We start from the raw sequence: 59277 nt of genomic DNA, 5'->3' as shown, positions 1-59277 counted from the left end.
ATGACCATGCCCAGATCTCTTGTTGTGATACTCCTGTCTCCACCCAGATGAAAATGCCTCCAAATTCAGCAAACTGTTATGATGTCAGTTAATCAGTTATTCGGATAGTGTAATTAGTACTATTTTAGCTGCACTCCCAAGCTTGCACTCCAGTCAATGAAAAGAGACTTGACTTTCTCACTTGTGACATCTAAAGCTGAAAGGTTAGTTAACAGACATGTACTTGTCTAGTCTCTATGAAAGGAATGCTACAGAATCCAACAAGAATATGTGTAGATGTACAGCTTGTATTACTTACGATGGAGGCTACACACTTTACTAGCCTAGATCCCCTGTTCATCAGCCCTGTTGATGACAAATGTTAATCAGCTCAGTGAATTTGCCTTTGTCTTATCTGTTCAATAAAATATCAGTTCACTCCAAAACTATTATATCATTTTCCTGATAATAAAATTATGAACTTGTTGCAGTTATAAGAGCTTTGTTTACGTTCATGCTCAATATATATAAACCGTTGAGTAAGTACAGTGTACAGTGAGTGTAAAGCACTTTTGGATACTTGGTTATGAAAGCTATAAATATTCAAGAAATTCTTCACTAATTCTATCTCCCTAATCATACATTGATTTCTCTTACAAATGTGTTTTGTAGACAGAGCATCTTTTTCACTGTTCCTTTGAACATAAGCTTTTCATGTCCTGTCAGTCTTAATCTGCAACACAATCAGAACTGTTAAAAAAATTCAGAGTTATGTAAGTGTGTGTTTTTTTCTATGTGTAACTGGAAAGTAGGCATGAAAGTTGAACAAACAAAACTACCTTGGCATGCTTAAACTTTAAACAAATTCCTTCACCTTTGCTAGAAGTTTCTATTTCTATTTCTATTCCTAAAAGTCTTACATCATTGATTCTCAATCAGGAGTGAAAATCTCTCACATTCCTTAAAAGAAACAACATTCTACTTTTTTCTCGATTTTCATACTGTGATTTTTTCCTTCGATAAATATTTGAAATACCTACTGTAGTTTCATAACAGTTACCGGGCATGTCAGAAATATAATAGTTACACCCTACAGTTGCTTTTTTGCTTGAACATATCACACATATAACTTAGAGAAGAGAGCTACCTGTAAGTGAACGTGAGAGTAGTAAATAGAGGTTAATTGCTGAAAAGTAAAAAGAAAGTGTAAATGCAGATTTTTCGGTTGTGCAGCCTAGTCAAATGTGAGGTGATGATAATGAAAGAAAATTTGAGCAGTGAAATTGGGTAGATAAAAAAATGAGATAGAAATCTGAGAGACAAATTACATCTGTAAATGAACAGAGAATTGGAGATGTGTCTCACAGAACAGTTTTTGATCCCTGTGAAAAGACGAGTCTACAGTATGTCCTTAATTTAAATATTTTACCATAAAAATCTGCTAGTACCACAGCATCAGTACTGGATGGTACTGAGCCACTACTGGCACAGCATGTCGGTCAAAGATAAGAATTTTTCACAGACCAAAATACAAAAAAAGACTTTTGAACAAAAATTTGAACAAAGTCATTAGGCTGGAAAGAAAGAAAAAGGTACATAGAAAGTGAGAATCACTTGGGACTCTGGGGGGATCGGTGTATGCAAAATATGAATTCCTAATGCAATAAATTGTATATGGTCAATATAGTGATCATATCTTATCAGCAGATGGTAATCTACAAGGAACAAGTAATAGGTTTATTCCATGCTGAAAAGAGAAGCCCCAAATAATTCTGGTTTTGGTAAGCTAAAGGACAATGAGCTTCACAATACCAGGGGGACAGTGGGTGGTCAAGTCTCCCCTAAACAATGTCTCTTGTCAGATTATGTTGTCAGTGCATTTAATAATGTTGTTGAACTCTCTTCAGCCCAAATACAGAGGAGCCCAGACCCAGAATGTTACACATACTGACAGAGAGTGATCTCGTTACGTGTGTTTGCATTTTAACAACTATTATTATTATTTGCTAGAACCAAAACAAATCTATGTTAGACATTTTCATCTTCAGGCAAAAAATACAAACCTGTGTACGTAGTGTGGTGCAGGTTCTTGTCCCATCCTGCTCTTGGTCCAGGTTGGAGGGTTGCACCGATTCTGAGTCTTCTTAGCTGGTATGGATGGGTTTGGGGGTGTTGATACCAGAGTGGTCCAGGAGGGGGGTGCAGGTGTCTCGGGGGCATTCTTGTTTTTCTATGAGTTCAGGTTGATTCAGTTGGTTCTAAATGTGTCTTGGTTACATCCGTTTGTGTGTATAGATGAAAAAGCTATTGAAGAGCACCCCCCCCACCCCCCACCCATATTGGTGGAAATTGAAATGTTCAAAAAATCCTAAAAAGAGAATTAAAGTTTCACACAACAAAGCATGACTGTGAAAGGTTAGGAGGCCTGCCTAGTGAGCACAACACTTGATTACAGTCAAAAAATCATAAAAAATGTTCCACAACTCAAAGCAAGGTTGTATAAGGTTAGGGGGCCTGTCTAGTGTGTAAAACACTTGGTTTCAGCAGTGTGGCTGTTGTATTTGAATTGCTATTCAGCCACGAAGACGACCCACCTATCCCAGTGTATTATCTGTAGTGTTATCTTCAAAAAATCATAAATAAATAAAGAAAAGGGCCACAGCCACAGCAAGGTTGTCTAAGGTTAGGGGGCCTGTCTGGTGTGTAAAACACTTGGTTTCAGCAGTGTGGCTGCTGTATTTGAATTGCTATTGAGTCATGAAGAAGACCCACCTATCCCAGTGTATTACCTGTTGTGTTATCTTCAAAAAATCATTAAAAAATAAAGAAAGGCTCCACAACCCAAAACAAAGCGGGAAAAAGAGGACCTGCTTAGTGTGCAAAACACTTACTTGCAGCATTGTGGGTGCTGTGGTTTAAATGTTATTGGTTTGTGAACAGAATACCCCTATCCCAGTGGATTGTGCCACATTAAATAAAAGCACGAGAAAAAGAGATTCAGAACACAAAGCTGTGTCAGTGTTCTGTTTAAAAAGTCGGTTTGAAAATCATGGGAGCTGTTTTTAATAAGCTGCTGAGTAAAGAATATTTTAATCTTCCTGCTGTCAGTAGTATTGTGAATATAGTTGACCCTTACCTGAATGAAAACAGGACGTAAAAGAAGGGTTTCAGAAATCAAACAAAGCTTTATTCCCGTGCTTACAGTCTGAATAATTGGAGACTGCGCTATTCTGCTGCCTATGGTCATATACGGGTTTGTCGCACGAAGCCGTATTGAACAGTATTTCTCGCGTTGTGAACTTGTGTATACAGCGGTCCCCCGGGTTCCAGTTAGTGCGTAATTACGCATCGATGAAAAACCGGTGGTTTAACAAAAGATAATTAGCTCACTGATAGTTTGATGTAGAGGCTTTGGAAATATCCACAAGTCGTGGTCTTTAAAATGCATTTGGTTTGAAGGTGTTCTGTGCTTCCATTGCGAAGATATGGACAAAAGAATATTCGTGCTTGGTCAAAAAAATGTCATAAAAACGAAAAAGTAAAGGCTGAGAAAGCATTCACAATGTATTTTATACACAAAGCAAGTATTCTCGCAACTCTAAGAGGTTTCGTGTAAACGCTACAGGCGTGCCAAAATCGTTTTTGAACTTCAAGCTAACTTTACCCCGGTATATTTGCCTGACATGGAATAACATGACATTATTACAGTACAGGTTGAAAATCCTTTATCCGAAATTCCAAAATCCGAAAACCTCCAAAATCCGAAAGTTTTTTTAATGCTGACATGACACGCAACAAATGGAAAATTCCACAAAGTGCGGGATGGTTCCGCCACGTACTGTACAGCTGTTGTGCGCCGCTTTCACCTCCACGTAAAATGCTATGTACATATAGGAAAGCACAGTATATACAGTGTGTATGTTCTTGTACATGCTTGTTCTTGGCTTGTCTACATGTCATGTCTAGGGTAATGCTAGATTTAACAGACTACTGTGGTAGAGAACCTTCACTAAACCCTTCTATGCTTTATAGGTATCCATACCCTACCGAGTACTCTTTTATTCATTTTGTCTTTGCTTTTTCCTCCAGCCCACTCTTGCTCAATAGGCTTGCTAATCCTCATTCCTCCTCCTGCAAGTAGTTCCTGATGGCTGAAAGCATGAAGACAGAAAGACTCTTCAAAATGCTCTGTTGCCTTACTGTAAAGAATTTCAGAGCAGTGCAAATAGAAAATATAGGTAACCATTTCTTCTTTTATATTGCCCTTCTGAAACTCATTCGACTTTGGTAACTGTTACCCAGAATGCCAATAAAAACAGGTTAATAGGTGACTTAGGGCAGTGATTCCCAACTGGGGGTACTCATACCCCAGGGGGTATGTGAGCAGTTACCAGGGGGTATGTGGGAAGATTGTGAATTAAATTTAATTTACAAAATAGAAATTACTACTTGACATTTTAAAACTGTCAAATACTGTTTCACTTTTGATCAACATTGTGATTGGGAACAACATAAAAGTAGAAATAGATTAAATCTGTGAGTTGTTGTTGTTTAGCATAGCCTATTTATCACAATAATCATCCCTGCGTCATTGCACGTCATGCGCCTTATCTAGTTTCCCACCTGCCTGTGTCAGTTGTAACACCACTTCTTATGATTGAGAGAAGCGCGAAAGCTAGCGAGCAAAAGTTGAGAGCTAATGGATCAGTGGTTGAAAAATCCGGCTGCTGCAACTCCAAGTGGCAATAAAAATATGAATTCAAACTTAAATGAACTTACCGAAAAAAAGAAAAAGGTGACAAAGCCAAAACATCGCCTGTTCCAAGATCAATATGTTTTGTATGGCTTTACATGTATGGTCCTGGACCCACCGCTGCCACTGTGTTTTTTCTGCAGTGAAGTACTAATGAACAGCTCCATGAAGCCAGCCCATCTACAGCGACACCCGGGCACCAAACACCCCTCCTACATTTGTAAGATATGCATTTTTCCAACAAAAATTGTCAAGCAAGTCAAGTCAAAGCAAACTGAAGAAAGCCACAGTCGTGTCAGCCAAAGCACTGGAGGCTTCTTGTCTCTACTTGTGACTACTGTACAGTAAGTAAAAGCCCCCCTAAGCCATAATTTTGGCGGAAACGATGGTTGATAAGAAAGCAGCCGATGCAATCAAAACAGTTCCATTATCAAATAATACAGTTTGATCGATGACATGTCCCTTAATATTGCTGGCCAAGTGGTGGATAAACTGAAACAAGCAGGTCAGTTTGCGTTGCAGTTGGAAGAATCAACAGATATTAGCGGGGAGGCACAGACGATTGCCTTTGTGCGTTACAAAGAAGAGTGTGACATACTGTAAATGAGTATATTTCATTTTGCAAGAAGCTTACAGGGAAGACTACCAGTGAGGATCTGGATTGGAAATCAAATCGTGCAGTCATGTACCTGTATGTACTGACGGGGCAGCAGCGATGACGGGGATAGTGTAAGGGGCAAGAAGACAAACCTAAACACTGAGTGGACACACTGCATTATTTACCGGGAAGCATTGGCCAGTAAGGCAACGAGCCCCGAGTTAAGTGCTGTTTTGAACGATGCAGTTAAATTGATAAACTTCATCCAGTCCAGGCCTGTGAATCACAGATTGTTTCAAAGGCTTTGTCAAGACACTGGATCAGAGCGTGAGCAGCTGCTGCTTCATACTGATGTCCGGTGGTTATCCCGTGGCAAAACCCTAGTGAGACTGTTTGAACTTCGCACGGAGGTATGTGCTTTTCTGAAGGAGCACCTGCACCCCCTTGCTACACTGTTTGAGGGCCCAGAGTGGGTTGTGCATCTGGCATATCTTGCTGATGTGTTCACCAAACTGAAAGAACTCAACTTATCACTACAAGGCAAAGACACACACATCCTGAACAATATGTATGACAAGATGAACGGATTCATAAGGAAGGTCAAACTGTGGGAGAGGAAATGTGAGGATGGATTTGTGAGCTGTTTCCCACTGCTTGATGCCCATCTTACCACCACTGATACAGACAGAGCTTCTGTAGTGAAAATTGTGAAAGCACACGTGTCCAAACTCAATAGTGAGTTGAACTCGTACTTCAGTGACATTGAAACCAGGTCTGCTAAACTGGACTGGGTCAGGAACCCTTTCAGTGTGACTGAAAGCAGCAGTCTTCCTGCCAGACTGCGTGAGTTGGGGAAATATGCACTTAATGAACTCTTACCCTTTAGATCTACCTACTCGTGTGAAGTCGCTTACTCACCTATGTCCCAAATCAAAACCAAGCAGAGGAACAGACTCAATGTGGAGAACAGCCATAGCCACACTGCCCCCAGAAATCTCAAAACTTTTGAAAGACAAACAAGCTCAGGTGTGTCATTAAAGGGAGATGAATCTGCTTGGTGAGTCTGACCCTGTTTCCTAGCCCATAGTATCAATAATTGGTCTTTTCTGTTGAAAGTGAATCATTCTAATAATATCCAGTTTAATAATATTACTAATAATGTTTAATAATATTCAGTTTAAATGAACAAATTTAGGATCATACTGGTTCAGTGTGGATGAGGGGGAATTTGAGCCATATTGAAAGGGCTGTGGGGGAATACTGCTCACAAAATTAGTTTAAATTATTCAATCCTTTCTTTGCATGGATTTTTTTTATTCTCAAATGATAAAATTGCTCATGAAATCAATTAGGCATTATTTTATTTTGTAGGAAAAAAATCTATACATTCTATTAGAGGCCAGAGCCTCAGATTCAGGAGCTCAAGGAAACTTTTTAAAAAGTCCAGAAAGGTCAGAGTTTCAGGCAGTTGTAATCTTTACATCAATGATCGGGGTAGCTGCATTCCTCATACAGTAATTGTTTTAGTGCTTTGGATTCTTTGAAATCTCAGAAGCAAACACAATAGATTAAAGATAGCACGCTACTTTCATACTTTCAAATATGGCCTTTATAGTTGTGCTTAAGATAAACTGTGATTAAAGCAAGTCAAGCAAGCACAAATACATAGGAGGAGGAAAACATTAACAGCAGCATGTTCAATGTGCAAAAGAAAAACAATCCAAGTATAGACAAAGTGTAGTCAGAAACAACATTGTTTAATTTTTTTTTGGCTCTTTGCAAAGTAATCTAGGCTATCCCACAAACCACAGATCTTCATAAAGAAGTATCAGAACCACTTCTCTTACCTGTCACCTTCATACAGTTTTCTTCCAAAACATATTTAAATATTTAATTATCCATATTATGTTTTTTTTATTTGATACAACACAAATTTACTTTCATAATGAAAAAATTGTTACCATTATTAATTTTCCCGCATTCCTTGAATTCCATTAAAAAAAACTTGGGTAGACACATCTAAACACATCATCTGAGATTCAGAAGAGAAAATTCAATGTAAATTCTCACTTTCTGTTATTTGTGTTCACTGTATATGATAGATATTACTATACACAAAAGTTGTGATTATGGAATTTTTGGATATAAGAGATTTTAAACAATATTAAGGTACAGTAGGTAATCATCTTTGTATCTTTATTAATCATTATTTGATCATGTGCCTTTTTGTGATTTAATATTATGTTTAAAAACACTAAGTACGGCACGGTGCATGACAACAGAACAGAAAGGCAATAACAGCAGCTTTTTATGTAGCTTTATCATAAATAAAAACTTTCAGTGCCGTCGTCTCTGTCACGATCGCAAACCCCTCCCCTTCCTTGTTTGTTGTTCATCTCCCGCACCTGCTCCCTGTTCCAGCCCCTTTTCAGTTCCCCCTTAAAAGCCAGACGCTGACGCCAATCCGGGCTCGCATGATGCGGAAACCAATGCAGAGCAGGACCTGGATGCGCCTGGCTCCGTTATGCTTTTAGTTTCTGGTTCTGGTTCTGGTTCTTGTTCCCGTTCCCATGCCCCCTGCTGGTTCCGACCCAGTTCCCATTTTTTAAATCGTCTGTCTCGGATGATTTGGAGTTTTGCGCCGTTTTTGGATTTCCCTGGATTGTTTGCCTCGGCCACACCTCCCCCGACCACCAGCACTCCATGGACACACCCCCTGTCTTCATTCCCGTATCCTTGACTTTTTTCCCCCGTGTTTTCCCCACTTTACCCCGGATCGTGTCGTCTGCATAGGGTCCGGAAAGAACTGTTCGTTACAGTCTCCGCTTTAAAAGTACCCCCATCCAGGAAGAATTTGACCTCTGAACGTTTGCCCAGCGTACTTTATGGTCCAACTTATTGCCTTTTCTTTTTCTGTATGTGGAAGAACGTGTTCTTACCAATCAGAGCTCAAACATTAAACCCCGCTGTCAAAGAATTGACACTATTGGCTATTGCTATGAAGCTGAAAGTCAAGCAGCAATTCAAGATGCAAGAAAATGGTATGATGTGAGATGCAGTAAACTAATCAGGTTGTTAATTTTGGTAAAAAAAAATGAAAGACATTTTATATAGACAGAATTTCTAAGAGGTCCAGGTACTGTAGGTATACAGTATGTGGCTCTCGCTAGCCATCAAAGTCATGGGGAAACTAACATATCTGTGCCTATTTTATAAAATAACTGCAGTATGTTAAAATGGACACTTAACCTGACATGATTGTTCGGTGCAATCTTGGACTAGGGGATGGGCTGAAGCAGTAGGGGATATCTGTAGCTTCTGTTGTTGCCTGGCTGTTCTGTTATACTGTACACCTTGCCATATTCTGTTTCTCAAGAACAGCATTAAGTCACAAAAAAGGCTGCTTGTGAGTCAGGAAGAAGAACCAAAACATGGTAGAATAGTAATAAAAACTCTTTTTACTAGAAAATTGCACGTAGAAGCAAACAGCTTGAGTAGGTGCATGCTGATCAACTGTGAGAGCTGCCCAAATCGGAAACAACTTATTATGCTATATCAAGTTAACAACAACAACAAGTGAATCTTTTCCTACTAAATGTAAAATCATAGGGCGGGTCTCTCAAATTCATTTCTTGGAGAGCCTTTTATCTTCTGTTTTTCTTAGAACCCGAGAGGACAATTAAACAATCAACTTAATTATTTTCTTAGCTCTATACAGTATAGCTGTAAAAGGTTTTTTACTGTTGATAATTAAATTATTTAACTTCAATAAGTGTATAGTTATACATAAAACATCTGGAGTGTGGTTAGAAGTGTTATAAATATGCAGAAAAATTAATAATTAGACCAATTACATAATTGGGTGCTCACAACTAAAGAACTAAACCAGGAACAATAGGCCCAGTCACCCCTGCCAAAGGGGATCCTACAGTACATACTGTAATGTACTTTTGCACAATGTGGTTTTGTAACCTGTATTTCAGTCCTGCAGCCACAATGGGCTGCTATAGCCTTCTCATTAAGACACTAATTGAGCAATCATTAACAATCATCCCATTGCATTTACTTTAATGATCTCAATTATTAATGGTCTTCTTATGAATTACATGCATTATCACACTGATTAATAGAGTGATACAGTACTAACATTTATGTAATCATGCATCCTTAATTGTTTTGATGTGCATGTGTTAGTAATAAATTTGGTAAAATAATGAAATGTGGCAGAACGTTTTTCCAGGAACACATATATAAATTGACAAGAAAAGAGTTTTAAAATGATTTTGTAGAGATTCCTTCTTTCCAGCTAATCTTCTTTCCAGGATATATACATACTGTATAGGATATATGTATATCCTGAACTATATATATTAAGAAGGGAAATAGCTGTTTGTGGCTACTAGCCTTGTCCTTATATGCTGTATGTAAGATATAATTTTCAGCATAAAATAAGGGGCATAATTAATCCATAGCCACTGCTTGCTCTTAAAACACAAGAAACCTGAAAGATATTTTCACTGGTCAAAATAAGTTATGTCATCCACTGAGCCCTAACAAAGGCAAAACAGTTATCTGTGACTGCCATCATGTCATGTACAAACCAGAATCTACGGAAGCCTATCAGTGCCACAACACAATAATTAGTTCATAAACAATATTGCCTCTTTTATTAATATCTTGCAATATACAGTATATGCAATAGTATTGCTCCATGCAAAGTCGCATTGTCATTACCAACAGAAGAATATCATCATACACTTCTTTGTGCATATGAATTAGTCTAAAGGAGCACAAGTAATGTCTGTTGTATACACAAAGTAGAACACCCTGTGATTGAGCATTCCCGGGTTAAACATGTCTTTTTCACCATTGCTGTGAAAAGGAGAAATAACACAACTTTACAGATGTATATTTTTGTGAAACTGCAGAAACGTATCGTAGATAGGTTTTTGCCTAAACATTGAACAGAATACATTTATCATGACTTAATAGTAAGACTTATACTTACTGTTGGTTTACTGTTACTGATGGTCGATCATGGAATATTTAAGCCCACAAAAGCTTTTAGCCTATGCTTATATGAAAATACTTTTGAATTTGGATTTGCACAGCAAAATGCAGGAAATGTGTCATGTGAAGAGACAAGAAACAATTCCAGGACAGCACACAGATAGTAGTCAACGCAGTAATGCATTTGTGAAGACTGTCCTGTTGCTGGTAATGTGTTAGCAGCACTATCTTGCTTAAATGCAATATATTAAATGCAAAAAATCATTTGTTCTCCATGGTGCTAATAGGCTTCTTAGGAATTAGAAGTCAGTTATTTTTTTTATTGGAGACAGATGTAGACAGATAATGAATATTCAGGTTCCTATAAAACAAACTACTGAATTCAGAAAACAGTTATTCACAAAGAGCATCAAGAAAGATGAATTCCAGGGCATTATATTTCACTAATACATTGAAGCAATGCTAGCTGGCCAACTCAGTTTTCTTCAATAGATTAAGATTGTTCTGTGAAAACCTGGTAATGTAAAAAACATTCCTTTAACATCCATGGAATTGGTAATAGATGATAAGTTAAATTGGGGAATAATTCTTCATCTTTAATCCAAAGGTTATGCAGAGACATCACACTGCTATTTTCTTTTACATGTACAGTACAAACCCTGGAATCAAATCTAATGGGAAGACTTCTAGATCCATACTGCTCATTTTATATGGGCCTTCAGAAATTGAATTGGTTGTTAAAATGTGTTTTCTTTTTGCATTGATCCAGATTGTTCTCAGTTTTTCAGAAACTGAACTCATTTTGTTTATTGTGACATCTGTACTGTGCACCTCTTGTGCCAGTGCTCTCTATATATATTTTAAATTTTGCAGCTTTATTATATTTTGTATACTCAAATCTCATGACGTTCAAAGCATATATAAATATCACATTCTTTAGTCCTTTTTTGCAAGTCCTAATTGTAAGGACAATTAAGAGTTGAAATTTTGTAACTTTGCCACCTCCAGAAATGTCCGAAAGATATGCAGTGTTGCAAATACTACAGACAGCTCATGCAACATCCACTAAACTGCAGTGTTAGAACAAGCTCATATTCTTTGACCCCTGGTGTACTGTTCAGTTTATTATCCCCTCTCAGCTGTTTTCTTGTTTCTTCAAGGTTTCCTGGATAAAAAAGAGAGTGGTTAGTAACTCAAGGATTATTGAGCGTTATGCTTTAAGCGTTAAGCATTATGCGAGTGTTTTTATTCCCCGGCACATCTGTGGTGGAGTATAATCAGGCCCAACAACTTACAGTAGTTTAGACCTGGAAAATTCCAGCATTTGGACTCTGCAATCTCACTAGACCACAAACACCTTTAAAGGCAAAGAGACAAACCCTTTATCTCAATAAAAACACATTCTACCTTGGACTAAATCTCCCTCTCTAAAACACAGGGGCCCAGTGTTCATCCATGCAACCATCCATTTTCTAATTCAAATATCTAATACAAGATCATAGGAAAGCCAGGGTCTACCCCAGCAAGCAACAAGCACAAGGATGGACACTCCCTGGACAGGATGTCTGTCTATTACAGGGGACATGCAGACATAGATACGAGCACACTCACACCAGGACCTGAAGCCAATTAACATTCCAACATGTCTTTGGATTGTGGAAGGAAAGTGGAGTACCGGAAGGAAACCCACACAAACAAGGGGAGGACGTACAAATTCCCCACAGATAGCACCACAGGTCTGAGATTGAACCCAGGTCCCCAGAACTGCAAGACAGAAATGCTAATTGCTGTGTCACCATGCTACCCTGAATAGGAACAAAGGAACAACAACTCTTCTGCTTTTGAGCCTTCTTCAGGTGTGAAGGAGAGAGAGGAAAGTAGAAGCCATGTAAAGAAGAACAAAGAAAAGCTTTTCATACTTCTCCCCCAGATCTTTTATTTGGATACTACTTCTCACTCGCACTGTGCCCATTCTCATTTGCTCTATTCTTTGTTCTCCTAAACAAAAGGAATTTTCTGAAAAATGCTTTTGGGAATGGAACTAACCTTTTCTTGTGCCACTGCAGCCAGTGTAGGCTGGCACAGCTCCCTGAATGAACATCAGTTTAAGAAGGGGATTGTTTTAGACCTGTTGAAAGATACCAACAGCTCTAAAACAAACCCATTTGTATGTGGTTGACAGAACTGTTCATTTCATCATACAAGGATTCAGCATGTAAACCATAATGGAACAATGATGCCATGGATATAATGGAACAATGGTGCTACAGTATGGTTACTAGGCCATCGTAATTATAGTTATAATTCAGCCAATTTAAGAGATGCATGAGATGTTCTACTACACATAGTAGTCCAGTTTACTGCAGGCCTATTACTTTAACTAAATCGAGGGCTGGAAAGAAGAAGACAACAGTTTATGTTAAGTCTCCAAGGATGTAACTATATTTCCGGAAATCATTGAGGTAGAAGTATCTGAATGAAAGAGCAACATATTAGGAAGCAATGAAGGAACATAGATAATGTCTCATCTAAGGAATGTGTAGAAAAGTTTGTTTCATCTTCTCCTTTTATAAACCATTGGTTTAATTTTCTAGCCGGAGAGGGTGCCATAAAGTCTGTAACAATACTAAAATGAGATACTGTAAATCTCTCAACTGATGAGAGTTAGATTGCTCAAAATTATGGAATGACACTGGGGAATGGAACTTTTTAGCATTTAACCATATAAATATTTCCAAACAAGCTTTCATGATCTTTTAAGGGCAGGGGATATGCAAGTTGTCAGACTTCTTAACTTAACATGCAGGAACACATTTATCGATCCATCAATTTTTTTACCACTTCATCCAATTCAGGGTCATGTGGCAAAAGACATCTTAGCAAGCAACAGGTACAAGAGGGGATACACCCTAGATTGGATACCCACCCTCACAGGCCACACACAGACATAGACACACTCACACCAGGACCAAGTTTCCCAAAAGCCATGTTAACCTACAGTACTAATATGTTTTTAGACTGTGGAAGAAATAAGGACATACAAACTCCATGCACATAGCACCCCAGGTTCAGAATTTGTCCCAAGGCAGCAATGTTAACCACTGTGCCAACATGTTGCACAAAATGCATTTAAGGTATTTCAAGGTTATAGCTGATCCTCACCACATATTGTGCATCTACATAAATGGTGGAACATTTAATCCACAACAGTGACCTCTGGTCAACACCAGAGTTTCTACTTTGCAGTCTGTTCTTGTCAGATATCAGTAGTTAAGAAAGGCTTGGCCTGGTCAGTACTGGGATGGGAGACCTCAAAGGAAAATTTGGTAAATGTAGTTTAAGAAACTCAAGAAGATAAAGTTTGTTTCCTACACACAAATACATATTTCCTTGCCATTTCCTACACATAAATAGGTCCCCTTCAGATCTTAGTTCTTCTGAAGAGCTTAGTTCTAGTTCTGAAGATCTTCAGGATCTTAATCCTTTTATTTTCATTCCCCATGCTTGTTGTTTGGCCTAACCCATCAAGCTGGACTATGCCATTAGCCTTATGCATCTCTTTATTGTTATTACTCCAGTTGCTTTTCAGAAATTGGTTACTCACTGCTGTTTCCTACACCACCTCTGTGTCAAGCTACCCAAAGCTGATCTCGGTGCAGATAGCTTTTGATATCTTGGAATTACAGTATCTACCAGACCCTAGACTGGCATTCCTCTGAACCCTACCTTGTATGTATCCAAACTGACTTGTCTGACCTAAAGCTTGCACACCATATTCTGTCATTGAAGACCTCTGCATTGGCTCTGTTAAGGGACTCCTTCAATCTCTTTGGGAGTCCTGTCAATACTGACCTTAAAGATAGATTTCCTCAGGCTACTGGCTAGAAACAGAATCAGGAGGGGGTTCAACTTTAATCTTGCAATTTCCACTCTCATAACAGTCAGGCTGCCATTTCCACAGCCAGATGAATACACTATGAACTTTGTCACTTTGTTTGACTGGAGTGCTGAATTCATGATGACGAGTTTCCAAACTAATACCTCATTTTGGTGACAGGGGATACGGTGACAGGACCTGCTATCCTTCAGATAAGATATTCCCTTATGTGGATGACTTCTTGTTTTCTATATACAATAAATGTCCCCAATTCTCTAATCTTTAGGCTTTTTTGTAAGGAGGTTAAACAGGTGCTGATTACCTGTTTTTGAAGATTTAAAGCTGTTGTTTGTAAGACTTGGGATTTTAGCCCCAGGGTCCTGGATAACTTCCAATTAGAGTTTCTTTAATCTGGACTGCTTTAAATTTCCTCTTTAATTCAACTAATGAAGTACTTTCTCCCTCAATAAAACATGTGTCTCATTCATAAATGCTGCAAATTAATGGCTAATAAACCTCTAAAAGCTAAAGTATTCTGGGATCCTTGGGGGTGAAAATCACTATACAAATACATTAAAACCACATGTACAAATACAAGTTAATTAGTATTAACTGTCTTCTGTGTATATTATACATTTCATGCAAGAAGGAAATGAACTAGGTTAAGTTACTTAACAATTTTCCTATCAGCATTAGAAGCTACTGTTCATTCAATTGTGTAGAACTAGAGGAGCCCCTTTTTGTACCATGTTTAGTAAACTAGTCACCCTTTGATTTGTACACAAAGGGAGCAATGTTAAAATCTTACCATCTAGCCTTTTCATGTTTTCTCTTTTGAATTGGTTTGAATTGATATATCCATCCATCCATTTTCTGACAGCTTCTTCCAGTTCAGGGTTGCAGGGGATTCAAGCAATGGGCACAAGGCAGGGTACACCATGGATGGGACAGCAGTCCATCACAGGGAAGACACATAAATGATACATGGCAGAAATACCAAAGTTATGTGCTCCAGATAATACCATTGTGGCTGGAGTACCTTGAAAGAAATTAGGATCCATAACTGTAGTAGTTCTCAAAGATCAGCATACGTCTTCTGCTTATCTCAAAGGAACTATGTTACATAAAGGCTGTGACTTTCCTCTCCCATGACAACAATTTAGTCCCAAAAATAATAATGATATGAACAACTGATATGAAGCAATGCAGTGTCATGTTACACAGATGTCTACTGCTTTCAGAAGCGTTCTCCTGTCTGACTGTCTTTACCAGGAATATTCACATGAAGCCAGATCAAGTGACAAAAATGGACTAAAGGCAAGAAATTTGCATCTACACAGATGTGTTGTTGATGTACTTGTGATAGTCAGTGAAATGATTTCAGAAACAATTACTGACAGCACAGTTTTTAAACAATGCCTCGTTTTAAAAATGTTTTTTTCCCAATGACTACCTTTTCGTTTTCATCACCAATAAACTGCATATTGTTATAAAATTTCACACAATCACACAATTTGTTTAAAATAGTTATTAAAATAATATTAGTATAAGTGTCTGTATGGTGCTAGTCTAATAACTATAGCCCATTTTTTCTTTAACCAATCCTCTAAAGTTTTTGGCAAATCATGTTAGGGCCACAAATGGTGACATTTTATTTTAGTGTCATTTTTTTTTAAATACCAAGAGTTGAAGAAACCTGTCTTGTTCTATTCTCCTTAATTGTGGAATATTTTGCTGACTCTAGGTCTGCTGAGTATCCTGGTTGTGAGAAGAAAGAGGATAAATAGAGGTGTCAAGAGACAGCCAGCCTAAATAGTAAACAAATGGCTGATCCACTCTGTAAACATTTTTTGTTAACAATTGTTAAGAATTTTCTGCAGGGGTCCAATATTCAAGCCATTTAACCAGCCACAGTGGTAGCATCTGAACTATGATATTTGTACAGTATTTCTGCCTTGCATCATGTACAGTAGTTTAAGTCTTTACATAGCTCTAGCCTTTTATTGATGTTTTTTTTCTCAGAATAAACCATCTGTTTAGAATAAACAGTGGAATACAAACTAGAGAGCACATGTGGACGGATTAGTCTGGGAAGTGTTTTAAAATTGAGAACAGGAGGCACTTCTTTATTCAAAACATTGTGGCAGTTTAGAACAAGCTACCCAACCATGTTGTTGAAGCTGAAATCCTGACTTTTTAAAAAACAAAAAGAGATACTTGATCAATTAGCTACTAACTACCAAACAGGCTGGGCTACATTTCATTTGTAACAATACTTACTGTATGTTCTTTTGATGAAGTAAATGTCAGATTTATTACCTTTCAGTGTTTTCAGTACACGTCAACAACATTACTGAGCTTCTCCATGACAAGTGAAAAACCTATATGTACAGTACACAGTATGTACTTGTAAACAACCTGAAAAAGTGTAATCCATTAATTAATGCTGAACATGGGCGTATACGCCACGTTCTAAGAAAAACTTGCTTCAAAAGTTCCATCTCACTTCATTATTTTACATCACCAAAACCACAAAACCTTTACAGAAAACCTTTTATCAATCGAAAAGTGTTCAACTAGGGCTTCACAAAACCGTTTTTAGAAATTATAGAAAAACGTTCATATGGTAACGCATACGGCCACCATTGCAGGTTGTTAGAGCTGGCTTACCAGCACAGTGACGTCACCGCCCTTCCCTGTGAATAGCAGGGACCGCAGCCGTCGGGCTGACTGGAGATTTCCCTTTAGCTCAACTGGCTGGGTCCCTGTTGAGTGATGCCGTAGTCCCGGGTTCGAGTCCCCAGTGGTGTGGGGGCCGACTTGAGGCGGCAGCGGTGAGGGCGCATACCCACGTGAACCTGAGAGCGATACATTGGTGTCAGAAACAGGGTGGGATAGCCCTTCACCGAGGATGGCGAATTAAGTGGGGGAGAGTGTAACGCGAACTGCAGCCATTGCAGGTTGTTCGAGCTGACTTACCAGCGCGGTGATGTCACTGCCCTTCCCTGTGAATAGCAGGGACCGCAGCCGTCGGGCTGATGGGAGATTTCCCTTTAGCTCAATTGGCTGTGTCCCTGTTGAGTGATGTCAGAGGCCCAAGTTCGAGTCCCCAGCATTGGGGGGGCCGACCTGAGGTGGCAGCTGCGAGGGCGCATACCCACGTGAACCCGAGAGTATTACAATATAGTCACACGTGTGCTATCCTTAGAGTGGTCGTAAACGTCCAGGGTGTGAATCAATATCTACCTTTGATTCCTTCATAATTTTAATCGTTTTTTACCAACCAAACCACAAAACCATGGTATCAATCGAAAAAAGACAACCAGAGCTTTAAAAAAACGTGTTTTTTTAAAAAAACAAGACGATTGATCACAAAATCACTTTTTATCTGATGATGCACTTCCAAACTTCCAAAATGCATTGATTAGGTAATCAATAAGCCAGCAAACCAAGACCACAAAAGCAAAAACCAGCAAAAAATATATATATCCCATATAGGGACTTATAAGATAAGATACTAAGATACTAGCTTATCTCCAGACCTAGAGGTTACTGAACTTAAGAAATGTTTGAAGCTGGACCACCAGAAATAACTTATTTCTTATTTAATAAGGCGATCTGATTCGTAAAAAGCGCTGTCATTCATTATATTTTCAGCCATTCAGAGCCCTTAGGGGGTAAGACTTCCTCTAGAAGCCTCAGGCTGCATTCCACCTGCCTTTTAGCATCGAATAATTAACTCAGAAGTTCAAGTTCAAGTTTACTGTCATTATACTCATATACAGGTATATGGTATAACAAAATGCTATTTTCAGTAGCTAGCTCTCAGACGATGAGTAGTACAAAAAAACAACAACAATACAATTGTATAATAAAAGAAAGACAGAGACAACAGGCAGTGTGCAAAACAACAAAAGGTAAAAGGTAATGTGCAAAATAACATAGAAAATAGGACAGAAAATTATGGGGAGTGAGCTTTTTGACATGTAAGGTAGAGGTAGATTTCAATGCGTGTTTGAGTTTTTGGTAAGAAAGAAGGCACTGTGAGGTTCAGATCATAGGTGAGAGAGGTTGGAAGTTTAACGGTTTGATAGTGCGGAGGTAAAAATTGTCTCTGAGTCTGGTAGTCCGGGCCCGAATGTTCCGGTACTGTTTTCCAGATGGTAGAGGGTCATACACTCTGTAGCTGGGGTGTGTGGGGTCTTTGATGATGCTTAGAGCTTTCCTCAAGCACCATCTGTCATAAATGTCCTGTATAAATGGGAGGGCAACCCCAATGATGGACTGGGCAGTTTTTACCACCCGCTGTAGGGCTTTGCGGTCAGCAATACTGCAGTTGCCATTCACACTGTGATGCAACCTGTCAGTGTGCTTTCTGTAGTGCATCTGTAAAAGTTAGTGAGGATCTGGGGACATATCTTAGCCTTCTTCAACTGTCTTAGGAAGTACAGGTGCTGTTGCGCTTTCTTGATTAGACAGGTGGCGTTGAGAGACCATGTGAGGTCCTCGGTCATATGGACTCCAAGGAATTTGAAGTTACTGACCCTTTCCACTTCAGTCCCGTTGATGTGGATGGGGGCATGTCTGTTTTGCAGTTTCCTGAAATCAACGATCAGCTCCTTGGTTTTGCTGACGTTGAGGGTGAGGTTGTTGTCTTCACACCACATTGTAAGGAGATTGACCTCCTCCCTGTAGGCCCTCTCATCATTGTCTGTGATCAGACCTACAACTGTGGTGTCATCGGCAAACTTGATGATGGAGTTGGTGTTCTGTTTGGCCTTACAGTTGTGGGTGTAGAGGGAGTAGAGTAATGGACCAAGCACACACCCCTGGGGGGGCCCAGTGTTCAGAGTTAGTGTGCCGGAGGTGTGGTTTCCAAGCCTGACAGCCTGGGGTCTGTCAGAAAGTCTCAAATCCAGTTGCAGTGGGTGTTGTTGAGACCCAGTGCACTGAGTTTCTTGACTAGTTTCTCTGGAATGATGGTGTTAAAAGCTGAGCTGGAGTCGATGAATAGTAGTCTTGCGTATGTGTTCTTTTTTATCCAGATGGGATAGGGCAATGTGTATGGCAATGGAGATGGTGTCATCTGTGGATCTGTTGGGCCAGTAGGGGTAATCAATCATTTTTTTAATCAGTTTCTTACCAGTGCTCCTTTTTTTCACACCAGAAAGCAACTCTGACGTTTTTTTTTCATTGCATAACAGCAGATAAAGGCTCTCTAGCAGTGTCTAAAGGTTTTTATAGCAATTGCAATGGTTTTTATTGTTATTATTTTCAATATTTTTATGATTTTTTTATTATATGCATGAAATTTAATTCCAGGTCCAGTCTTCACAAAACATTATGTAGAATTGTTTCTAATTGATCAATTTGTCCCAGATTTTTATCCAAGCTAGTAGTCACTTAAAACAAGGTTTTCAAATCATTCCCAGGACATCCACAGGCCTAGAATTGAAAATTCTTACCTCTGAAGACCAAAACAACATTTCTGCCTGCTGTTTGTCTGCTGAGTGGACACATTAAGAAATATAAGAAATTTGATTCAAGGGGGTTAGCTTTAATTTAAGACCTGAACCAGGCTCCTGCTATGTTCTGCTGCAGAGATATAACAAAACGTTTAAGGGGTGGAAATTCCAGGCAGACACTGGCTAAATGGGTCTCTGCCACTTAATGGCGTATTCAATTTTAAATTATTTTAATATTCTCTTAGATTGCTAAATTTTCATGTCCCCTAGCAAGATATACAGTAAGATATACAGTAGTTCCATTGTTCTAGTGAATAATGGTGCTAGTGAATAACTACAGTATGTCTATCACTTTTCAGGAAGTAATATTTTTGTAAATTAGAGGCTAAACAAAATGAAGTGAACATTTTTATATTTATCCACCAGAGGGCAGTACAACTCCATCTTTGGAGAAACTTGTGTGGCGTAAACATGTCCGATTGGATTGATTCTATAATATGTAATCAAGAAAGTAATAATGTGCCACTTTATGAAACATCTTTACACCATTGTAAAAGATGCGTTTATTTCAAATACTCTTTAATAAATTCTGAGAATGGAAAATGCTATCAAAAACACCCGAGAGCACAACACCAGAGCCTCACCAGAGTTGAATGCTGTTTAAAAATGACTACGTTCCTCATGGAAGAAGTGTTTTCGTCATTGAAATAAAAAATGTAATCTATAAAAGACTAAATGGATTTAGAAACAAAGGTTCAACAGACAGCACAACCCCAGGCACAAGCCACGATCACACAATTCTTCCTGGGTATAAATACAAGTAATTCACCCTTCTTTCCAGGTTTCATTGATTATCGTATAGTACCCCAGCTGCTGTACCCTTTTTGAGGCTACCCCTTTATTTGCATTATAGGGGGCATCGAAACTACCTCGCCTTCATGGGCGGTTTGTCATCTCTTAGCCATGCCAGTTGAAATCAGATGATGTACAGTATATAAATCGTTTTCCCATGCTTATACATATGGCATTAAAACAACCATTAAATCGGGGTTTCACTTTTGTATTTCCTGAAATTATCTAGAATAAAGCTCTAAGCGTAGAAGATAAGGGATAGTTCTCATATCTCTGACGTAAATGTGATTTAGAAACAGTACAATTAATGTATTATATAGAGTATACAGTACATTGTCTTCTACAATTTGCATCTAGATAATTGATAAAAAATTAGAACAGCAGTGATACTAATACAGATAATGTTTTACTACAATATGAGCATTCACCCCTTCTCTGTACCCTCAGTTTTCTAGTTACTGTCATAACCAACTCTCAAACAAAACACTCACATTTTCCTAAATGCCTATTGCCAGCAATTTAAGTCAATCGTTTATGAGGAACTTTATCAAAAGCTTTCTAAAAAACTAAATACACCATTTCATGTACAGTATCCTATGTGAATTTATTACTGTTGTTGCTTGTTCAAGGAACTGTAACAAGTTGGTTAGGCATTACCTACCATTTCTTAATTGGCTGTTATTTTTATATAGCTGATACTTGAGTTTTAATAATTGTTTCCATTTTAGCATACATGTAATAAAATCTGACTTATTGGTCTATAATTACCTGGCAGTATTGTCACCCTTTTATGAGTATGACATTTGCAATTCCTCAGTCCATGGGTACTATCCCTGTCTTAGGCTACTGTTGGAAGAGTTGTGTCAATGGCTTCTGAAAATCATCTCTTGTTTCCTTGAGTACATTTGCTAAGATACCATCAAGCCCTGTGGAATTATTGATCTCAAGTACTTTGTAGTACACAAAACCCTTCAGTCTCTTCTGTGCTAATACTATTTAATACAGAACTTTGACCTCCTGCTGCCTGGAGCATGTTGTTGACTTCTTTGTAAGTGAAGACCTGACTGATTTGGTATATCAGTTATTTTCCTTTCATTTGCTGCACTCCTCAATTAAATCTGTTTAGTAGTTTAATGAAAAACAATTGTGGTGTTTAACTTAAACTGAGCTGCAATTCAAATGAAAATCAGTTTTCTATTTCTATCCTGAATTATTTTTTTCTTAAAAGGTTGTGCAGAATGCAAGGCAGAAGAAAAATGGAACTAGCAGATTTTATGCTTTTTGTACTTTTAGCAATAGGTTTTACTCAACCGTCTTAAATATCACACAGGCCTCATTCATAAAGTGAATTGACATCAAGGTGCATTATTCTCTGCATCATTTCTTCATTGACTCCATCAATGAAGCAAAATGATCTACAACCAAGTGCCCCTTAATCTTTGCCTTATTAATCATATAAATCATCACATAGAGATTTCTCCTTTCACCACTAAGAACTGCTGAGCTGTGATATCACCATTATATGTCTGTAACAATGCAAAGAAACAATGTCTTTTAATAAGACTAGTCACAATTTCCCCTATTTTTTAAATTAAAAACACAGGTAATGCTCCTTACTATAGAGAGTAAATATATTTATCTTGTGTTTTATTTATGTTATTTATAAATTTCCCTGTAGGAAAACCGTAGCCAGAAAACATGCGCTGGTTGGATCCTGATTAAGAATGAGTTCAAATTGCTAATATAGAGTATAAAGAGAACCCATCAGAGGCCCCCCTTATAAGAAATTACTTTCCTTATAAAGCGGAAACAACCATTAACGGCTTTTCTTTTCTTGTACCAGCAAGGTTCTTTTCTTTTTTATAATCCTGCATTTTATTCCATTTCCTTTCCCTTCCTCATTTCTAAAAAGCTACTAATGAGGCTTTGGCAAAGGCTGCAATCTTGTGAGGAGCCTAAGAAGAAGACCAATTCAGCTCTCTCATTAGACTGACTATAGGCTTTACATAAAGAGTGCAGATCGATGCAGTTCCAGCATCACACCCCCTTTTTTATGAAAGGATAAAAAAAGCAATGTGACTTCTGAGAATGGGATTTTGTTAGGATTACCAAGGATTTACTCTGGGTTCTGCTGCAGGTCTCGCTATTTGCAATCTTGAGCATTAAGTGATTGCACAGATTTCTGCAAAAAAATATTAACCCACCAGGATATCTCTTCTGCCTTTGATTAACACGTCTGTTTCAAAATGATAATTGATTTGATCTCAAAATATTTTCATTTTTGAGACCTTTCATTTTTCAGACATTTTCAATAGGTCCTCTTATTGCACCTATTGTAATATGTTGTTTTTTCCCCTCTAGGACTCCTACTGTTTCTTAAAATATGGTGTCCTCTGATAATTTGTATTTTTATTTTGAGATTTGAACATCATGTATTTTAAAGTGTGAAATAAACAAATGAACCCAGCTCTTGTATTTTTCAGAGACAGCAGTCCATTTAATGTATTCTGATCATATATCCTATATGATTTATTTAATAATGTCTGAGGTAAGATATGATCTATTTATCTATATGATCTATTTACCTACTGTATATTATCTATTTAATAATGTCTGAGGTAAGATAACACTTATTTTCAAAGTATCAATTAGGCAATTTTTGTCACGATCGCTCCTCTTCCTCTTAAGGGTGCTCCAGCTCTTCCTCGTTTGCCTTATTCCCCACACCTGTCCCTTGGTCTAGCCTCCTTCCTGTCCCCCTTTAAAAGCCAGATGCAGTCGCCAATCGAGGCTCTGCATCTGATTTCCCCATCGTGTGAGCCCGGGACCTGGATTCGTCTGGCTCCATTTTGCTTTTAACTTTCTGCTCCTGTTCCCCCCACCGGTTCCGACCCGGCACCTGTTTTTAATCTCTTGTTTTGGATGGATCACCCGGCCATGGACTTTTGCTTTCGTTTGGATTCTCCTTTGGACTTTTTCTAGGATTGTTTGCCTCGGCCACACCTCCCTGGATCACCAGCACTGCATGGACATGCCCCCCTGTTTTCATCCCTGTATTCCTGCATAACGTTTTCCCCAGTGTTTCCTCACTATTCTGGATTGTGTTGTCCGCATAGGGTTCGTTACAATTTTAACTGATGAATCTGACATTGTCATCATGACAGGTAGCAAGGTACTTACAGAAATGTGATTGTATTGTTATTCATTGATACCAGTGGTTGTCTCCTTACACAACATTATGGTGATGCCATTTTGAGACATGAGTTGCACCCATCATCACCCATCACCCATCAACACCAGCCTCAAAACAATCCCTACTATTTCCCACATGATAACACTTACCCACAAAAGACAAAAATCAAGTCCATTAAGCCTCTCTTATTCAATCTGGGACAAAAAATAACATAATTTAATACAAACAAATTTCAATTCTCAATAATTTTCAATTTATCTGCAGAAAGATGGCCATCTGTAAACAACATACAAAGACAAAGTAATCATTATTTTTATTAAGCATTAGAAGATATTGGAGGTTGCTTGAAGATAATGCTGCTGACTGGTAGATCCACAGAAATGCAAGCTACAGTATAGTTGGCAAGTAAGACATTAGGCTTTTGTTTTTGTCACATTCCATCTCTGTCCTGGCATTTTATTTAGAAAAAATCAGAAAAAACAAAAGAAAGGTAGAAAGGGAAATAATGCATATAGGAATATAGAAGGTATAGTGTTAAAAATATGGTATACGCAGTACTACCATATGCAGATATTAATTAGAATTAAACTAATTAGAATATTATCTAGAATTCAGATATTAATTAGAATTCAAACACAAATTAAGAATTTATGTGCAAAAACTAATATTATTTTTATGGGAGACTTCAACCTTCCCCAAATAAACTGAGGAAAACCTATAAAAATGCCAGTAGCAGAAATCAAAGTGGTAGCCACTGACTGACCACTTTCTTACTCCGTTTATATGCACCTACTGTCGCAATGCCACCCTCTGGTGGCTTAACCCCATTAATACAGCCTTGGTTTAAGAAAAAGAGGACAATTTAATGCAAAGACATGTTAAAAAGACAGAAATGGAAAGGCAAATAATATTGCAATAAAGGTTAAAATAAATGATAAAAAGTACTTTGAGTATTACAACCGAAAATGAACAGTTAAAGATAAAAATATCTTAGAAAACAATGGGACACTTTCAGACAATGAAAGGGAAATGGACAATATACTAAATTATTTCAATCAGGTTTTTTTCCTGAAGGAAACACATCCAAGGGAACAAAAGGACCAAGTTTTTTTATTAATTAGTCTTAGCACACCTCTATAGAAATTATGAGCATAAAAATACAAAATGGGAAACAGAGTATGAAGAAGCTACATATATACTGTACATCTTCACATAAACAACTATGGGGAAGCAATAAAAAGGCCAACAAAATATTAGAATATGTAGTTGATGTGTATTAAGAATGCAGTATAGTGTATTTAGAATAATGTGTACAATTGTGGTCCTTCTGGGGGTTAAATAAAAAAATCTTACACAGACGGTAAAAGAAAATACTTTTTATGTCTTAAATAGGGAAGACTATAAGGGGACCTAATTCAAATATTTGAATCTTAAGAGCCGATAACCTAGTCAGACCATAGAACTTCTTCAGAATTCAAAGTGAAATCCCAAACAAACAGCAGAACTGGAAGGACATTTAAAACCAAAACAATAAGTATTCATTTACACAAAGGGTTGTGGGAGTATAGAGCAAGCTACCCAGCCATGTTGGTGAAATCAACGCCCTTACTTCTTTCAGGAAACAACTGGATGAAGTCCTTGGATCAATTATCTACTAACAAATTATCTAGATGTTAAGTTCTTATGTTCTTAAATCGCTGTTTAAAAATATAATCTATAGGTTTTAAATTAGCACTCAGTGTAGAGTTTCTCAATAGTCATACAGTATATGTTACATATTATCTGTTTTTTGCAGATGGTAGTTCAAATAGAAGCAGAGAATGGCTAATGTGTCACTTGAAGGGAGATGTCATTTTGGTTTTATTGCAGGTGGTTTCATTTGTTTGCAATTTTGTTGCCAGCCGAGCAATCTGTTCTTTGGACCTGTTTTGATATTGAAAAGTACAATTTTTCATATTTGATGTGTTTTCTAAAAGATGTATTCTAAGCTGCAAAAAGTCACCTTTCTATAAAATGAGTTCCACATTTGTGGTTATGTCATCAATGTATGTCCACATGGGTTCAGTCCTGAGCAACAAGACCAGTTGATTAGGCCCAGCTGTTATGCCAATATTACTAGAGGTCCCTCCACTAAGCCTTCTGTAGCCAATTTAAAGACTAAGGTTTGTGTAACACATCTGTTAGGTAACTACAATACACAAGAGAGTATTTTACTTGGTTTGAGGTACTGTACTACAATATCACAGATGATCCTGCAGTAGGTTAATATTAGGAATTATGTCATGACAAACTGAACTCTAATCTCAAATCAGACTGAAGCTCCCATTGGGCTCAGTAGATGTATAGCAGGCCAAAGGCTTTATGAAGCCCTAAATCCCCTGGTCAAGACTTAGAAGTATATATTGATAATTATAAGGCAAATCGTTTTTTTTTCTTATTTCTTACAGATGCAAGTTTGTTGCCTTTACCAACCTGGTCCAAACCCTGTGACCTGGTTATGTTACCATTACAAATGCAACATGATGATCTCACTGTGGAACCACTCCAAAGTCTCGGCTGAGTTGTAAATTTGAAACTAAGACAGTATTATAAGAGCTTACCTCTCCTCACTGTTAATTGCCTACCTCCGCAGCTTATGTCCAAAAATGTTATTTCCACAACAACTTACAACTAATGACAAGGGACTGGGATTCCCATTCACAGATACTCTCTATACCATAGTTCCGTTTGCATCACCTCAAATAACTGTACTTCAGTGTAAAACATGGAAAGACATGTAATTATGACAAATCTGACCTGAGAATAGCTCATTCATGAATGCTATAATGAACACCTTCACCTTCTGCTAATAACAAGATACATACCATGCAATTTGTAAATCTAAAAATGTGTTTAAGGAGTAATAATAATATTATTATTATTATTTATAAAAATAATGGTACAAATGGATTTAAAGATTTAGTTATCAGCAAATTTTGTCACCTGAAATAATTCTAACAATTCAAATAAAACTATTGTAAAACTATACTGTCCAGTTTTAATAATAAAAAAACATATTTTCCAGGAACCTATGGATCATATACAATTGCAATTGCTTATAATTAACAGAACTCCACCTGGAAAATAAATGTTTTGATCAATGGTGGCACATCTTTACTGGACTGTCTCAGAAATATACAGTAGGTGGTCATTGTGATAATGCCTCTTGGCATAACACTGGCCTCACAATATCATTTTACTGATCATTGTTAAAGGTTCTATGGCGGCATGTAAGATAAGATCACTTTAGTAGCCATATACAATTTCTTGCATTAGGAATTTGTCTTTTCGCATACCCCAGCTTTCTCTCCATGAGACACAGATAGGGAGAGAGCTTGGGGTCAGAGCGCAGGGTCAGCCATTTATACGGCGCCCCTGGAGCAGTTGGGATTAAGGGCCTTGCTCAGGGGCCCAACAGAGTAGGATTTCTCTGCTGGCCACAGGATTTGATCCGGCAACCTTCCAACAACAGATCCTTAACCACAGTGCCATGTGACAGTGCAGTCAATATCCAAAAACACCAGGTCAACCAAGAAGGGGTTCAGTGGTTAGCCTTGCTGCCTTACAATCTAGGAGGTATCCTGCCTTGGGCCAGTTGGCTGGGATACGTTCCAGCTCCCCCAGGACAGTGTATTGGATAAAGCCATTAGAAAATGGATTGGTGGATATAGTTCAAGTTGCTCTATACAAAACAGTCTGCACACCAATATTAGCTCATGTATTTTGGCCCCTAGTGACTGAGGGATATCTAGGGATACAAGCCACCACCCAATAACATTATCATTTTACACATACAAGACCTTGCAAAATTCAGACCGTTGTACAATTTTCACATTTTGTTGCTTTAAAACTTTCAGTCATGACATCTTGAAGTAGAAATTGAGATTTTTGGCGCACAGAACCTAATCCATATATTAAAGGCAAAAAGAAAGAAGTAAATTATCAATATGAAAAAATGAAAAAATCATGATTGCGTAAGTATTTAAACTCTTTGCTGTGGTCAATTAATGTAGGTATGCAATATTACCTTATCAAGCCACACAATTAGTTGAGTGGCCTCTGCCTATACACAATAATAGTGATTCTCATGAATTCAGAATAAATTCAACTATGTCTGTAAGGCCCCTTAGTCAGGTAGTGAACTTCAAGCAATAATCCAAATTACAAGGCCAAAATTATAGTATAGTGGCTTAAGAATGAGAATATGAATGTCCTTGAGTGACCCCATCATTCAAATCCTATAAATCCTACTGAGAATTCAATATGTATAAAGCCATGATGTCTGCTCTCCATAAGCAATCCCCAAGCAACCTGAGAGAGCTCAAGCAAATCTGCAAAGAAGAATGGCACAAATTATACCAAGTGAGCAAAGTTGGTAGGTTTGCCCAAAAAGGCTTGTAAATTGTGCCAAAGGTGCTTCCACCAAATATTGAGTTTGTGGTTATGCTTATCCAAATCCAGATATTTCAGTTTTTTTCTCATTAGGTTTTCTGACATTTACTGAAACTTAACTTACTTTTACAGTATACAACTTCAGTTTGAGCATTCAGGTTTTGAAAAACCTATTAATTAATTAAAATGTAAGATGTGTGAATGCATTTGATCAATTTGGGGCACAATGGGAAGGGTCTCAGTACTCAAGGCACTACAGTATGTTTACCGAGCCATGCCCAGACTTCATCAAACTGTTTTTAACATAGATGAGCAGTGTTACTCTACAAGCCATCATAGTGATTATTATTAACTTATTTTCTGATTGCTATTTACTGAGTAACCTGCTCGTTTTGTTTTTCATTTCAGACCATTTTCTCACAATTTTGCACAATATGTTTTTTGAGTGCAGTTTGCTATTTTTACATGCTGTTTTTTGTACTCACTTATTTGCGAATGTGCTCAGTGAAATGCAAAATGTTTTGCTTTTTATAGGTAACATAAGATCATTGAAGAGAACATATGAAATATGAAACTTTTCCATAAGAAGAGAAAAATGTGAAATCCCATTTTTGAAATCCTTTTAAGTGCAGAGGATTTAGCAATTAGATGACTTCAGTTATTGGCATATGAAATGTCCACCTGGACCTGTGGCAATGGAAGATAACAGAATTAGAGATGGTTCCAAGGTTACTAATCTTTAAGAGCCTGCAAGTTGAAAACCAATTTAGGATTTTTTATGTCTTTATTTTTTAATCCATAGGAAGAGCCATCTATGCTATCTGTACTCACAGATTGACTTCTTTGGGTGGTGAGATTACTTGCATTAAGAAGGCTTCTCTGGACGCATCAGGCAAACATCAGGCAAACAGAGAGCACAGCCAAGGTTCAATACCAACCACTAAATTCATAATCCTCAATTTTTAAAAATATATATAAATTGTCCGATTTTTGAGGTGTTCCTCTGCCCACATCTGCATGGGTTTCCTCTGGGTGCTCCAGTTTCCTCCCACAGTCCACAATCATACTGGGAGGTTAACAGACTTCTGAGAAAATTGGTGTGAGTGAGTGTGTGTCTGTGTTTGTATCTGTGTACCTGCCCTGTGATGGACTGTCAAGCTCTACCTTGCTTTGTGCCACTTGTTTGCCACCCACCACCCTGAATTGGGAGAAGAGGTTAGAAAATGGATGATGAATGGATTATGCCTGTGTTATCTCTTGCAATATCAAAATTAGTTCTTCCCAAAACCAATATTTCTCACACTACAGATAGTCTATGTATCTAATTTCCAAATTTGCACAAGTATGCACAACATTCCTGAAGATAACGTACTTAGTTAATACCAAAGTCTCAAGTGTGCAACACATAAGTGGGTTACGATTCTTATGACAAAGACCGTTTGAATGCCCAGACAAGGAGTGAGATACAGTACAAGATTTGGTGGCCAGATAGACGTAGCATATTTCCTAAAACAAGGACTTACACTGTCTGACAGGGATCTTTCTGCTTTCAGATTAGGGATAATAAATTATTTGAAAACTCTGCATATTCCTGCTATGTAAAGTCAGTGCTGGTTTTCTATACCTATTTTATGAATGAATTGTCCATGGTGTTCTGGTCAGTATGGTCAGTAGGCAGAACCAATCTACTACTGACAGCTATTACAGCAAGAATATCATGTTCTACATGATTTTATTTTTTCCTCATTAAACACCATTTAATGCAAAAGACAAATGTTTAGGTACGAATAAGCATCCATGTTAAATTTAGAACTATTTTAGATTAAATATGGTGTAATATAAAGCAAATAACTTCCTAACAGAAGAACACTTCAGAAGAAACTTGGTCTCCAATGGGTCTTTTTGATAAATACCACAATGTTGGCTATCCTTTGAATAGTACATTTATCCAAATAATGGATTTTGGACTTTTATTTGGACTTTTATCCAAATAATGTTTTTTTAAAAAATGTGAAACTATGAATGTCATTGTAGTTACTGTAACTACAAATTAGTAGTTGAAAAAGACTTCTGACCATATAAGTCACATTCAAATCCCTATAGCGCCATTGATATTCTTGAATTTTAAACTATGTAGCATTTAATTTAACTTGTTTTATTCTATGTGTATTTCCCCATTATTGTGGGGGGAATTCCAGTATTTCTGATTTAACAGACATACAGTAATTCCCTTTTTAGCCTATTTTGTGTGTTGAATCCAAAGTCTGTTAAACTGTGTGTTCACTGTCTATATATATATATTGTACATTCTGCAGAGACTTTATAATTTAGAGAATGTGTGAAAAGACTGTTGTTTTTTACCCTGAAAGACCAATAATTGCCATTAAATAAACAACAGGTTTACTATTGTCATTGACAATGATGTGACCAAATTTAAAGGCAATACAACTGTATACACAATAACAGAAATAACCTGGATGAGATGTTTAAAGCTACAGTTGTATATACTATATCCATTTCAGAATTGTCATCAAGACAGCAGAGTATAAATGTAATCATTAAGTTTGTTCATCAACAAAACAACCATTCCACTACATAAACTCCAATGGAAATGTCTGTATCTTTCATTTTTTATGACACTGAAAATAGTCAAAATTGTACTAAGGCAAATGTATTGTTTAGTTCCCGGACAATAAAGGGAAAGATCTGTTTTCAAAAACCTTTGCTAAAGGTGGTGGGGTGAAATTATACCTCTGTGGATGGTTAAGGGGGAAATGAACCCTGGAATACTGTAGATCACATTTCAAGGACTTAATAGGTTATTACAAAGTAGCCTAACCAGACGAGCACAGCTGGAGCTTGAGCAGTGGGGGGGCAGAGAAGCCTACATCTGTATTTTTTAAGGTCGTGCCAAATTCTATTGAATTTGATACTGCATGACTCCAAATCATAGGAATGTGCATTTACTTAAAAAAAAAGTTTGGCTAGAAATTCAATTAGATTTCCATATGGAAGCCCTGGGGGTATTATCCAGGATTTCCTATAATAGCTATTACAGTCATATTCAGTCTTGCATGAAGACCAAAGACTCCCCATGAACAATGAGGCTTTTTGTTTTGTCTCCTAGTTGTTTAAGACATTTTTTTTTCAGTTTAGTTTACTCAATTCTCCCTGCTCACCTCATTTGTACCCCCCTTCTTAAAACTTAGCACTAACAAGAGCAAACTAACACGACTGCGCAGTTGGGCTGTAAGAAACAAATGCAAACGAAGAGACATCAAAGGGAGATGAATTGGAAACATGTGTCAGGCATACAAATTCTTTGCTGAAGCCAGTCTGCATTTTTAACAAATTTCAATGTATTTTAAAAACTAAACAAGGCAAAAGTTCATAATAAATTTTGGGTCTGAATACTGATAGTAAAAAAAATCCTTCATTGAGAGGAGCAGTCAAGGAACTAGTGGCCTAGTCACTCCAGTCACATCTGGAAGATTTAGTCACACACTGCTGAAAGCTCCCTATCACAGGATTCTCATGACAAAATGTGTAGATAGGTACCAGGTACAGTATATTATGAACAGATGTCTGGATCTTCGCTAATACTGACATTTGGAGCTTTGTCCTTTACTGTCATGGTACTGTAAGGATGTCACTTTCCTTGATTTTAACAGTAGAGTCGCAAACCTGAGTATTGTCATCGACGGAGCACCAAAAATATGACAACACCTGCAACAGGGTTCTGAAATCCACACACACTGACAGTCACAACCAGGCAACTCCAGTAGTACTGTGTGGCTTTGATGTACAAACTGGGCATTTCATGCACTTTTTACAAAGTCTACTCAAAGCACACAAAAAAGACGAGACTGGTAATTTTAACAACTGTTCTTAAATATCATTATACAGTACTTGTTACCTGCTTGGAGACATAAAAACATGGTATTTACCAAGATATATACACAATTTCTACAAATGCAGTAGGTCCAATGAAAGATTTGTGTTGTCTTAAGCTATAAAATAGTAAATTAAATGTGTTTCAGAATATGTGGTTTGATAAATGCTACTTCTTTCAAATATTAAAGAAGCATCTCTCCCGCTGTGACTAAATTAAGTGACTTGAGGCAGCTGTAACTTTACGTTGAATCCACTCTCCTACAGACAGAAGAAAAAGGCAATTAATTAACAGATTTCCATTTTTCATTGTAGATTTTTGTCAAAATCGAATCTTAAACAGAAGAACAAGTATTGCTGCAGAATGCATCACCATCAAAACTACCACACAACTTGCCTAGTTTCCAGTCCTATATAGAAGTAACTGAGAATTTTATGCAAAAAACAAAGTCATATAAAAAAGGGACTGTTGGAACAATTTGATCTGTCACTGACTGAAACAGTAAAACAGTGTCCCATGAGGACTCTCAAGCATGAAAGGCTGAGTGTAGTGTAAAATACATAAAATAGAAAATCCATAGAGTGAGTATATTGTCTCAAGTCCTAAAATGTGTGCAAGTTAGTGTCATAAAACATATTATTAACAATATGAATATTGTTGTATATCAGTGTGGGTAAATAAACCTATCAGAAAAAGGAAACGATTCTTAATAGCTGAAAGCTTACGCATTCAGGGGTTTATCAACAAAGTGGTTTAGTTTCCTCAAGATATTTAATGAAATCGTGCAGTATAAAAATAAAACAGGCTAGACTAAGAGTAAGAAGATACAGGAAAAAGAGAAGAAAGTGCACTGTGAGTGGATTCCTCTTTTACAGGCCAAACTACAAAAACAGTTGTGGAAATATTTGTTTCCCTTTTGTGGCATCAACCAGGAAAAGGATTTTCTTCACTTGGATTGTGATGAGATATTTGGAATATGGATAAAGGTTCCTATTTCTTTTGCATTCGATGAGGGATTGATTTAGTCCTGTGCGGAATCTTTTATTTTAGAAGCAACAGGGTCTCTTTTTCCTCTGCAGTAGATGTGCCTCATTTCCAAGGCTGAGTTTGGTTTCCTGGTTCTATACATTTCTATGGGCCCATATGGGCCAGGTACACATATTTCTTGAATATTGTTTGTTTGTTGTTTCAGTAACGTTGTTGCTTTCGTTGCTCCTTAGTGTCCAAACCATCCATATATTATTTAACATCTTTTTGTTTAATTTTGTGAGAGTCACTACTTGCATTGCGATTCCAGTTTGTGCTGTTTTTTTTAAAATTTAATTTTGTTAGCTTGATGTATATATTGTACATAATCAGTACTGCAAATTACAGTGTAAGTAATATTATTAATAACAACAATATCTATAATGTCCCTTCACCATGGATAGTTCACACAATGGGAGTGCTGGCTCTGTACTGTACAACTCTTTTATCTACAGGAGCCACCTATATTGATGAAAGATGTTTTGAGCCTTTCCCTTGGAGACACTGTTCCTTAAAGCATTTATAGTCTTTCTAAGGCATCATTTTGATTTAAAATCTTTGTATTTTTCACATTCTGAAGTTCAGTTGTTATGTTATATACTGTAAATATCAAAATACACATCAGCACATTAAACTTGCATAGAATATCCACCAATTCTTCCACATTATATCAGCTATAAACGTAAGAAGTGACCAGTTGCCGCATAAGAAGAATCCCTCTTCTTTCAATAAAAACAATGAAAAAAACATCAACAGTAACAATTGCTAATGTGTTTAGTTTCTGTATTTCTCCAGGCTAAATAAAAAAAACAACAACAATAGTGCTGTGTTCTGAATGCCTTATTTTAGAGAAAGAACTTTATTTTATAAATTTTAACTGTCAAAGAATGGAGCCATTCATCATATGTACAGTATAATTACACAGATACCCCACACACAAACAAACAAGACACAGTCATTATACAAAGCTGAAAAGCCTTTGTATTGGCATCCCATAACTTGCTTAAGTCTTACAAAGATCACAGCGAGTATTGTTATTTGAACGCTGTGAGAATCACTCATTTTCTCATTAACGTTGGTCTGTTTTACACCAGAATTAGGGGAGCCTTCTGTATATCTGCACCACACTCACAAATGTTCATCATGGTGGCCTACACAAAACCTTGATTTACTGCTAAAGACGACTTAGCTCCACTCTTGTGAGTCCAAGAAATAGGTTGTGTCAACGTACATAGCATAAAGGTGTTCTCTTACAAAAAAATAGGCATATTGATTCTTTTATGTGTTTTTCTTTGATTTTAACCAGGCTTAACTTTTAACAGGGGTTCCCAATCCTAGTTCTGGAGACCTACAAAGCTCCTAGGATTCATTGCAGCTCAGCTCTTGGCTTAAATTAATCTAACACTTTGCTTAGTTAGAACTTCTGAAAGTTTTTCTCTAGCCAAAGGTTGGAGATCACAAGTTACTTAAGAAACACAATACAAAGAAGCCTCCATCATGTTTATGAACTGAAAACAGCTAAAAAGTTTAAATTAAACTCATTGTTATGTTTTTTCATTATTAAATTATTTAATTACTTATTATTTGCTCAGGTGGAAAAAAACAGCAGTTACTGTACAGTATGTTGAGCCCCAGGACCAGGATTGGGAACACCTGGGTTAACTCACTGCATCCATTGTGCCCAATTAATTATCTTACTAATGAGATAATTTACTGCTTATTCAACACTCACTGTGTACTACAGTTAGTCATGAATAATCGTTTAATAGAAATAACTTCATTTAACTTCTTTCACCTATAATGTTCAATTTGAGCATTTACATTTTGATTAGAACTATGCAATTTAAGAAATGTGCCCACAAAATGGGATACTATTGGGAGGTGTGAATCATTTTTCCAGCCACCGTAAATTCTTGATTTTGCTTATACCTGTGGCCTATAGTCTGTATCTTGAAATTATGGCAATACAGATGCAGCCATTCAAAGTGCGCGTCACAGACACGTACCGCAGGTGACGTCGCTCAGTATGACGCAAGATGACGCGTGGCACCGCAGTACGTGATTGGTTGACCGACAGGGGCACTCGTGGTCCGTTGGTCTGTCGTAGAAAGACTTACAGTAAAAACGTCTTTGCTGTGCCCGTTGTAGATATTGAATTTTACCACTGAAGGGAAATCTTAGTAGCTGAGCATAAAAAGAATAGGAGCATACTGTAACGCGTGTGAAGGCCATAAACGATATTAATTTTGGAACATAAACATACAGTATATACTGTAGCTGGTCTTGGTACTTTAAAGAAAAAAATACACACCAGTATTCCATTTCTCCCTAAACATTTTAAGCTTTGAAGTCTTTAACTAACATGATACCGGAGTCAACAAGCATACTTTTAGAATTTGATTAAAAGGGAATATAATATGGAATCGCGTATCTAAAGAATTTAATAACGGTATTCGTGTGCTGCGACAGGGCTGTGTAGGGCTTTTTCGCCTGCCTGTTCATGCGAGCTGTCTTCTAGCCGACTGGTCTAGGTGCGTGACTAGCAACTGGGAGGTTGTGTGATCGAATCCAGCTGGTGCCGGACTTTTCTTTTAACAAACATTTCTTCGAAAAAATAGAATAGCGATATTATGGACAATCAATTGACTTTTATATTTCAAAATATCGCAACATGAACGATATTTGCGATATTTTGAACATATCTTCCCTTCTGACAGCGGTTCCTCCTTCTATTGTGTGTGTGTGTGCAACAGAGTAAATTTTTATAGAGAAATGGAGGCTGGACAGTATGCGTTACAATATAAACATTTATATTGATTTAAATCGTGTTCTGATTTAAATCGCAAACGCGTGTTTAATTATGTGTTTTTTAATCATAATCAGGCTAATGCATTTCTACATTTTCTGTATGAACCAGCTTAGAGGTTCATACAGAAAGACAGCTTGTGTTTAAATTGAGTGTAAGGTAATTTATGCTTCTAAAGTCATGGTCAGCATTTATTATTGTACTGTGCTGTAAACTTTTTCTGTGCCTAGTCACATTATTTTATAGCGTTTTTATTGCGTTATTAAATCCGGTGGCGCTGTGTGTTAGAGTAGTTTCCTGACTCCCTTGTCACATGGTCTGTGATTGAATCCCATAGAACTATGACTTTATTTTTTAACAAACATTTCTTTGAAAAAATGAAACGTTTCCCTTGGTCAGAGATTAAATAAAACCTCACTCGCACCAAACAAATTTATATTTCTAAATATCACAAAATACGTTCATTGTCTTCCAATCGAGTCGAGTTGACATTGGAAGCCTGCCACACCCGGACTGTTAAACCAACGCATTAGCACGTCAAAGCCCATCGAGGGTATTGAGCCAGTATTGCCTTTAGTATTCCCCCCTCTCCCCTCAATTCAATTCAATTCAAGGTGTTTTATTTGCATGACAGATGGGTACAAGCAGTGTTGGGTATGTATATTGTAACGCTTACGGCAGACAGGCACTGTGTAAGAGCCGGCGCACCAGAGCAGCGCACCGAGGGAGCGTCTGCATTTCTAACTTAGTTTTTAAAATTAGTCAAGCAATATGAAGCATCTCCTTTTACTTAGTGCCTGAGCATAAAAAGAATAGGAGCATACTGCAACGCGTGTGAAGTCCATAAACGATATTAATTTTGGAACTTAAACATACAGTATATGGCTGGTCTCGGTACTTTAAAGAAAACATACACACCAGTATTCCATTTCTCCTAAACATTTTAAGCATCGAAGTCTTTAACTAACGCGATACCGGAGTCAACAAGCATACTTTTAGAATTTGATTAAAAGGGAATATAATATGGAATCGCGTATCTCAAGAAATTAATAACGATATAATTATATTCATGTTGCAAAAGAACTGCAACGGACATAAAAACTCCCTTGCTTTTAACAGAGCGTTCCATAATTTCTAACTACGAAAATGCCAGGTGAAAGGATTTGTAAACATATTTTGTTAAAGCAAGTCAGAACCCATTCAGAGCCTACATTACATTTTAGCGTTTCATTCTGAGCAGAAGACCCTCACACCTGAAGAAGGGGGAGGTGTTTTTCGCTGGAAATCTCGCCTGCTTCTACTTTACAACCGGAGTGCTGGCTGTGACGAATTAAACCGGTATTACAGGTTACAATCACAGACCATGTGACATGGGAGTCAGGAAACTAACACAGCGCCACCAGATTTGATAACGCTATGAAAACGCTATAAAATAATGTGACTAGGCACAGAACAAGTTTACAGCACAGTACAAAAATGCTGACCATGACTTTAGAAGCATAAATTGCCTTACACTCAATTTAAACACAAGCTGTCTTTAGCCCTCTAAGGTGGTTCATACAGAAATGTAGAGATCCAGGCTCAGAACACACAGCTTCATTAGCGAATACATATGCAGGACAACTAGAGAAGACGTTTTACAGAGGATGGATTTTTAGAAACATCCCATCAGTGACATCACTGAAGTCAACTCCTAGGTACTGTAACTGTCGTGTGGATAGTTTCACAAGAATCAGACAAAGGTTTAAGCATCGCTTGTTCTAGATAAAACTGCAAAAAAAAACAACAACCCATAATGTACTTCTTTGCGGCTCTGTTTGCCCAAATCATATATTCACAACGTGAAATCTAGAAAATAATATTACGTAACCAAAATCCGCAATATGGAAACAGAACCTGTGTAATTGTTGATAGATGATGTACTCGTAACATTTTTTCAAGACGAACTACAACATTTAAAAAATGACTTGTATGTACTTGATATCTCTAATCAATCCACGGGTCCCAGCACGAAACGAAAGTAAAACGCATACCGTTTCGCGCTTCTTATTAGTTGCTCAAAAGTAATTTGACCGTATGAAATGCATAATATAAACCTAGAAACATATACGTGAGTAGTACTTAAGCACTGTAGTATCGGTGTTAAGACATACCTCTCAAATACTGTAAATCAAGTTAAAAATATCTCAAGATTCTGGTCATAATGAAACCATGTTTCGTGTATGTTTTCTTTAAAGTACCGAGACCAGCCATATACTGTATGTTTATGTTCCAAAATTAATATCGTTTATGGCCTTCACACGCGTTGCAGTATGCTCCTATTGTTTTTATGCTCAGCTACTAAGATTTCCCTTCAGTGGTAAAATTAGATATGAATATTCAATACTTAAACGGGCACAGTTAAGACATTAAATATACATATACATACTGTATACAGTACAGTTTGCATACGGTAATATGTTTATGTCCCTAAATCAATCTCTTTTATGAGCATGTGAAAGGCATGGTGAATCACTGTACTTTGCATGATTGGAAAAAAATGCGTGATTGCGAAATGCTGTGGCGTTACTTTTACAAAGACGGTCAATGAAAAAAAGAATGTGGACCAGGGCAATACTTTGAGTTTACAGCTTGTCCAAGGTCATTTATTATTAATACTATTATTAATATCTTCGTTAAAGACTTTGATGGCTACAGCTCAAACATGAGAGGTTGAGCTTTATTAGCTCCACCTTGCGGAAATTCCGGATACTATTATTTTGCTAGCGGTATTTACCGGTAACTCGCGGTATTTACCGGTAGCTTGCGGTAGACTGCGTACAGCGTACCGGAAAATAATGCGGTATCGCCCGCGCATTTTGAATGGCTGCATCTGTATATAAGCAATCTGATAGCTTTAATCAGCTTATCTAGAATCTTCAGATCGACGAAGCCTAAGAAAGAATTAATATTTTAAATCCTAATTTTGGTGCTCTTACAAGTAAGGTACAATACTTACATTTTCCATAGTCATTATTTACTATAGTAAGAATAGGTTTAAAAAGTTCACACATTATGCCATTTGGGTCATCTACTGTAGCTCATTTAAATGCTGTTGAATGTAATTTTCTCTCCTAGAGTTTTTAAATGTAATTTGATTTTGTTGCTGTACTTCATGGTAGCATAAGGGAACCACATGTGAAAAGCAGCTGTCTATTTGTGCTTCACGACAATTCTATCACTAGTGTGCAGTGACTATTCACAAAGTGTTCATGTGTTACAGGCCACATGCCAGCACTTAACCACAGCTAGATAACACGTAAAAGGAGATAAAGCTTGTCAGTAACACATTAATTGCAAACCCCTTTGTTATAACACATAAGATAATTTCAGTAATAGACACTGATATTGTTAAATGCCTTTTCTGAATATCTAAAATATAGGTTTATTCCATGAATTATAAATACAGCAGGATAAAGCATTTCAAAATAAGAGAAAATATCACTTTATTAGCCATATACAATTTCTTGCATTAGGAATTTGTCTTTTCATATACCCCAGCTTGCTCTCCATGAGATACACAGGCACACAGACAGGGAGAGAAAAGCTTGGGGTCTGAGCACAGGGTCAGCCATTTATACAACACCCCTGGAGCAGCTGGGATTAAGGGCCTTGTTCAGGGGCCTAATACAGTAGGATTCCTCTACCATCTGCAGGATTTGAACCAGCAACCTTCCAGCCACAGGCACAGATCCTTAGCCACAGTGCCACCTCTCCACCCCTGGAGCTTTTTTTCTGCGGTTTATTTAAATTTGGGGTTTATTTTCCCAATATACTGTAGGAGGTGATATGGATTGTGAAAATTGTTTATAATACAGAGGATTTAAAAATACAGCATTGCTCTAACCATTGTTTTTAATCATTTTTTAAATGTATTTCTTCATCTCTGTTTAATAATATTGTATTTTTCCATTTAATTTTTCTCTTTTTTTCTTGAGTGTTTTTGTTTTTTTCCTGTAAAATGCCCCAAACACTGTTGGTTGAAATAAAGCCTTGTTGTACTAAGAAAAATAAGAAAAATATTGTCATCTGGTTCTAATGTACTGTTAAGTGGAGTCTTAATACAAATGCTGCTCAGTTGACTTTAAAGTTCCTCTGTACAATATTCCCATGTACAATATTCCCTGGAGCTCAAGACTGGACTACACTGGACTGGATGCCAGTTTTTCCCAGTGCACGCACACAAGCAGAATTTAGAGACAATAATTAACCTAGCATATATTTGGAAGGTGAGAAGAGACTGAAACAAACTAGAGAAAACCCATACTGCCCTGAGGACAACTCTGTGCAGAATGTATCCCAGTACAGAATCAAACCCAGGACCCAAAAGTTGTTGGGCAGCAGAGCTAACAGTCACACTACCATGCCAACTCCAAAGTTCCAATAAAATACACAGTTCATATCATATCATTCATATCATCTTAGTACATACAATTTGTAGGCAGCAGTTAAATTAACAACAATGTGACAATTCTCCAGACACTGGAGCAGTACGGAAACACCTTATAAATGTATAGATGTAGTAAAAGATTCTAAAGTAACTAGAATGTTATAGAATTACATAAAATTTCTGTAAATGATATTTGTCAATTTAAAAAAAGCGTTCAGGATTTAATAAGTTTTAATATCCTAAATGCATACCTTATCAATGGCCACTGCATGCCATTGATTTTCTTGGTACCAGTGCATTTTTTTCAAATAAACCACTTTATCGGTTTTGTGGATACAAATCTACCACTTATAGTGTTAAAGATATATATTATGCACACCAGAATAAACATTCAGTAATTAGTCATACTGTATAAATTGCCATTTTCGTTAACCATCCATTCCTACCACTTTTAAAGATTGGTACACAAACACATTGCATGTCGGTGTGAATTTGTTTCCACTAGGTTGAACAAGAGTTGATCTCAAATAAAATAAAACCAAGGCATTTAGGAATAAAGGAAAAGGGGTACAAATTACACCACTGACACTTCCAAAAGAAGAGAAGTTAGTTCTCTGTGAAATTACACAAATAAATAGGATTCTGTAGTTCCAGTGAACTCAAAGAGGTTTGTGAAGCTAAGAAATACTTTCCATCACCACAGCTTGTTTTTGTGGTTTTACAGATTTTTATGAATAATAATAGTCTTCATTTCTGGCTGTGGAATCTAATGTAAACTGTGCCAAGTATGATATACTGTTTCTTTTCTTAACGCTTAAATAAATTAGACTTTCCAGTACTACTAATGAGATCCAGGCCTTGTGTTTTTAACTGCAGGTAGGTACACAATGACCCACTTGTTGGCCATATCACTTGATCTTCATTACGTACTTCAAATGTTTATGTTGTAAAAATATCAAGGGGGGAAGAGCCCAATAGTGTCATGGAGCAAAATGCGAATGAAGATCTTTTCTGATCTCAGTTTGGCATTAAACTATATCACCATGAATCTAGAGGCAAAAGAAAATGTCAGCACTGACAAAGACTACAGTAAGCTTTGGGAACTCCTTTGAAATAAAGCGTCCATTATTAAATCATCTATAGCCACATTAGCCAAGAGAGGTTAAAATAATATCTATAAATAAATATAAAGCATTTATATGTAAACACAAGCCAAAAGTATGAATGTTTTGGCTGGATTAAAGGAATATTGTGAAATATGGCTTTGTGACTTAATTATTCATTAATTCGTTCTATTTTTGGCAGAAACAGAAGACCTGGTTCCAGGTTAAGAATAAAGTAAGGGGTCACTGAATGGCTTGGAAAGTAAAGGCATCTGTTCGGACACAAAATTGGACTGTGACTTTAAGTTCACCTGAGTATTGCTGTAGACAAAGGATCTGGGGTTCCCAGACGGGAAGGCTCATAAGAAAAACACTCCCAAACTGCAGTCTTCAAATGCAAACAAAAATGGATTTATTGCCTTCAAACAGTGATAACCCAAAAAAACTCGCAGAGGTCCTCACAGCCCACGTTCCCTTCAAGGCACCATGTCTTTACTGAGCTCTCCCAGTCCCTTTTACAGCTCCTCCTTTCCCAGGACCGCCCCCCCCAAAGGGACTTGCTCATATCTTTGATAGACGTGGACAAGTTTTACACAAAAAAGTAACTTAATACAGATTCAGAATACTCTACAAACTTAGAAACTTCAACAAAGTCATGTGAGGCTTTTTTATACATTTAAACAAAAAATAGACACACAGTACTGTACATCAGTTATTTATTGATGGCCTACCAGTAACTTTTCCCTTTAAGATCAGCAGTTTTTTTAGTGCTGATGTGGCAGTGTGGGAAACTACAAACAGAAAGGTGACTGGTGGCCATCTTGTCCAACACAATCCCATACTCTAACGGGGAACACTGTAGTGATTCTGGGGAAACAAAGGGTAAGTATCAGTCACACTTCATATGTATCCCATATGAAACACACTAAGAAACATACAGGAAGGGTACGGGAAAGGTATTGGAGTATTTAACATTCATTTGGAAAAAAAACAGGCACCCTGTCACAATACCCCACCAATGATTGTCACAGGTGATTGACTTACGACCATGGTGACACTGGAACTAGAAACAGCACTTGGTGTTGAATGTTTGGAGAGCTTGCATCTGGCCAGCAGGGAGTGAGGAGAATCTTTGAGGATTCTCTACAACAGCTGCAGAATTGTTATGAGTGCAGGTATTAGGACTTTTTAACCACCAAAGTGCTGATTTTAACGAACTGACAGATACAGTTACTGGTTACGTAACCTTTTGCGAAAATATGGTATGGCTCTGCAATCTTGCATAGTATTTCTTTATAAGAAGCCCTGGGTGATGAAATCTCTCTGTCTGTTCTAAACAAGAAAAAATATTTTTTTCTCTATGGGGGTGTTGCTTTGAGTAGAGAGGTTCAAATGAATGTTAAAAGAGTGGAGGGCGAAATGAGTAGAGCTAACCCACTCTCTGCATGGCAGTGTATCAAGTCAATGGTGGGAATGCATTAGAAGAGGACCAAGAGCACTAGCACAGATGGAAAATCAGATCACATTTATTTGTGATTTGATGTACATGATTTTACTAGTGAAGTCAATTTTTTTAAAAGGCAGGATCTCTGATTGTGATATTTATATTAAGGTGTGTAAATTGTGTGTAAAAGGAATGAAAGAGTCAAGTTTCTGATTCTGTTGGGGGTAGAGTACTGAAAAGGTGTGAAGGACAGCTGTGTGGTGTTTTTCTTCTTTATTTTCTAAATGTCAATGAACCAGCAAAATGTTCCTAGGATCTGAAAAGAATCAGTTGTGGTTCCAGTGGCAGAAGTCAAATCTCCTAGTTTACTCAATGATTATAGACCAGTAGCTCTCCCCTCACTGGTTATGAAAACTTTTAAACATATGGTGAAAAGTGAGACTGTGGCAGACAGTATAGGATCTCTTAGACCCACAGTTTTCTAAAAAGGCAGGTAGCGTGTGGAGGATACTACAATATGCCTTCTTTACCTTGTCCTCCACAATCTTGAGGAACTCATGCTAGGTTGCTATTTGTAGATTTCTCTCCAGTATTTAACTGTATTCAACCACATTTTCTGGCAACCAAACTATTGTCTTAATCTTAATCCTGTCGTCCGGGTTACTTATTTCCTTACGGACATAATTGAGAGCGTAAGAGTCAACAAAGCCTTGTCCAACAAGTTGGTATTCTTCTACCACCCTCCACCCCCATTGTATTGTATCCTTTACTCTTTGTCCTGTATCCAAATTATTATAAGAGCACCACTCAAGACACATAATTACATTTGCTGACAACTCTGTCCTGCAATCATTTGAGGGGGCCATCTCATTTGTTTGTCATGGGCTAGTTGTTAATGAGTTTGCCACTTGGTGTGAACAAAACTGTTTGAAGTTGAATGTCTCTACAAATAAAATCATGCAATTGGAAGAACACTCAGAACCCTAGGACACTTCACACCCCTTGTTTTAATGAATTCCAACTACTAACCTCAGAGTGCAGATGCAGATTTTTCCTATTTAAAAATAAACAAGTTCAGGTTTGTTCCTATGGACACAACCATGCTCAACAATTCTTGCTCATGTTCATGTGTGCCTGTATGTTTAAGTGTTTTCCTTTATACTGTCTGCTGAGGTAAAATAAATTGCCCCATGGGGGTAATAAAGAAATTCTCTCAAACAGAATATCTTTAGTCTTGAAAAGAAAGGATTTTGAGGGGATATTTTTAAGGTTTCTGAAAACCTCAAATGCATTAATCAAGTCAAATCAAAGGACTGCATTACGCATTGCAAAAAGATTGAGGTTACAACTGGAAGTTTAGAGAACATGCAAGTATCACCCTGCAGCTCACAACTGGCAACTCCCTGAAACTCAGCAGGTGAGAGCCTGGTCAGTACCTGGATGGAGACCTCTTGGGGAAAAACTAAGATTGCTGCTGGAAGAAGTACTAGAGGTGCCAGTAGGGGGCACTCACCCTGCAGTTTATGTGGGTCCTAATGCCCCATTATAGTGACAGGGACACTATACAGTAGAAAGGCACCAGTCCTTTGGATGAGATGAAAAACCAAGGTCCTGACTCTCTGTGGTCATTAAAAATCCCAGGGTGTTTCTTGAAAAGAGTAGGGGTGTTACCCTGGCAACCTGGCCAAATTTCCCCCTGGCCTTTACCAATCATAGCCTCATAATAATTCCAATCTCTGAATTGGCTTTATCACTCTGTTCTCCTCCCTCCTGATAGCTCATGAATGGTGAGTGTACTGGCGCACTATGGCTGTCATCGCATCATTCAGGTGAGTGTTGCACATTTGTGGTGGTGGAGGGAAGTCCACATTGCCTGTAAAGCGCTTTGAGTGGAGTGTCCAGAAAAGCACTACAGTATATAAATGTAAGGAAATATTATTATTAAGTTGGACTAACAAATTGGATTTACTTTACACTTTACATTCTGAAATTGACATAGACTGGGTTTTTTTCATTACTTTCTTCTTTATCCATCCTTAGGTACTAGGCCAAGCATAATCCCATATAAAATGTAATGTTTTATCTCCTCCTGTTTTATTTTTTAAAGTGTGACCTTGTATTGAATTGAATCCTATGCTTAAGAGCCAACATTTTTATTTATACTTTTAAATATAAATGTAAAAATATAAATTAATTTTTTAATTAAACTTACGATTGGCAATCCACTGAAGCTAAGCAGGTGTGAGTCTGGCCAATACCTGGATGGGAGACCTCCTGGGGAAAAACTAAGGTTGCTGCTGGAAGAGGTGTTAGTGAGGCCAGCAGGGGGTGCTCACCCTGTGGTCCATGTGGGTCCTAATGCCCCAGTATAGCGATGGGGACACTATACTGTAAACAAGTGCCATCTTTTGGATGAGACGTAAAACTGAGGTCCTGACTCTCCGTGGTCATTAAAAATCTCAGGGTGTTTCTCAAAAAGAGTAGGGGTGTCCTGGCTAAATGTCCCATGCCTCCTAATAATCCCCCTCTATGAATTGGCTACATTACTTTGTTCTCCTCCCCCCCAACAGCAGGCAGAGGGACGCGCTGGTTGGAGTATTCTTGGTTGCATTTAATGGTAATTAAAGCTCAAAGCTCAAAGATTTGGTTCAAACCACCAAATGGAGACAGGCGTGCCGACATGCGGACCCTGCTGATGTGGGATTAACGCTAGGATGAGAGAGAGATTCATATTTTAAAAATTTGATTCTCAGTTATACAGTAATGTTTTATACCACTGGTACACAGCTCTTTGTGCCATTTGATTGAGTTGTGAGACAGTATTTGCCAATAAAGAAATTTTTGTCAGGCTAATCAGCTCATTGAAGCCGTGGTAGCTAAGATGGCAAGGACATCTAGCTCCTGACTGGAAGGTCCTGGGTTCAATCCCAGGTAGGGGCAAGTGATGTAGCTTCTTCTAATTCCTTCCATCCAGCTCTCAGATCCACTCAGCCTGCTTTCCAAGTGAGTACTGGAGGTTAATCCTTCTGGGGGTAATAGGCCAGCCGGAGCGTGATGCTGACCACATCACCTCCACCTCCAGTGTCGGATGGTTGAGAAAAATGGTGGCCCTTGCCCCCCATTCTCCCCATGGGCCTATATGGCCTGAAAAGGGACCTACCTGCCTAATTATCATCTGTCTGACTATTTCTGCATATATGGGGCTGTGTAGTGGCCTCTTGTGGCAGGTCAGGTACAGCTCTTTCTTTAGCTGCCCTGCCATAGTATTCTTTACCATACAAATTGATTAATTGACAAAACTGATGGAACTATGATATAAAGACACATGTGGAGTCATTTGGAATATCCTGCAGTTAAATCTTCTACACTGAGATAATTTGGGAACCAAATATATTGCTTTAGATGCTGTTCTAAGGTCAGTGATTATTAAATTGTATGAATAGACCTAATATAAGTTTGTCAAATGATTAGTTCTAATATTCCATCTTAGCAAACATTTCCTCCTTAAACTGAGATGGTCTGCAGGCCTCCACCCACTTGCTTTGCAAAGAACTTATTCCCAAGTGCTTTTCCCATGGTACACTGAATTTAATTAATCCAAGCGGAAAACCACATTAAAGTTTTAATGTCAGTTGAAAAATGTTTTGTCTTAAGAGTTCCTTCACTTCAAGCAGCATATTTTGTAGCTTTTTGAAGCAAGATCAGACACTTAACAGCAGCTTCCTCTCCCTCAAGATATTATACTGTACATGAGAGGGTGGTAAAATAGAATCAGTCTTAAAATATACTGGATAAAGAGCCATATACAGTAGTTAAGTAGTCCATCTAACAGATTAGTCATTGGGGATTGCAGAAATGGTGGTGATATAAAAACACATTTTATTCAGGGCAAGGAAAGGTAACTGGCACTCTTCATATGGTTGAATAGGATGGTATTTTAGGTTTTCTCTGCCTATGGGGGAAAAAAAGGCAGTAAAGCAGCATAAACTGGGATTTAATTTTGGAAAAGAAAATAAATGGAGGAGGAGATATTGTTAAAAATCTATCTTTCGGGGTGATGATTTGTAAGGTGTAGTTCATTTGCAACTTTTCTGCACAGTTGGGCTTGTAGTACTTTGTTAATATCACTCCTTCTTCAAAGTTACATGATAGTAAAATTAGTCTTCTCATAAGTTAAAACCTCTGACATAATCCATTACTTTATATAGTAAAGTACATTGCATGTGTGTTATTCTTTGGAATATATCTGTTTTCAAGACTGGAACTTATCTGGTTAAGAACTACATTAAATGGCTAACATCCAGACATCCAGTTTTGTTTAGATCAGACTTCCATGTCATGCGGTATTTGTTGTGACTAAAATGTTTATGAAAAACATCTGAATAAAAGCCTCAAGTAGAACTGTTTCCATTCAGTTTATTTTCTTTTACAAAAAAAAACTTTGAAAACAGAGTTACAAACACAAGCTGAGGTAATTTCTTTAAATTTATGGACCAAAATAAAATCTTTTCAAGGAGCCACAGCACAGAAATACTTTTATTGGAGTCTGTGGTGAAAATATAATGCTTATAGAAGTGTTGTTTATGCAAGGATTTTCTCCTGAGAGGGAGTTAAAGGAATCGTGGAACTACATGCTGCATTTAAAACAGAATTGGTTTTGAAACCTTTTGAGACTTGCTTGCACATTAGGTTCACGCCCATTACCACTATCAGTTATAAAAAAAACTAACAGAAAAAACTGTCCACATCAAATTTTTATTATTTTTCTTATGATTCTTCAGTTTCTCTATACACTTTTCTTAATGCCACTTGTGATGTCATGTCATGTTGGGATGATGTCATTCTATTTGAAGTAATGAATACATGAATATTGGTATCATTTTGTTAGCTATGATATCTGATATAGTATATGATACAATTTTAAAAATAAGCAGGCTTTAGCAATCATTTTGTAAGGGATTACAAAAGGGATTCCTTTGTTGCAGGAATCCTTAAGGACACTAACAGCATTTCCATCTGTTTCTTCACTTTCATTTTATATGTAAGCAAGATTGAACTGCTTTCTTTAAAATGTTGCAAACATTATAGTGATGTAAACAAGTAAAGTAAGTTTAAAGCATAACAACTTATGCTCTTTATTAAATTTCTCAGACAACAATCATCAGCTTGGAGCCCTGTCTGTAAAGTTGTGAATAATGTCAAAATAGAATCCATATAATATAATGATGTCATTAACTGGAGCTTTGCATTAACCTTTCATACATATGCAGACGTCCAACCTTGAAATGAAACATTTTACCTTTCATATGTGTGTAAACACACAAAATGCTATATCTGCTACTGAACACAGTTATCCAGACAATATCAGACATGGCCTCCAAACTCTGGCCTAAAGCCTTAACACCCTTAAAGACTTTTGGTTATTTGGACATATAATGGATCAGGGTTATTGGATCTCGATGACACCACTCCTGATACCCCAAAATGTAAAATGCCATAGCTACCACCTCCAAGGAATTGTTTTTATGACAACAGTGTGCAATTTTATTGTGACAACCCCACCATTAGATAGGGTGTACACAGAAAACCTGCAATGTTTTTGTCAAAGTACAGGAGATTTAGTGTGGAGTCTGGGTTATCCAACAAATCAAAAAGACTCTCCACTAGCTTTGCAATCTGCCTCTTCTACAGCCCCAAACATACTATTTAAAACCACGTGAGAATATGTATTTTCATATCTGTGTTATATTTCAGCTGATCACCAACAATCACATCTACAAATTGACACCCATTGAACCTATTTATAGTTTATAGAGGCCTTCCTCTAGTGGTAGGTTGCCTGTTACTGCAGTGCCTTCTTATGCTAGCAAATGATGATGCACTGTACTGTATGTACTGTTTCACTGAGGAAACAGTATCCCGGCCTCAACTCATTCTCTAACTGGAGTCTGGATGTTTACAAAATCCAACACATAATAACTTTTATATGCAGCTTCTTTGCAGGAATAATATAATTTTTAATTTATATGATGGTAACATCCAAGTTTATAATAATAATAATTGCTTACACTTATATAGCGCTTTTCTGGACACTCCACTCAAAGCGCTTTGCAGGTAATGGGGACTCCCCTCCACCACCACCTATGTGCAGCACACACCACACCTGGATGATGTGACGGCAGCCATAGTGTGCCAGAACGCTCACCACACACCAGCTATCAGTGGGGAGGAGAGCAGAGTAATGAAGCCAATTCATAGATGGGGATTATTAGGAGGCCATGATTGGTAAGGGCCAATGGGAAATTTGGGCAGGACCCCTACTCTTTTTGAGAAACACCCTGGGTTTTTAATGACCACAGAGAGTCAGGACCTCAGTTTTACGTCTCATCCAAAGGATGGTGCCTGTTTACAGTATAGTGTCCCTGTCACTATAGTGGGGCATTAGGACCCACATGGACCGCAGGGTGAACACCCCCTGCTGGCCCCACTAACACCTCTTCCAGCAGCAACCTTAGTTTTTCCCAGGAGGTCTCCCATCCAGGTACTGACCAGGTTCACACCTGCTTAACTTCAGTGGGTTGCCAGTTGTGAGTTGCAAAGTGATATGGCTGCTGGCTTATGTGTTTGCTCCAGGTGTCTGTGTCCATGTGTTCTGTGATGAACTGGTTTCCCATCCAGTCTTCCTGCCTTGCACCAGTTACTTGGTGGGAACGGTTTCGGTTTTCCCGCAACTCTTGAAATAATTGAAAGATAAAATGCAGGATTGAAATACGAGTTAAATGGGGTTTGGGATTAACTATCTAAACCACCTGTAAATTCTGGTTAAGGGATTAATAAAACTAACACTTATTGCTCACAATAATACACACAAAGCAGCTTTAAACTGAGAAAGAGAATCAACAAAAGACACTGTTAAAGGAATGTTGCATAACAAAACATACACACCAGAAATGTAGATTATTTGCTAGATATGGGGTTGCTGAGTGAATTGATTCAAAATGATATAAAGCACAGTAGTGCCTTAAGACATAATTACATCTTGGATGTAGCACTGTAGATTTCTAGATAGAAAAGTGGCTTCTCTCTCGGTAACAACCCACACAAAAAGAAGTTGTAGGTAGCGTACAGCAAAAGGCTTCTGTTATCTGATTTTACAACTTTACCTGACTGTACCTCACAGATTCTTTACTAATGTGTATTGCCATTAGGCTTCAGCATCATTTCTCATGTATGATATGAAGCCCTTTGTATTTTGGTAATTAAAAAAAAAAGGTAAAACGTGATAACATATTATGGTGCTAAACTTGTTGACGGCTTTCATACAATGCAACTAAACTTAAATATTTAAGTAGATAAAATATTTTTTGTGTGTGAGTTGTATGCTCACTGATAATGATTTTCTGCTTTGAATATAAAAAATGAAAGAGAGGATTCATTGTACCCATCTAGCCTGTTTCATACTATGTAGCTACAGTAATTGAACCAAGGATCTCATAAAATTTCTTGAAGTAAGCCAGGGTATTGGCTTCAACAACAAGACTATGTACAGTAGCTTGCTCTGCACTCGCACTGCTCAACACACGGTAACATTTCTCAGTTTTTCTTTTCACTTTCTTTCTGTTCTTTCTTTTACAAACCTTTTTGTTATTGATAAAATGATTCATATGAATGAGAATGGCTAATGATAATAGCAAAGTGCTAATATTTTAGAATTTTTTTAAACCCAAAACTTGAGTATATTCTACATAGTGCAAAACATAGGCAAGATAACTATAAATATAAATGAACAGGTAAAGGTTTAATGAACAGGTACCGTAAAAAAGCACTTATACTCATAGTAGGTAGCAGCTACCTACAGGTACTATAAATATAAATGCTAACAACATTATTATTTTTAGGGTCCAGAAGACAAGCTTTAGGTAAAAGCTCTTACTCATCAGATGTACTCCAGTGTGGCAGGCCAGCAGTAGAGAAGCAGAATCAGATGACTTGCCACTAGGTCTTTAAGCCTCTACTGTTTGTATATACAGTAGGTTTACATGTAGTTAATTGGTAAAGGGCTGAGAGCCTCATTCTCACATGAGCTTAATTCATAATGGTTTAATTTGATTTGGAGTAGGTGTTTGTTATGAAGAAGTATGACAAATAAATTCTCCTAACACATGTATCTTGGCTATACAATGTGATTTCCATGTAATCAGGCCTTTGTGCCACCCGTGGAGAGGTAGGCCTGTCACATCCAAGTATATTAAATAATTTTCAGTGGTTAAATTCTAATTATCCTTTTGAGTGGTAAGGGCTGTATTATACACTGCATAATTTTACAAAATTGTGCTTAAATTAAATTAAAAAAATATAGATCTTAGCAATCCCTTCCATCTGTCTTATGCTTTAACAGGTTTTGTTTTCTCTATTAATATCTTCCATCCAACCTTTTTCTAACTAATCCAATTCATGGTCATGGGGGGAGCTGGTGCCTATCCCAGTAAGCAACATGTGCAGGGATGCCAGTCCATCCCAGAGCACATACAGACACACACTTGCCCATACTCACACCAAGATCAATATTTCCTGAAGCTAACTACTTGTAACCTCACATTATGTCTTTGGACTGTGTGAGGAAATCCACTTGAACATGGGGAAGCATAACAACTCATTCAGAATAGGACATTTCTTTGAACTTGGGAATGTGTCTATTTACTTATTTCTTTACTGATACAGTATCTGAAGCAGACATATCATTTGTTATATCTTGATGTTCAAAATTGTACCCTGTATTCTAAATGTCTTACTAATTCATAGTACATTTTTAACATAACTTTATGGATCTTTGTGGACCCAAACATTGCTGACTCAGCGGAAATTTGAAGAGAAGTCAAATGTTGTGTTTGCAGGCCCAGGACATTATGTAAGCTTTCACCTAATTTGAATAACTTTCTTTTGCAGGCAGCTTCACAGCTCTTTACCTACCCTGGTCATTTTGTGATTTTATATACTGAAGTCTACTAAGCTCTGTGGTTACTTTGAACCTCTGCATTAATTCTATGCATACAGTCCTCTCATCCAGTGGTTGATTTGTTTCAACACTATAAGAGGTCTAGGTACTTTACTAAATTACTCCTCTTATCTAAAATCATTCTAATTTTAGAAGGCTGGGTGCAGACTGGAATATAAAACTGTTTTCATAGAAAGAAGTACATGTCAATTAAATTTTACAAGAGCAAAAATGGTGACTGTATGGTCAGCTGATTTGGATGTTTTTTTTTTCCTTTGGAAGGAGTTTGTTGTTTTTTCTGTTATGCTTTAAATATATATATTTGGAATACATTTGGAATACCCCTTCTCAACAAAGATCAATGTGCAGACAGAAACATCACATTTTACTTAGTTTGTTGAGATAACAGCACTTCATTTACCATGAACAACACCAGTGAGGAAAGGTAAACCATTAACCAATCACCTTTGTGTTACTATATTTTCATACTTTGTCTTTCAGCCTGGCTAACCCAATAAACTAAATTTCTGTTTTATAAAATGCAATCCATGTTAACTAATAGGTTGTATTTATTACTACGCAGAGAGTAATTGTTCCTAATTTCATTGACTGAAACTTTGATGCCTAATAAATTGCAGCTTACACTTTCCAGTTAATCAGAACTCTTTGCCTTTTTGTTTTCATTTCCACAGACTAAGGGTAATTACAAACAATATAAAATTCAACTAGAATTTTTTGCAATCATCATTTGGTCAGCATTAATAACTTTGAGTTCCTGTCTATAACTGATTATCATCATAGTCAGTTAATAGTTACTATAATTATTTATCAAAAAGAAACTACAGTATAGCATAATGTATGGCAGTATTAACAGCAATGACTATCAAGATGGCAGAATTAAATAACCTCCACCTGTCAAAATGTTAAAATGGAAATCCAAATGTAAGAGTTTTATAGTACATTGATAAGCCTGGATTAATCACAATGTTGACCTCTGCCTTTCAGGTGGCAAATTCACATTTGGTATTTTGTAGTGGCTTCCAAACAGGTGAAAGAAACTTCTGCCATGTGTTGGATGTTACACGTTGGTTGGTGGCTCAATTTTTGAATTTTTTTTTTGAGCTGAAGAGTAAGTTCGCTTGTGATTTAATAAGATTATTCAGGGGAATCACAAAATTCTGACTCATAGTGCTTTATACAATATACAGTATGTGTACTGTATATATATCTTTGCATAAATGCTTCTAAAGCATTTGTCAGTCATACTGAGGTTTTATTAGGAAGTCAATGTATCATTCCCGTTTCTGTAGGATGACTCCTTTGAAAAAAATTAAATGAAAAGCTTATAGAAGCAGAAGATGCAATTCAAACTGTGGGCCCCAGGATCTGAGCTGATGGAGGCTTCACTTTCAAAAGCTCTTACCGTAATAAAATTCAGATGCTTCTCATTTATATTTTTATTTAAATACATTGTTCAAGCCATTTGTTAAAGTCAAAAGACTTCTCTCTGCCCTGTGTGCACCACAGTCCCTGCATTCCATGTGCAACATGTTGGCTTTATATGGCCAGGAGCCTTATTCACACTGGGATGCAGACAGCCCGAACAGCAGAAGTGGTTTCCAGATGTTGACACAGACAGACAGTAATTGGACTTCATGATGGCTTCCAGCTGCCATGGATCTCAGCCAGCAAATTCTCAAAGGGAGTAAATATTATGTGCTATAACTCACATAGAACAGTTTACAATAATAATAACATACTGTACATTGCTTCCCTGAAAGGAAAAATGGACTTTGTGATTGCAATAATTGGGTGCTTTATTATTAAATTTAGGTTCTAGAGAGATGATCACTGGACAGTGATTCCTTTCTGGGAGACTGACAATAATATGAGGCAATCGAACATGTTGTGTTGCTGTTTAAAATGTTGTACTGTGTTATACCAGACAGAGGAGGTACATACTGTATATGCCTAAGAAATTGCATCAGCTTTTTAAAATAATTTAATTTAATAACTAATTTTTAAAGAAACGTCTGGGACTCTAAGGCACTCATGACTGGAGTGCTGTTTGTAAGGTGGTGTTTAAACCTCATGTATTTGTTTAAAATGCTAGGTTACATTAAGTAGGGTGAAGGTTTAAATCGGTCTTCCTTGATGTTTAGAAATTCCTGTTTGGCATGCAAACATTTTGAAGTTTGAAATCCTTAACAAAGTAAAAACGCATAAAGCTAAAGCCTTCACACATTGTGTGTGCTACAGAACTTCAACTGCAATTTATCATCCTGTTTATCTACTACAACTCAGCCTTTAATACAATTAAATAAAACTGAAGTTGTTTGATAAACATCAAGGGCAGAGCATTAGCTAGTCCCTGTAACACCGGATCTTAGATTTTCTGCCTGGTAGGAGTCCTTTTTAAGTGCTTTTTAAGTCTATGACTCTGAATATTGAATACTGTCACCACACCTTTACTCGTTTATGAATATACAGTTATAAGATTCTCAGATGAAATAACATTAGTAGGTTTTAATCACTAACAATGATGAAACAGCACATACATGTGAGGTTGATGCACTGGCCAGGAGGTGTAATGAGAATAATTTGGAGCTGAACATTGATAAGACTAAAGAACTGGTGGGGGACTTTGACAGGGACAGAGGTGATCTGCCACTAGTCATCAATGGCCAGGTTGTGGAGAGAGTGGACAACTTCAAGTTTCTTGACACGACCATCTGCCATCAAAGCGGGAAGTTAATGCCTGTCACATCATGAAGAAAAACCATCAGAGGCTATACTCCCTATTACAGTTGAGGAAGTTTGGATTTAATCAGAAAACAATGACACAGTTCTTTAGAACTGTAATTTAGCACGTGGTTACCTACTTGATAACAGTGTGGTACAGCAATACAACTGCCCGAGAGAGGAAACAGTTGGACAGAGTAGTACACACAGCCTCTAAGATCATCGGATGCAATTTACCTTGGTTGCCTCTATTTATGACAGCCACATCGAATGGAAAGCTAAGAAGGTGTCCACAGACTCCTTCCATCCAGCCAACTCATTTTTAAACTTCTCCCTTTGGGTAGGAGGTTTCAAAGCATCAAATGTAGTAGAGCTTGGTTCGGAAATAGCACTATCTAATGGCCATTACGCATCTCAATACTGTATCTTGATATTGGATGTTGCAAGTATTACAAGGGAATGAATATAAATATAAGTGGAATCGACCTTTGATTGATTGAATTATATGTACTATGTACGTGTACTGTAAGTGTAATATGCATTTTGTTGTTTTATTGTTTTTATAGGGGTGCTCTGGGGCACATTCAAATCAAGTTTGTTTACATGGCAATTAAGAATTGAATTGAATTTGACTGAATTAATTTAGGTTCACATTGTGCATTTTCAAAAAACCACAGTTGATTTTTAAAGAAATGTTGTAAAGATATAAAAATTTGCTCTCTTCTCTTAAGTAGAGGAGAACACATTTGATGATGCTACTTTTACAGTTGTAAATTGTAATAATATGCTAAACATTTACTAGGTGTTGACATTTATACTGTATGGTAATACTGTACATTCATTTTGTTCTTTATTTTTCTCGTATGGCCTTTTCCAATAAACAGTAACGCAGAGATGAATGTGTGTTCTGTTCCCTTGTGTGTTTTTGTTAATCTTCTAGTCAACATTGATGTATTTTTCCTTTTGTAATTTGTAATCACATACAAATTTAAAAATTACAAAGCAAACCTTGTTTATTCTGCTGCTGCACTACTCAGATTTAAAAGATGATTTGATCTTATTTCTCAAATTTGGTTTCACATTTTCACAATATCTTTCACTCTTATACAGTATTTGTGTGTATGTATTGTATTTCTGAACATGAGATTATACCAGTGCTATTAAGGTCCCATACTGTCTGTAACAGAAAAGAAATGAATGATAATTTTTGCTTCAGATTTTGTTTTATTTTCTTTTTCAGTGATTTCTTACATGTCTTGGAGAAATACAACACAACCAACTTACACCATATGGTTAAAAATTTCACTTACTTTCCAGGGAGATTTTTCAAAATCATTAAATAAATATTATATCATGAATGTTTAAAATGCCAAACATTTCTCTGGGAAATGCTTTGATTCAATGAGGGCTGGTAACTCTTTTTATTTCTGTAACCAATTTTATCTTAAAGTTTCTGCCAGTACTTCATGATGACCTTCTGTTTGTCAAAGGTTACTTGCTTCGATCACTTGAAAATGTTACTTCAAATTTCATAGTGAGCACTGAGAGGGATTAAAGTTTTGATTGAATCTACTGTAGTCTAGTGTGACTTCAAATTTAGAAAAAAAACGATTTACAGTAATTAAGGTATTTGATCAATGTCATGTTTTCTTGGAAATTGACCTGTTTTCCAACTATAGTACCTTCTATAGTAAAATTGATGTTACTAAGGTAAGGGATGTTGATAAAACCTAGGACATGTTAAAAAGTATTCTTAGTATTTAATGTGAATTTAATATAGGGCATGTGTTTCAAGAACTGACACATTATTAGTATCTTCTATTACTCTGTACAGCTACAAACATCAGGAAGGCAGTTTTCTCTACAAGACAGGTGAAGGTGTTGCAAATATAATTGCAATGTTGGTGATACTTTAAAGCCTTAGGAAAGTTCGATCCGGAAGGCAGACAATGACAAGGTTACTTTATTTATAGTTGATAGCAAGTGCAAATCCAAATATCTCTTGAGTTGCTCTCCAGAATTGATTACAAAACCTCTGTTTCCCTCTAGCACTGTTGATAGGAAACCTTTAAATCTTAAATGTTTTCCACTCTCGGCACCACACGAAGCACCACAGGGTGCACAATACAAAGACATCACAACACAATGGTCTTCAGTTGTGAATAAGTTGTACCAAGATAAATATCAGCCTTTCGTTGAAATTTCTTTTGCTGGAAGCCTCAAAGGTCCTTGCAAGCATCTTAAAAATGTATAATCATATAAGGTGGCTTCATGGCAGAAGTTTCAATTCATGGTTAGTAGAGAAATAAAATATCTTTTCAACGAAAAAGATCAATAAGCTCCTACAGTGGGAGAAAGAATGCAATATATACAGTATATTAATAATGTAATATGTCATATACAGTATACAATATTTTAAAAAGCACTAGTCTATCTTTCTATGAAAAAAGTTTGCATTAGTCTTTTCAGATTTTCAAAAAACTATGTAATGATGTCACATGGTGACAAAAGTGGGTGAAGGGTAGCAGCTTTTGCTTTATATAATATATGATGGTTCTTGCTTTTGTCGGGTTTTTTTTCCTTACTTTTGTGTCCTCTTTGAGGTTCTTTAACTCTGTAGCATATACAGTATGCCAGGCAACACTCTTCACAGACTGACACACTGTTTGTCCAAACAACCATCATCCAGGTGACATATTAGATTGTATGGGGCTACTGAGCTGGTTGGAATCAAATGTGGAAAAGAGGGACAGAGAGGAAAGACAAAGTACGCTGCAACACCTGGTCTATTTCATGCAGTGAGTTCCTCAGGTAATCCCCACTTATTTACTGTATGTTTACTTGTCCCCTCCTAAGCAGTTAAACATAAAAAGGCCAAAAAGAGCAAGCAAGAAGTGTAATTTTGTCAATACACTATGTCCGCTTGTACAAACAGTGATATTGGATCTTTAACAACCACTAGTTATCAGGAACTTGGTTTAACATCTCATCTGAAGGATGGCATCACCTAGAGCAGTGCTCCCATTTCCCACAATACTGGGACACTGGATTAAAATTCTTATCCAGAGAGAACTAGTTTACCAACATCTCTTACAGCAACTTGATTCTCACTGGGGGTCTCCACAGGCTCAGGCTACAAGGGGATAAAGCCTCTGTCTGTCACTGCTTTATTAAAACATGTAATCATAAGACAAAATTAATTCTTCAAACTGGGTCTTTTCGAAAGAGTAGGAGTGGTAACCCTGATGTCTTGGATAAATTTCAATCTGGGCTTGCACAGTTGGTCTTTTCCTTTTAAATCAACAATTTATCATGTCTCTGTGAAGATCTGTTGGCTAGTGGGGATGTTAACATCTGCTGTAAGTCACGCAGGTGGCTGCTGGTCACAAAACAATAGTCCATGTGTCCCCACACATTGGCAACTCTTGGGACAGATTGGGCATCAGTAACAGGTGTGACATTAATGGGGGATGTTTCTTTAATTGGTATTAACTTTCATGGGGGTCAGCAACAGATAGCTGAGATACATGCCAGCAGCCATATCACTCTGTAACTCACAACTGGCAACCCACTGAAGCTAAGCAGGTGTGAGCTTGGTCAGAACCTGGATAGGAGACCTCCTGGGAAAAAAAAACAATGTTGCTGCTGGAAGATGTGTTAGTGGGGCCAGCAGGGGGTGCTCACCCTGCGGTCCATGGGGGTCCTAATGCCCCAATATAGTGACAGGGACACTATACAGGACTCCCCTCCATCACCACCAATGTGCAGCATCCACCTGGATGATACAAAAGCAGCCATAGCGCACCAGAACACTCACCACACATCAGCTGTCAGTGGGGAGGAGAGCAGAGTAATGAAGCCAATTCATAGATGGGGATTATTAGGAAGCCATGATTGGTAAGCATTAATGGGAAATTTGGCCAGGACGCTGGGGTTACACCCCTACTCTTTTCAAGAAAGACCGTGGGATTTTTAATGACCACAGAGAGTCAGGACCTCGGTTTTAAGTCTCATCTGAAGGACGGTGCCTGTTTACAGTATAGTGTCCCCATCACTATACTGGGACATTAGGACCCACATGGACCGCAGGGTGAACACCCCCTGCTGGCCCTACTAACACCTCTGACAGCAGCAACCTTAGTTTTTTCCAAGGAGGTCTCCCATCCAGGTACTGACCAGGCTCACACCTGCTTAACTTCAGTGGGTTGCCAGTTGTAAGTTGCAGGGTGATATGGCTGCTGATAAGAACAGATACTACACTTGATCTTAGCCAAAAGGCAGAGAAGCAATGATAGTAGTGATTCATATCATTTAATGAAACTTGATTAATGATATTCATAAAGTCAAAGTCCTTGACAGGCCTAGAAATCAGTCTTATAAACACCATAACACAACATACTTAATATTTCTTGGATTATCTGCAGTAGTATGAAAATGTATTTTAAGGAAGCAGTCTGACTCCTCTCTTCAAACATTGTAGAGATTAACATACTGTATGTTTTGGATTCCGTTCTCTCATTTCCAGATACAGTAAGAAACTATGAGTGTACCTACAGCAAACCTGTCATCTGAAATATTTACTAATTTGATTTTTTGTATCATAAGATTTTCCAAAACAACTCAGAGAGCTTTACCAGAGTTTTATTAAAGAAAGCCACAGGTAATGTTGTAGTATTTATAGT

The 59277-nt window shown here is 37.4% G+C and overlaps 1 protein-coding gene and 1 pseudogene across 1 annotated transcript; one reads left to right on the top strand and one right to left on the bottom strand.

Moving 5' to 3' along the window:
* Positions 1-5188: 5188 nt before the first annotated feature.
* On the top strand, positions 5189-54625 carry LOC148837725 (zinc finger BED domain-containing protein 5-like). Its single transcript, XM_088911134.1, has 3 exons — positions 5189-5331; positions 5443-6387; positions 54436-54625. The coding sequence occupies exons 1-3, from the start codon at positions 5189-5191 to the stop codon at positions 54623-54625; spliced, it is 1278 nt and encodes a 425-aa protein (XP_088767260.1).
* Positions 54626-58794: 4169 nt separating this feature from the next.
* On the bottom strand, positions 58795-58885 carry LOC148837724 (U2 spliceosomal RNA; annotated as a pseudogene).
* Between the last annotated feature and the right edge of the window lie 392 nt (positions 58886-59277).

This window comes from Atractosteus spatula, chromosome 3 (genome assembly GCF_055471065.1).
Source record: "Atractosteus spatula isolate fAtrSpa1 chromosome 3, fAtrSpa1.hap1, whole genome shotgun sequence".
Taxonomy (NCBI): domain Eukaryota; kingdom Metazoa; phylum Chordata; class Actinopteri; order Semionotiformes; family Lepisosteidae; genus Atractosteus; species Atractosteus spatula.
This window is presented reverse-complemented; position numbering and strand designations above follow the sequence as displayed.

Coding starts and splice junctions, on each gene's coding strand:
- LOC148837725 (XM_088911134.1), top strand. CDS start 5,189: ATGTCCCTTAATATTGCTGGCCAAGTGGTGGATAAACTGAAACAAGCA. Junction 5,332..5,442: donor AAAGAAGAGTGTGACATACT/GTAAATGAGTAT, acceptor CTGACGGGGCAG/CAGCGATGACGGGGATAGTG. Junction 6,388..54,435: donor AAGGGAGATGAATCTGCTTG/GTGAGTCTGACC, acceptor TGCACTGGCCAG/GAGGTGTAATGAGAATAATT.